This window comes from Nymphaea colorata, chromosome 3 (genome assembly GCF_008831285.2).
Source record: "Nymphaea colorata isolate Beijing-Zhang1983 chromosome 3, ASM883128v2, whole genome shotgun sequence".
NCBI classification, from domain to species: Eukaryota; Viridiplantae; Streptophyta; class Magnoliopsida; order Nymphaeales; family Nymphaeaceae; genus Nymphaea; species Nymphaea colorata.
The window spans coordinates 6,346,559-6,407,506 of record NC_045140.1 but is presented as its reverse complement, the minus strand read 5'-3'; the positions used below and the strand labels follow the sequence as shown (position 1 = coordinate 6,407,506).

Genomic DNA, 60,948 nt, shown 5'->3' with positions numbered 1-60,948 from the left:
AATAGGTCAAGTTTTGGGCCCTTGATTGGATATTACTGACCCATTGAAATTGATGGCATAACAGAGATTAAGTTGTTTTTAGTTGTTCTTACTTTTTACTGGCCCTAAGCAACATATAGTTTTGTTTTTTCCTTCTTTGGTACATAACAAAGACGACGTTTCAACTGTCCGAACTTCAATTAGTAGGAGCATATAGCATCGTTCAAAATTAAAAAAGAAGAAGAAAAAAAGCGCAGCATTCTTAAATTGAAACTAAGACAGCCAGAATCAGCTAATTTGAAAAACTGATATAAAGACGATTAACAAAGCATGGTTGTATAGGAACCGTTCTATCTCCTCGGTCTTTAGGTCGGTGAGATAGAACCGGCCAGACTTGATGTCATCGACGTATGCGTCTTCTGGTTCATCGCAATCATGTTCCACTCAGAGGACAACCACTTTCAAGGCGAGAGACCTAATCGTCTTTGGTTTAGCCTGTCATAATATGCTTACCTTTCAGTCAACGAAAATAAGGGAAATTGCCCTTTGAGCATCAGGAAGTGAAGTTTTCTTGAGTGCACATTCCACTAATCTAATTGTCTCTCCGTCATCAATCTAAAGCTCTTGCTTTTCCTTTTCAGGAACAAGTTCCCTGGACTCTCTTTGGGGCAGTGGCAGAACAACACCTTCCATAATATCCTGGTAAACTAACAATTTCTTGCAAGCTCGTAGGAGAAACTGTGAAAGTACCAATTAACAATTACTTAGCTTATAGGACAAACTGTGAAAGTTACAATTTCATGCACAGTTTGAAATTAGGACCGTGGATGCAAATGATCCGTCCAATGGCTGAATAAATTGAAAACTGTGCGAAAATTGATTCAAGGAGTAAAAGACAAGAATCGCACTGGTGACGGATCTGACCCCATTTGCATCTCTGTCAAGGATTGCTTCCTCACTGTCTCATCTTGACAACCAGAATGGACCTCTGAAACACCCCACTTTTATAGAGAAATACAATCAAATGAAAGGAAAGTGCTCATCCTTTTCCATTCATAAATAAGGAAAACACAACAGGATTGGGTTCAAGACAAACAATGGTGCAGAACATGCATACAACGTGGCAAGAGGAACCCAAAAAAAAAAAAAATACAAAGAACTACGGACCCACGTATAATGAAATCGACATACGAATTATTGTTGAAGAATTCTCATTTTAGAGTCCAACCTTCTTCTAAACCCAACGACGGTCTGTCTTCGTGAAATTCCGCCGTTTTCAATGCTGCAACTCTTTTGCTGTTTCAAGAGGAAGAAAGCTTCAACCATGGCCTCCCTCGTAAGGTTTACCAGGTTGTTTGTCTGATAGGCAGGCTGAGGTTAGGCAAATACCCAATTATGCTAGCATGTACTTCCAGTATCAAGATTTTAACCTTCTTCGATCAAACCTCCAATTGTTAATATAAATCTAAAAAATACGGTAGGCATGAAAACGCTTTTAACAATGAATTCATGGTTTAGGGCGAATCCAAGCACATGGTCACCTTCCCATAGAGTAAAACTCCATGGACCTCAACAACCCGAACTAGGCAAGCAAAACACAACCCCGTCTACAAGTGGGAGTCACAATGAAGTTTAAATCCAGGATCTGGTTTTAGTAACTCCTCACTCCTCAAGCTCGAACTGGGGGCTACTGGAAAAACAAGGGAGAACTGAGACGTTTGTCACGTTTCAAAGTTTTAATACCAGATGAATCATCAAAATTGCAAGGCACCACCAGAATTTGTAAAAGCACGAGGATGCAGTCGGTGTAAAACTGCGCGTTAGCGCCCACATCCAGGCCTCCAGGGTTTTCCTGAAAAGAAAACGATCTTGTTGAGTGGGCTAATCCTAGACATAAGAGGAAATAAAGATATGCAAGAATCTTCATTCAATTATCTAGATATAAAGTTATGAACTTTGGGATTTGATTACAAGAAATACAGACCTTACACATGAACCTGAGCATTGGTACTCCGTTGTGATTTCATGGTACCCAAAACTATTAGCACCATCTGCTTTACAGGTAGAAACTGATCTCCTGCTTCAATGGACAGTACGTTCATGCACATCGTCATTAAAACCAAAAAACAGAAGTGCTCCGATAAAATTCTTTTGCAAGGGAAGGATACATTTATTAAGAAAGCAAATTAGAAGAATACATATAGTCCTTAACAAAGAACAAAGGGCATCACCCCTGAAGTGGCTTCAAGAGATTGGGCAATGGGTGAGACAGGTGGAGGAATACATTTACAGGCAAGAAGTTGGGAATTACCCAGCTGACGCATTATATAGCTTATTGGCTTGAATCTGCCGATCTAATGTCAACTTAACCTAAGACTTCCTGTGTCAGGCTAAGCGTACATCACATGAAGAGCTTTGCAACTTCATCACTGTATCGAGCTACAACCTGATCTCTCCTGATTTTCATAGTTGGTGTGAGTAGGCCGTTATCAATCTGCAGCCACGCATGATATTCAGCACCTCATATACACTTAGAAACCAAAAACAGGAGTTTGCAAAGAAAAAAGGACGTACGCTGAAAGGCTCGTCAAGTAATAAGAATGGCCCTATCTGGAACGAACATTGGGAAGTCCTGCTGGGTGAAGCACTTGATCAGTATTTGCAGTCAGATGAAAATTAATGTCGACGTATTTGAGACATGTTAGTAATTTTGATTGTAAAAAAACATATCCATCTAAACATATCCATCTCAGTAGAATATTCAAAAAGGTGAGTTGATGCAATAACATATTGAAGTCTCTATGTGTATGAAACAGAAAATAGAGCATGTTACAAATAAGTACCATAAAAGCTACCACAGATATTAAAAAAAAAAAATTAATACTCTTTTAGCTAACCCTCATTAGATTGTCCTTCAAACAGCAAATGTTTAGCCATGTTAAAGCATGTGAGTTATTCAGTGACGCTCACCAGAATGTAAGTTCATCCCGTATCAGTTGGCTGAATATTTTTTGTCTAGAATGAACATCAAGTTCATCTGTACGGGAGAACTTTCTTGCTGCTAGTAGGAGCTCCTCCTTGTTTGGAACAATTAAAGCACCAAGTCGCCTTTGATCCTACAAAAAAGAAAGGAAGAGCCAGGATACAAGAGATTCACTGACACAGGAAGACAATCAGAAGCCTATGTCAGTAAGGCAGGCGCAGGGTGTGGATAAATTTCTTAGAGAAAACCTTTTATCCTACAGAAAGAAAGGAAAAGCCAGGATACAAGAGATTCAACGACACAGGATGACAATCAGAAGCCTATGTCATGTGAGTGCAGGTGCAGGGTGTGGATGAATTTCTTAGAGAAACATTAGGTGATATCTGTGTGTATCTCTGTGTGTAAACTAAGCTTATACGTAGACACATAAAAGATATATATGCAGTTAAATTATAGCATAACATCAAACTGCAGCCACACCCAAATAAAGTGCAAAAAACTATGTGGTGAGTCCAAAGAACACAGTCAGAAGCTACATGAAACTTGCGCAGCGGTTCTCTCTCCCTCTCCTTGAGTACAAACATTTTGACTATCATTAAACTGCATATATAAACAAAAACTACCAACTGCTTAGAAACCAATGGCTAGCTCAGTATCAACCAATCTGCATATGTTAAGGGGCTTAACCCATTCTGGGGTATGCTTTTTCTAGGCATTGGCCTTCAATAAAGACTATTATTTCATGCCCTGGTTCCATAGTGCACTCGTGTGATTCTCTGTTTGATTGTGATTTTTTTTTTTTAATCCTAGTGAGTTAATCAAGCCATTCTTCGACTTGATGCTTGTGAAGATTGAACGCATTCATACCAAGTATAAATGGGACTGCTGCCTATAAAAGATGCTACACGGTTTAGCTTCTTCCTTTATGGCAAGTCAGTGCAAAGTGCAAACAATACGCTACTCAATTATGAACAAAATTCAAGAATGAAAAGAAGAACGCAAGACTCACTTTGACATTTTATACAAACAAACATTTTCCAATGATTGGCAAAAGAACCCAACATTTTTTAAACTTTTGAGCCTAAAGCACCACTCCAAGAGTCTATCTTCCACATAGGTCAAGCTCAGCACCACTAGTATGTGGCTATAATATATGTCCATATTCCAGCATGTATGCAGACGAGAAAGATAAAATTTGAACATCGAAAGTACAGATGAATAAAAAGCATCTATCAAATCCATGCCAATCAAGAATAATTACCTAAAACAAGTACTTATCAGCTTCATGTTAACAAAAAACTAATACCTTTTCCATAAATGATTCTCCACCTTAGTGTTGTGATATAATGATCCATGGTTCAAGAAGCATGATTAGTTATACTAGTGTGGCAAGAAGCATACTGCTTCCCTCTGTAATCTGTATAGGAGAACTATAAGGAAAGAGCTCCGCCTTGGTTGGGAGATTCGGATATTAGCTGCTGAAATTCACTTATTTTCCACTATTTCTCGCACCTCATCTTGTGGTGTTCTTTACTGGATTCTTGTGCTTAGCATGCAAAGTTTTCATAACAATTTCGAATTTGCCCTTCCCTTCTTAAGTTTTCCAAATCCATCCTTCACTTTTCTTGGACAAATTCATCTTCAAGGTTAAGGACCATTACATTGAGCAATAGAAGTAGTTAAATTTAGCTAAAAATACATATTTATCCTTGATCTAAGGATGACTTTGTACGCAAATAAAACAATAAGAATGCTTTTGGAAGAATCTCTATGAGTTCTTTCACGAAACTAACAAATCCAGATTAAGCTCTTATCTTTGGCTGTGTTTTGAACAGAGGGTGCAAACATCAAAATGGAAACGATGGATTTGGAAAATCAAAACAAACACGATGAATCGTGAAAATAACCAACATGGAAAGGATTATTATGGAAAATCTCTATTCTTTGTCATATTTTAAGCATATACGCTGATTCAACAATCTTTTGTATGGCTTCTAGACACTCTTATGCTGCTTTGTGTTTTTTCTTTCCAACATTCATAAGCTTTCACAAATTCCACATTGTCATATACTCCCTACTACTTGTCAAGATGCTTGCCTCCTCCCATTGCACATCTGTTTCTCATATCCACTTTGTGTCCTGGAAGTATGTTTTCCCTATAACAACTTAAGCAGAAAAACACCAAAGGAAACACCATGTTGCTCAACAGAAAGCATGAGCATTTTGACTCTTGTGATAAATTAGATAAAAATAACTCACAACAATGCTATATCAAAGAATTACAACTGTCGGGTCCCACATGTTACGAAATAAACATTATAAGTGTCTCGCATGTGTGCACATGAATTGTAGACAAACATCATTATGACTCAGGCTCCTAATGCATCCACAACAGGCAACAGGACCAGATACAACTCAAGGAGGGTTTTGAAAAACGTTTTCACGTCTGTTTATGATATTGCAACTAAAGACCTTAACTCATTGCCCCCCACTATAAAGAAAAGTGTATGTAACATATTCAATTTCTACATGCACATCCACGATATATCAAGGATATGACACAATATTAAGAAAACAAATTGACCTAGCATGAGAGAACATAAAGAATAGCTAGACGCAACCAAAAATATAACATGATCAAAGAAGACTTTCACCTGACCAAGCACGATAATTTGTTGTATGAGGTTACTTCTAATGGCAGCTTCCTCTATTTCTGAGGGTTCAACATTTTCTCCTGACAAGCATGAAAAATTTTTTAGATACAAAGTTATGAAAACAAAGTCAGGCAAAGGCACTGCAGCTCAATGGAACAGAGATATGGATAATGTGAAAATAAATAGACAATACAGGAAAAACCAGATTGCTTAAACCAAAACAATTTATCTGCTATGACCATGGGTCAGATAATACATCTCCAATTGCCTCGGATTTTTTAAGAACTTCAAGACAACCTAGCAACTTTTGAAATTGGTGGAAGCTTTTGTTCAGGAGCAATAGTCACATTGGCCAAACAAAACTGCCCTTGAAAAAGATGATCTTACACAAATTGGAATACAGCAAACATTGAAACGCTGCATTGCAAGAGAGATTTTACAGCTTGAACTCATTGCAATTGCAATATATGTGCTCGTGCAGGCAAGATGGCAGAAGATACAAACATAGTCCAGAATATGATGAGATAGTATTTACACTAAGCCTTCTAACTTTGGGATATTTTTCCAGCACACCACAAAGCATGCCTATGAGGGTACAACTTCTACATACTAATCATATTCATACAAATAGGTTAGAAGGTTTCTTGCAAAAAGTCCATCAGAATCATATGATTGTCATGGATGATTAAGGCACACATGTTAATGTAAAAAAAATGTGTACAAAGATACAAAACATTTAAAGTTCATGAAAATGGGAGTTTGGAACCTAGTCTTAGCTTCGACTTAGCATTCAGATATTCTCCAAAGATGAATATAGCCATTCATTTCCCAAGTACGACAAGAAAACAAAGTGTTGAAAAAAGTATGCAAATATGACAACGTAGACAAAAGCTAATACTACCATTACAATACATGACAAAGGTGCCACAGAAAATAGATGAAACATGTGATTAGTGATATAAAAAGTGTCATATACAGTTTGATCCAAGAGCAAAGTACAAAACAAAAAAGGAAAACAAACAAGATTTCAATCTAACTGCTTCATGTATCATGGGCATATGACTAGACAGCACCTGTAGAAAGGACAATTGTGTCTTTTAAACGGCCTTCTAGAACCAGCATTCCACTACAATTACGACTTGGTCCAGTGGACGAACTAGGCACAATCCATCCTATGTCACCAGTATCAAGCCATCCCTCCTTATCCAAGACTTTAGTGGTAGCATCTTCATTCTTTTCCAACAAAAAGAAATAAAGAATGTGAATATGTAAGGAGACAAAGTGAAACATGTAAAACAATAAATTACAGAAGCATAGCTGTTAAAGTTAATGCTCAACAACTAAACGAGACCAGATACAATATATAGAAGTTCCAGGCACAGCAAAAAAATAGTGCATGATGTAAGAATCACCCAGAGGATATCATCAAGCAAATAATGAAAAAAAGTCTATAAATCAGCATCCACTTTTTAATGCCAATAATATCTTCTTAGCTTCCATCTTATACAGAAACAGGTCCATGAAGAGACCTTGTAATAACCTTTCATAACTTGCAGGCCTCTAACTTTTACAATTCCCTTTTGACCAGTTGGGAGATTGCTCCCTGTTTCCAGGTCAACTATCTTTATTTCTGTGCTTCGAAGAGGATGTCCGACCGTTCCAAGAACCTAAAAAGAATGTAAATACAAAATCAACCTCAACTTCCACTGAGTCAAACAAATTTATAACCTGAAAAAATAATAATATGTGCGGAAGTTCATGATGACTATATGAACAACAGCATTGTGTGGGCAGAAAATTAATTTGATCTGACCATATCTAATGTTATAGGTGAGAAATCTAATTTGGTCAAATGATTATATAACAAAAAAAAGTCCTGAGATACATATTTGGCGCATTACTGCATGTCGATTTTGGAATCACTGGGAAATCCAGCACTCGTAGAGGATTATTCATCACAGTGAACTAGAAAACCTTGTAGGTGACATCTACAGCAACAAATTCACACAATAAGCAAGAAGAAAATAAAATTGCTAGGTATAGCTGTATCCCACCTCCTGCAAAACCAGAAAGGTGAAAAAAAAAAGAAAAAAAAAGAAAGAGCATGTACCCCAGATAAAATAGTTTGGAAAAAAGGAAAAGGAAACAAGATATGGAAAAACAACTACTGGAATGGCCAAAGAGAACTCATAGACCTTGTCAGGAAGTCCCAGATCATGGACAAAACCGGGTTCCTATGTTCTCAATGTGAGGGTGGACTGAACATGCCAAATTTCCTTTGTTTCAACTCCGAGGTCACATACATGAACTATATATCATATAGTCATATTACAAACTAACAAGTTGGCAGCGCAAACATAAAGCCATCAGATTCTCCATTCTATATGAAACTAAGATGTGTGACGTAGAAAATAATATCAATCATTATGCATGATCTCCAATGGGTTGTGAGATATTTAATATTTTACAAGCTGTGCCTTTTACCAGCCCCAATCTGATTAAATAAGCATATGTACCTATATGGATTACATTGAGGAACTGCAAGTTCAGTAGAAATAATTTAAACCCCTTACATCACCATTATGAGACTTGTTATAAAGGAAATTCATCTCCTCAATTTGCTGCCTAAAGATAAATGAACTAAATGATGTGCATACATTATACTCCGGTCGGCGTGCAGCAACAACAGGTGATGTCTCTGTCAGACCATATCCATTCTGTAACCTAATGCCAATTGCCTGTCAAAAGTGTGACAAATCATTAAACAAAAGAAAAGCATCACTGCAATCACTTAATGAACTCAAAACTATGCTAACCTCAAAAAACTTGTCAATATGCAAAGGTAAGCTTCCACCACCGCTTATACCAGCCTGCAAGATTTCATGAGAATCAGCACTATGTGTCACAGTTTGTGGAGAACTTGATGCAATTAAGATAAACAAGTAGCTGGAACAAAATAATTTGTCTAACAAAGGAAGGCATGAAAAAATGGTAGACTAAGTGAAAAAACAGAATGCGGTAGATCAAACCTTCGATATTCCAAGTGATGCATGGATTTTGCTATAGACAAGCTTCACTCCAAGCATATGCAGAGGCCAGAAGAGTGCTGTCATAACCCCTGCCCACAGCCACACCAACAGAGGAGGAACACTACTAAATTGTTGATTCTGCAGCATGGGCAGGACCTTTCCCTTCAAGACAAATAAAAAGTGTTTTTATCTCATCTGCCAGAACCCATTGCTCTGCATAAATAATCATCTATAATCCCTTTTGTGTGTGAACATGCAGGCAAGCCAAGACAACCATCAAAGTAGGTTTCTACATGAAATACTGATATGCAAGTTTTAGCATGGGTAACAGAATAACTTAACCTAGAGAACGAAAGAGATGGACTGATGTCGAACACTAACCTCGTATATTCTTCTGAAGTCCATATACATCAAGCTTATCCTTATGAAAGAGAATGCAATGATTTTCCTCACACTAGAGCTTGCAGATATCTGCCTATGGATTCCACTGAAAAACCAAACACACTAGTTTGTAAAATAATATTTTAATTAACAAAACCAGATAATTATCAGACAAACAGGTTGATTGGAACCACCAAATTGCTCATAAAGCAGCTCCACGACATGGAATTACTTAGTATGAGGACTAACATCAGAAAGAAACCATCCTTCTTTCTGTCAAGCCAGCTCAAAGCAACTCGTGTAACACACAAAACAAGGAGTCATTGAAGCCAGGTACTATATAACGTATTGGTAGTTTTTCTTCAGCTGAAAACACCATGCACGACGTTCCACATTAGACACACAAATGTATTTGAGAATCCTGTCCATTTATTAGGATTCCTTTACATATAGCATATCAGTGCAATAATGTTCATTAATAAGGAAAACAGCAAATCCCCATCTGACGAACAGGCCAAGGAAAGACTCAATCAAAACTAATTGAATAGGACAAAAAGAAACAACAGCAGAAACTTGCTCATCCAGTGAGAATGCTGTCAAACATCCCACCTATAACATCAAGGAGGGAGGAAGAGAAAACTAGATAGACTTCACACATTTAGAATACATTTTTCTGGCATCATGTCCTTGTTATGGAGAGGATCCTCCAGCAAGACAGAAAAATCACAATCGTACAAGTATTGTCAAACCATCAACTAGTTGAGCCAACTTGTTGACTACACAACTTAATTGACAGCTGATTTTTGCCCGGCCTTGAAGTTGGTAAAACCTAGTTTTGTGGACTAGTCAACCAACTAGGTTAACCAGTCAAGGACTAGTCATTGACTGACTAATTTGTCTAAAGCAAGTTATATTTTGTTTCTTTTTTTCACCTTTTTCTATAAAAGATAAGTTTTCGAAAGTTTGGCTTCAGTTACAAGTTAAAAACACTTGGCCCTGTCTCTACTATTTCTAGATTTGCCCTCCCTCTCTCTCTCACTATAAATATATACATAGGAAAATTGGTAGATCCCAGAACTCTTGGCCAGGGAAAAAATTCAGACGCTTTAAATTTTTGACAAAAATTATATTTTATACAAAATAAAAACATCATAATATGTCTATAAAAACTAATTGTGGTATAAAGCTTGCTTTAGTTTAAATTGTTTTCACGAAAAATTGTGATTTCTCAATGATCAAGATTTTGATGTTATGTGAGCCATTCGGCTTCACTCATTATAAAATACGATCAAATTCAAAAAATGATTAACTTAATATATGTTTCTCATTAACATATTACTGAGATCATATCTATAAGGTTAGATCGCACGAGAAAAAAAAACACCTAAATAGTTGCATTTAAAGAGTCTGGCTTTTGACCTAATGGTCTAGAACCTACCAATTACTCTATAAATATATATGTGTGTGTGAATTAAACTCCAAACTAAAGATTGTCCCAACAATTCATTCTCTCTCTATCTCTCCCTATATATATATAAAACATTACAACCAACATGTTAGTTATTTCTAACTCCCGACTTAGACAACATAGGACATGCCACACAGATTTTAAGTATTTAGAACAAGAATGTTCAATCTGGCACTTTATATACAGGAGATATGATTGAATAGCAAAAAACAAGTTGTAACCAACCTATCGTCCATATTCACAATGATTGGGTGGATAATCATCATGTCATCCATTACATGCCAACTAGAATAAGATCACTAATGGACCATTACAAGTAAACCATTGACATGATCCACAGAAATTCATCAAAATCCCATGCTAGTTCACATATTGCATTCTAAGCAATTCCAAAGCATTGTCACAAATATCGTGAGATTTTTGGAAATCTTGCGACGTTTACGAGAAAAACAAGTAAAATGAAAATATTGGAAAATCTCTGCAAAAATGAATTTCTCGTCTCTTTGATAATTTTTTTCACTTTTTTATTAGTTTCTCATTTATTTTATTTTTTCTAGTTCTTAGGATTTTCTATTTTTTTAAATTTGGTGAGATTTTCTCGAATTTTTTTCGAGAAAAACAACTTCGTCAAAAAATACCAAAGAAAAACCTTGCTGATATTTTCCCGAGAATGATATTTGTGACAATATTCCAAACATTGCTTCCTACAACTTTCAGAACCATTAACACTTGAAACCAACATTTCTTAAATTTGATTCCTATAGTACTTCCTGCTTCAGGTTTCTGACTGATAACTGTGACTTAAGTTCAGCTATGACATAAGATTACCCCTTAGGGAGGTGTTGCTAGAGGACATTTGTTGGTTAGATGAGGTAAAGACAAGCTTGACAGGCACCATGTGATCAACGTATGAACGGAACGACTTGAATCAAGAGGATGGACCCCCAAGAATGCTTTAAGGGCAATGCCCTTTTATGATGCAAAATATAAGGTTACTAAGGCAAAAGAACTGTTATTCATAGTGTTTGACCATGTGCAACTTGAGAGGGGCAGTTAGGCTGGGAACTCTTAACTTATTGGTGGCATTGAGGGGCTGTTTGTTTGCCTCGGATATGCGATTCAAGGTGATTTAAGATCACTAAGGATCTAAGGTTTGAGGATTTAAAGTCTGACCCCCCTTCCATCTGGACCTGAAATCGGAGGTTTTGGCCATATACTAAGGATTTCAAATCCTCTTTTTTTACATAATGGTAAAATCTGGTGTTTGTTTACTATGTGGCTCCCACACAAAAAGGATTCCAGATCAGCCTCAAATTTGAGGTCCAAGGCTATCAAACAGATCCTTAAGAGTATTCATGAATACACCAGCCACAGCCTTAGTTAGTATCGGATCGGAACCTTGCTTGTCTTCCTGCTCTCTCTCAACATAATTCATCTTAGAAGTGCATACCTTCAATACAGGAACCACATATTGTTCATATATATCTAGTTTCTAAAAAGATCAACCTATAGATGCATATCCAATTATACATAACTGAAGAAAGAATAGCAAGTTAGCAATGCTTATCCATTCACACAAAATAAAAAGTTGATAACTACATCTTAGCATCTAATGAATCATTTCTGAAGTTTCTCATATACAAGTGGACAGACATAAAAGAATCACCTGTGAAGTGTCTCATATACAAGCGGCACAGATATAAGGTAATGTGGCTGATACCGCTGCAAATCTTCCTACAACAATAAGGTAAAACTTCAGCGGACAAACTTAGTGATGACCTAATAAACACATGGATGTTCTTCATGATACACAAAAAATAACTAGAATCAGACATGTGAAAGAGCACAGGAGGAAGTGACTATGGCACAAGCAGTCCCTCTCGCATTCTAATTGGTTTTGCTACATCGCCAGTCGAGAAACTTCCTACACAAGATCGTTTGCAGAAAAGGGGCTATAGATTGCCAAATAGATGTCATATGCCATAACAGTGAGGAAACAGCCCTTCATGTTTCGTTTACTTGCCATAAAACTGTCAATGTATGGAAGTTTGTTGTTAATAAGTTTGGTCGTTCTAGAGTGCCTCGCCAAAATTACATTGCAGAGTTAAAATGGTGTCTCTCCACTAGTATTAAAAAAAGGCTGGATTATGTCATGCTGGAGACAATGCTTTCATATAGTGATTTGGAAGCTTTAGAATGAATCATCGTAACCACATGCTCCATGAGAGAGATGTTGAAGAGGGTAAGGGCCTGGAATGGAGAGTATGGAGTATGGACAGCATGTGTGGATAGCATCTTAGCTAGATCAAGACAAGACTCTAAAGCTTGTAAGGAACTAGAGAACTGGTTACCTACAGGGTTTCTTTTTAATGGCTGGTTGAGTATTTTGAGCAAACACGTGTTCAAATCATGGCCCATAAGAAGAATGGGAGGACATTTTTGACTTCTGGCATCAAAGAAGGTCTGAGCAATATATTAAAATATGAATACCACTTTTTGGAGAATGGAGGAAACAAGGAGAAAACGGGGAGATATGACTCCATTGTTGCTGCCTTTGCTAGTTGTGAGGAGACAAATTTCTTTTTAGTGTCTAATGACAAGAAGTGCCTTGGCTGGATTAGAAGGCTTGTGGAGGAACTTCATTCCTATCTACCTGATTTTGTGAACATCCACAACTTAGGTCATAGATTTTCTGTCTCCAATCCAAACCCAGTGTGTTGTTGCTATACTCCAGAATCTGTAAATGTGGTTGTCTTCTCTCTTGTTTGTATAGAATTTTTTGATTTGCTTTAATAAAATGGTTGGCAGCCTATTCTCCAGCAGGGTTGGTTTAAAAAAAAGGTGTCCCTATTATGATCCTACAAGTCATAAGCACCTCAATGACAAAAATGAAGAAAAATATTTGCACACCTACCGAAAATTTAAGCAAATGGACAAACAGTTGTATTGTTGCAAATAATACAGAGTAATGAAGTAAAGCATCTAAATATGCCCCATTTCTCAATGTTTTTTATTGTAACAACAGAAAGTATTTTGGAAATTCTGCATCTATGTTACTGTCAATGCAATTATAAGTTTAAAAAAGAACATCAGCATTGAAGAGTAATATGCAATCAGATAACAGATAAACAAGTAGTACAATTTGCCATTAACTGGCAAATCTCATACTTTCTCTATAATCCAACACAAAAAAAAAGTTAATAGGAGTTACACCAGAGATTCACATAGCTCTTACAATAAATAATAAGAAGATAAAAACTAGTACAAACTTTGACCTCCAAATATCCCCAAAATGAAGCTTAAGAAAATTCTTATGCAAACAACAAAGACATTCATTGAGAAACTACAAAAAGAGGAGAAAAGAAAACCACCTTCAAGAATTTAACATTTGTGTACATCTGTTGAACTCCATGCGTAAAAATGAAATATTCACAAGCTCGCTCATATGCATGCCAAGGTGGAAGCATGCTCAGGAACCTATCCCCAGCTCTGGCAGGCACTACATCCCACATGTTCTTTATCTGGAAAAGGTCGAAAAGAAATGAACTCAGCAGTAATTGGTTATACACTCCAACATGGTTTCAGGTTATGACGAAAGAAAGTTGGCATCAAATAGAATTTTTTTCCCCCTAAATATTGACTCCCAAATTGGAGAAACTATATGTTCACTTCAAAGACCATAATGAACTCATCTATCTCACATCATAAGTTTAAGTTATTTGACAACCAAAAATCTTTAAATAACCATTATATGTCATGGAATATTACATAAATTGTTCTGTCTCTTTGCTACTCCATGCAAGCATGACAGCTAGCAATCATTCCATTTGATTTTTTCCACAACTTCTAATAACCAGACAGATCTTCATGAAAAAAATTAATAATATGCCAGCACCCAATGGCTTCTCAAACCTGATGCAGAAAATTTTGATGTGTAAGCATAACTCCTTTAGGAATGCCTGTCGTCCCACTTGTGTAGACAAGTGTAGCAATATCTTCTGGATTGATGGGCTTGTACATAAACTGCTGACCTACAAAAAAGCTTTTGCTTCATCCAACTGTTTGTATGTAGCTTCACATTAAGAGGTGCAAACAAATCTCCAATTCTTTGTTTATATATATATATATATATATATATATACACACACACACACAAACACACAAACACATACATTCAAACACCCCTCAGAACTTTTTGGAATATAAAATCTAAAGCATGCATTTCAAAATTACATATTATATGTATTCCTAGCTTTTCTGGACATACAATTGCATCCATATAGTTAGATTTTTGAAAGAAAATCCCCCTAAATAAAGATTCAAATTCCAGCCGTGAGAAAGTGAATAATGTATTTCCAAACAGAAAAACCTAAGGAATATATGGGTGTATGTGTGTGTGTGTGTGTGTGATGTGTGTGTTAGGGTCCCTGGAATTTTTGGATGATCAAAATATCAGGACCATGTAAACCCATCACAGCCCTTCATTCCTTTAAATCAGATCATGCAAGTAAGGCTTTGCAAAATAAGAAATTAAAGACATGACACCTTCACCTTTTACTAGATGCCTCAAATGGCCTCTTAACAAAAAAAGCTGCCAATGCATTGCATTTCCCCCTTTCTTTCTTTCCTCCTCCCTTTCCCCCTCGTCTAAGATTATGCACAACTATACTCCAAAATATGCTTGAAAGTTGCTTTCTTTCATTTTCTAACATCAAACAACTTGTCATCACACCTCTCAGCAAAATGGAAAAGCCAAGAAGAAACATGGACACCTACTTAATTGCTTGTACCATCATGATCCAATCAAATATACTTGCTTCATACCAGGGAGATGCCATTGTTACAGCCAGTTACCTCATTAATTGCATGCCCTCATCAGTGATAGATGACAAAATTCCTCTCTAGATTTTAAACCCTCAGGCTGTTCCATCTACCTTCCAAAGTCTTTACATGTATTTGCTTTGTGCACAAACTTGGACCGCATCAAGATACCTTGTCTCCCCAAGCCAAAAAAAATATGTCTTTCTTGGATACCTTAAAAACAAAAAAAGATACCGTTGTTATGACTCTGTCAGCAGGAGAGAGTATATCAGTGAGGATGTTACCTTCTCTGAGTCTATTCCATATCAACTCTCATTAGCATACTAATACAAACTCCTTTCCATTACCTATCCCTCCTATGCCATTGAAGTATACATCAGTTCCTTCTTCCTCCATTCCTAACATGTCTAGATACCAAGAGCCCCCTCTTATTTATTCTTGGCATACCGCCACTAATCACGGTTCTCCAAAACTCCAACATTTTCTCCTCCTGAGGTAAGGTTTACCGATTCACTTGAAGTTCTTATGTCTGTGCAAGAAGAGCCACTACCATCCCGAGCATAGATGATGCCCTCTCTATTGCACTACGGAAAGGTAGAGAGCAACACAGTTTGCATCCTATATCTAAATTTATACCAACAGAGAGACTGGGCAAGAATATGGAGAGATTTATTTCTGCATTGTTAGCCACACTTGTGCCCATAAATCATCAGCACGTCTTGCTTGATTCTAAATGGAGACTAGCCATGCAAGGAGATATGGATGTGTTGATAGAGGCACATGGGATTGTGTCGCTCCCTCTATTGATGCAGATATTTTTGGGTGCAAATGGGTCTTCTCTATCATATATCACTCAGATGGCATAGTGGAAAGATATAAAGCATGCTAGGTAGCAAACGGCTATATTTAGATGTATAGTCTTTACTTTTTTGAAACCTTCTCCCTTGTTGTCAGCGTAGGAATTATTCGGTCGGTTGGAGCTGTCGCCGTTCATTATGGTTCGCCTATGTCCCAACTTGACATGGAGAATAAGATTTAACTAAGACTGTTTATATGTAGCAACCACCAGGGTTTGAGCACAAGAGGGAGCATGAGAAGGTATGCAAATTACAAAAAACAACATATGGGTGCAAGCAGAGCCCCAAGGTATGGTTTCAAAAATTATACGAAGTGATGTCTATGTTTGGGTTTCAGCCATCCCCATCGGGTCATTCATTATTTATCAAAAAGACTTCAAAAGGTATTGTGGCAATGGTGGTATATGTTAATGATATTATCCTGGCTGGTAGTTGTGAGGAAGAAATTGTTCAAAACCAAGAAGTATCTTCAAAAGCATTTTGTCACTAAGGACCTTGGTCCCTTTAGGTACTTCTTAGGGATAGAAGTTGCAAGAAGTAGTGGAGGCATCGTTCTTTCTCAGAAGAAGTATGTTCTTGATATGCTTCAAGAAACAGGAAGGCTTGGTGCTAAACCTGCCATATACCTATGAATCCCCGACTCCACCTATATGATGAGCACTGTAAATCAGTATACAGGAATCATATAGCTCACTGATTGGTAAACTTCTGTACATTATAGTAACTCACTCTGATATCTCTCTTGATGTTGACAAACCTAAGCCAATTTATGGAAAGACCAAGAAAGGTTGCCTCGATAATACTTAATATCTCAAGCCTGCACCCTAGAAAGGACTATTAATCCAGAAAAGTGATTCACTTGATGCGATGGCTTATACAGATGTAGTCTATGTAAAATCAATTGATGACAGGAAATCCACTTCTGAGTTTAGTATTTTTGTTGGGAAAAATATGATTATTTGGAGGAGTAAAAAGTAGTCAGTAGTAGCAAAATCAAGTGCAGAATCTGAGTGTGTAGCTATGGCCCAAACTGCAGCTGAAATGATAATGATTGTAGAAACACGAACCACAAAGAGAGAGTAGAGAACGAACACACAATATACGTGGAAAACCTCGGAAAGAGGTGAAAAACCACGGGGAAGCTCTGACCTAGGGGCTCACTGCAACCCTAGGAGAGAGAAAATTATATTTCACTTAATTCAACACTAAACACAAGTGACAATATAAAGAGGGAGAGAGGAGAAGCCGCCTAGGGTACCGAGCCCGCCTCGGTACCCGCGCCCCATAGAACCGGGTCCAGATATGGACCCGGTTCCCATAACAACATATTCTAACACTCCCCCTCAAGCTTGGCATACATGTCAAACATGCCAAGCTTGCTAACATTCTTTTCAAATGAAGAAGTACAAAGCCCTTTAGTTAGGACGTCTGCAACTTGATCTTCAGACTTCATATATGGCAGAATCAGCTCCTTTGAGTCAATGCGTTCCCGGATAAAATGACGGTCAATCTCCACATGTTTGGTCCTGTCATGTAGAACTGGATTATTGGCAAGATTAATCGCAGACTTGTTGTCACAGTACATCTTCATTTTATCTCCCAGTTCCACACCAATATCAGTCAAAAGAATCTTCAGCCACAGCATCTCTGTAACCCCCATTGCAACAGCCCTGTACTCAGCCTCAGCACTAGACCTCGAACATACTTCTTGCCTCTTACTTCTCCAAACAACTAGGTTACCTCCAAGAAAGATACAATACCCTGTAGTAGACCTCCTTGTGTCAGTGCAACCTGCCCAATCTGCATCTGAGTAGCCCTCAATAGTAAGTTTGTCTTATCGAGTATACAGCAGCCCTTTTCCTGGGTCATTCTTTAGATATCCCAACACTCGTTCTGCACTCTTCCAATGACAATCTGTGGGAGCATGCATAAATTGACTTAGCACATTTACCGCATACGTGATATCAGGGCGAGTTAGAGTAAGATAGATAAGCTTACCGACTAGCCTCTGATATCGCCCTTTTCCTTCCTCATCCAGAGTGGTGCCCGTCTTGATACTTATCTTAGTTCCCGACTCCATAGGAGTAAGATAGGGCCTACAACCAAGTTTACCTGTCTCCTTTAGTAAGTCAAGAGTGTACTTCCTTTGATTCATAAGCAGCCCTGTCTCTGATCGAGCAATCTCTATCCCCAAAAAGTATCTCAGCTTACCCAGATCCTCGAGGTCGAATTCTTTAGCTAATCTCTCTTTCATCTTTCTGTTTTCTTCTTCATCACTGCCCGTGACAATCATATCATCAACGTAGACAAGGAGAAGACTCACCAGACCATCTCTCTGCTTTATGAATAGGGTATGATCTCCATTTCCTTGCTTGTACCCAGTAGACTTCATAACGATCCTTAGTCTCTCAAACCAAGCTCTAGGCGACTGCTTCAAGCCATACAAAGCTTTCTTGAGGTGACAACATTTTCCCTCTTGAACATACCCAGGAGGCATGCTCATATAGACTTCTTCCTCCAGATGGCCGTTCAAGAACGCATTTTTAACATCAAGCTGGTCCATGCGCCACTTCTTGTGCACAGCAAGAGCAAGAATAACCCTCACAGTCTTCAACTTTGCAACAGGGGCAAAGGTCTCAAGATAGTCGATCCCATACTTCTGGCTGAACCCCTTTGCAACCAGACGAGCTTTATATCGATCTACAGTGCCATCAGGTTTGTACTTCACGTTGTAAACCCACTTAGAGCCAACTAAGTGTGTCCCTTTAGGGATATCAACAACTTTCCATGTTTTGTTCTTAGCTAACGCACCCATCTCCTCCGTCATAGCATGTAACCACTTGGGATCATCCTTAGCATCATCCACCGACCTGGGAATAACAACTTTGGATAAGGTTGTGATAAAACATTTGTAATTTGTACTGAGCTTAGCATAAGAAACAAATCTCTGAATAGGGTGAGAAGTACATGACCTGGTGCCTTTGCGCAAAGCAATAGGGAGCTCTTCATTCGATGGACTTGGGTCATCCGGGGAGATCACAGGATTGGGATTGGTTCTATCCTCATCACCAACATCTTCCACAGTAGCTTTCTCCTTTCTGACATAAACCTTGCCAAACAAGTGATCCCGGGCAACAGTGGGCTGAGCATCCACCGTGACCCCTTCCATATGACTGCCCTTCTCATTACTGACCGTGACCGTGTCAATCACACTGGGACTAACCTTGTAATCCAAAAACTCCATAAACTGAATCAGCTGATTAGAGGAATACTCTTCCCCTTTGTTCCCAAGACACTCCCCCTGAAGAGTATTCACCGGAAAATACGACTCATGTTCATGAAATGTGACATCCCTCGAAACATATACTTTGGAAGTAGTGGGATCCACACATTTATACTCCTTCTGAGTGGAAGAGTACCCCAAGAAAACTCCTTTAATAGACCGGGGATCAAGTTTTTTGAGAGTAGGGCTATGATTATGCACAAAACAACTGCACCCAAAGACACGAGGAGTAAGAGGCCACGGATTCTGAGTAGGCCACAGGGTAGAATAAGGAGACTGACCATCCAGCACTCTAGTAGGCATACGGTTAATGAGATGTGCACTAGTGAGAAGTGCATCACCCCAATACCGCTTCGGGACATGACGTTGGAACATAATGGCCCGGGTAACATTCAATAGATGACGATTTTTACGTTCAGCTATACCATTCTGAGGAGGGGTATAACTACAAGAGGTTTCATGAACAATACCCTTTCCTTTCAAGAATTCATCAAGGGATTGGGAGACATATTCTCTTGCATTATCCGTACGGAAAGCTTGAACAGTAGTATGGAATTGAGTCTCAACAAAGGCAACAAAGTTTTTCACAACTGCTGGAACCTCACTACGTTCTCGCAACAAGTACACGAACGTACATCTAGAGTAATCATCAATAAGCGTCAAAAAATAGTGACAACCACCACACGTGGGTACTCCAGAAGGACCCCAAACATCGGAATGAACTAAGGCAAACGGATGAGTGGATTTATTCAAAGAAATAGGGTATGAAGCCCTGACATGTTTAGCCAATTGACACACTTCACAAGCGAAGGAGTCAATGGAGACAGAAGCAAACAAATGAGGAAACAACTTCTTTATTAACTGGAAGGGGAGATGTCCAAGACGCTCGTGCCATCGCAGAACAGTAGATCTATCGTTCACACCAGACAAGTGACCACTCGTGGCAGAAATCAATGCTGAAGCAACTTGTACCGGCAGCCTGTAGAGCCCATCAGTAACCGAACCAATCCCAATCTTCTTCCCCGTCACCAAGTCCTGCAGGGAACAATGATCAGCAGAGAAAATTAGATTACAGTTTAATTCTTTAGTAATACTGCTGACAGAGAGTAAGTTCACAGGAATATTTGGAACATGCAGGGCATTGTGGAGACGGTATTTGTTCAGCAGGGACAAACTCCCTTTCCCAGCCACAGAGATAGAAGACCCATCTGCCATAGACACGCGTTGCTTGCCAGAGGAAAGTTGATATTCTTGAAAAAGTTTAGAGTCCCCTGTCATGTGGTGAGTTGCTCCACTATCAACAATCCAATCACCAAGAGAGGGGTTACCTTGATTAGTCGAGGCAACGAGGGCTTGGGCTAGCTGAGCCCCTTCAGACGTGGAGGACTCCTCAGGGGTAGTAGATAGGCGGCTAATGTACGCCTGTAGCTCCTTGAGTTGAGCAGGGGACAGCTTGGACTTTGCACCACTAGAAGAATTGCTCTGACTGGAATCAGACACAGAAGGGCTACGCTTGCCAGAGGGAGGACGACCTCTAACCAGTCTCTTCTCGGGATGAAGATCCCAACAGAAATCCACCGAATGCCCCAACTTGTTGCAATGAGTGCAATGCCGGGCAGGACGCTGCCCAGTCCCTGAGGCACGGTTGACAAAGGCAGAAGGGCCATGACCGGGGTCAAGATGCATCACCTGGCGACGTTGTTCTTCAGACTCAACACGAGCATAGACTTCCTCTATCCCCGGAATCTCATCACCATTAAGAATCTGGCTACGAATAGACTCAAATTCATCCCTCAGGCCTCCCAGAAACAGAAACGTACGGTCCATCCATTCCTTTTCCCAGTAGAGGGAATGATCTGAACCGCACGTCCACTCATCAGTCACATGATAATCTAGCTCCTCCCATTTGGTCTTCAGGGCAGCATAGAAGGCAGCAACAGACAAATCACCCTGTGTCAGGGAGTAAATACTGCGTTTAATCTGATAGGTGCGCAGATGTCTCTTCTTGCGACCATACATCTTTGCAAGCACAGTCCACATATCAAAAGAGGTCGGCTTCCGCAGAATGAGGGGCTGGATATCGGAGGACACGGAGCTGATAATCCACACCTTCACTTGGCTGTCCTCCAACGCCCACGTCGCCCATTGAGGATCAGATTTGATGGGCGCAGGTTTGTCACCAGTGATGTAAGAGAGACGCCCACGGCTAGTAATCCCAATCTCGAGGGCGGCAGACCAAGATAGGTAATTGTCCTTGGTCAGACGGATGGAGGTGACCTGGATCGGCACGTTCTCAGTCTTGGAGGCGTTGCCCGCGTCAAGAACGGCGTCTTTTTGAGTCCCCATCGCTTCTGCCATCACAAACAAGCACACAGCAACAAGAGGCACAGCGGCGGGACGGGAAGGAGGCAGCGGCGACGGCGGCGGGAATGAGGCAGCGGCGACGGAAGGTAGGCGACGGCGCAACACAGAGGCCACCCACGGTGGCAGAAACCAAGAACGGGCCGAACGGAGGACAGCGGAGGCGCAACAGAAGACGGTGGAACAGAGGACGGCGGCGGCACAGAGGACGGCGGCGGCGGAACACAGGACGGCGGCGGCAGAGCAGGGCGACGACACAGCAGGGCGACGACACAGCAACGGGCAGCAGCGGCGCCGGAACTTCAACGGCGTCGGGCGACGGAAAAACTTGACGATCCTTGGAAAAAACGCTTCTCCAACTTCGGTGGCTCTGATACCATGTAGAAACACGAACCACAAAGAGAGAGTAGAGAACGAACACACAATATACGTGGAAAACTTCGGAAAGAGGTGAAAAACCACGGGGAAGCTCTGACCTAGGGGCTCACTGCAACCCTAGGAGAGAGAAAATTATATTTCACTTAATTCAACACTAAACACAAGTGACAATATAAAGAGGGAGAGAGGAGAAGCCGCCTAGGGTACCGAGCCCGCCTCGGTACCCGCGCCCCATAGAACCGGGTCCAGATATGGACCCGGTTCCCATAACAACATATTCTAACAATGATAAAGACCATGCTTACTAGTTTAGGTGTTCAAGTCCCCCTTCTAATGAAGATGTTATGTGATAATAAGGCAGCCACCTATATTGCAAATAATATGGTCTTTCATGAAAGGACTAAACATATAGAAGTTGACTGCCACTACATCAAAGCTATGGTGCAGTCCAATAACATCTCTACCATCCACGTTTCACCAAAGATCAAGTTGCCGATGTGTTTACTAAACCTCTACCTATCTCTGCATTCTCTAAATGTTGTAACAAGCCTAGTGTAACAAGCATCTAAATGCTGTAACAAACTGAGCCTGATTAGATGCTATTTGTAAGTCTCTACCACTGCCCTAATCTCTTTATTATTGAGAATAGGGTTAACTAATTAGATGATTGTTCTCTCTCTAAGACTGCGGCTGTAACGGCATTCATAAAAGGTATGAAAAAGCAGACTTTGGAAATATACAAGTTGCACAAAAGCTCAAGCAAAATTTGGAAATAAAATAACACAGAGTCTCTTGATTAAATCAAACTAAATAGTATATAAAATTTGGACACATGGCAACCCTGATACTCAACTATATATTGCACCAATATCCTAGTTTATGTATTTTTTCTTCAATTATGATTAAGTGCAGGCATTTTTTTCTTTTGTTTCTTTTTTATGCCCAACTGGGATTAAGCAGCTCTGCAGTTTTATAACAAGAGATGCACCAAAGAATTGGACTCTTAATCTCCACCAACTTGAAGGTCGTAGGGCCTGCCTCAGTGAAACTCAAGCAGACTGAACTTGGTTGCAGATGAAAAATACTGCTACAACCATAAAAATGAGTTTTTACACTTGTTTGTGTGACAACAAAATTTAACCAAAACCAGGATTTTATATCAACCATATTGACCACAACAAGGTTTTGTATAAAAATCTGATCTTGGAAAAAGTGACTTGGGACAGCATTTTACCAAAAATAGAAAAGTTTAGTGGAAGACAGGCATTGTTCAAGTATATACAACTCAAAAACCAAGCTAAGCCTAGTCTTTACAAAACCAAGTTTTAGTAGTGGCATCCAATGGCCCTCTAAAGTCGACCAACCTAGCCAGGTGGTTGAAGCATTCCTGTTGGCAAGAAAGTGAAAACCGTATAGACTGCAACAAGCATTAGCCCATGACCAGCAAATAACAAATGTCCTGTTTCAGAACTTCAGAATCACTAAACGGACTCAAAAGTAAAATACCAAAAGAGGGACTGTGCCCTGATTAACTGATGCCATATAACCTTAGACCTTCAGCATCACTAAATACTACATGTGAAATGTGAAGGTCACATTTCTTTTCTACTTTATAATAAGATCCATTTGGGAATCCTTCCAATAAAACAATAGTTCAGCAGGAATACAATACTGATAGTCCAGAAATATGCAGATGCCAATACAAGGTTATCTTCCCACACTGAAAAGGGATATTTCATGAACCACAAAGCAATTAAGACTCGAGAGTGTCAATCTCATCGTAAGTGTTACCTTCCTTTTGTGCATCTGCCGAAACATAACGGGAACTTTGTCCAATATCTGTTATCTCCTGATAACTGAAAATGGGCGTGTCTGCCACCATTTGGCCATCAAGGGATGATTTGTCACCCCAAAGTAAAATAACAAGCCTTAACCTGGCTTGAATGCTGAAACTTTTGATCAACTTGCTGAAGAAATCTGGGCCGTCCACAACAAGTGCAACACTGATAAATAAAACAAGGCCTGGTCATTATTCCAACTGTACCAGTAAGGTTACAAGCATATCTACCAACAAGATGTTCAATAAGACATGGGAATAACTGAAGGTACACTTCAATGACTGAATATGCAAATGATTAGAGAGAAAATGTAACCTGGTATAAATTAAAATACACTAATCAGCTACCCTTAAGTAAAACTCATAGCAAAATCATTCAGGAACTTTTTGACAAGCTTTTCCACTGAAGTAAAAGGAGAAAATCACTAAAATTTACCAAAAGTTAAGAAAAAAAAAAACTTATAGCAAATATTCAACAAAATTTCTTTCTTCCTTTTTTTCTTTCCTCCTCTGTTTCTTTCGTTTTGTTCTTTCTTCCTATTTTATCCTTTCTTTCTCCTCCTTTTCTTTCTTTCCTCCTTTTTTTCTTACTCACATTTTTTTCTTCCTTCCTTTTTGCCTTCCTCGTTTCTTCCTTTTTCTGTTTCCTTTTTCCCTTCCTTCCTTTCTTTGCTTCCCATTTTCCCTTCTTCCTCTCTGCTGTGTCAAGCATCTCTTGAAAAGAAGAGAGGTCAAGAAGTAGAAGACATGTATAAAACATTTTTGAGAACTCTCAGTTCTGAAAATAACCAGTTATTGTGAGAATAAAACTTGCAATAATGGCACAATAAATTCCGTATGGCAATATTTCTAAAATATTGTGTCTTTTTCCAAGATTATCTCAATATTTTCAATATATCGGTGATAATTGTACTTATGGTATGGACTAATGATACGGATGTACTAAAACTAATGATTGGAAATCCATCTGATGGTTCAAAGAAACATACTTTATATGAAACAGACACCATGCAAAGTGATAGTTTGTGTCTATGAGTTCACCTTGTTCTTTACCTTTGGCTGAAAGTGTGAATACTGAATACATACGTCTACACATGCATGATGAACACTGAATGATCCTAATGTATTTTTACTCTCTATGATCAGCTCAACACTCTGAGGCATTGAGTTTGTACGAATGGTAAACATATCAGTTTGACATTTGCAGAGAAACTAGCCCTGCCAAGGTGCTTGTTACCTAAAAGAATTGCTTCAACTGCACTAGGGTGCTAACTCTCTGAGTCTCTGTTATACTTTAGAATCTTATACACATGTATCATGGAAGATAGTATCCACCTGTTCATCTTCTGATCTAAAAGTATCTTCAATGCTCAAGTGAAATTCTTATATGACTGTGGAGAGGGACTTTTAATGTACTTGGCACCAGACCTGAACAATTCTTTTCGAATACAGGTTTCAAGCTAAGTGTTCCTCATAAAACCTTCAACGTACAATAATTTGTAAAGTATGTGCCCGCAATGGCAACAAAGAAGCACCAAAATTCCAGGTTCATATCTTACATTCTCAAGGTTCACATTCATGCATTTTCATAATTTATCTGCTAGGGATGACAGTTGAGGAATACTTTATAGTTTATATATTTATTACAATTTCTTTATCACATATTTTACTGAGTCAACTTTTGAAACAGGATCCTTTCCCATAGCAACCCAAAAAAAAATCACCTACTAATACTTTCCCATAATAATATGTTGTTTGATGCTGGCTGCTCACCAGCACAAATAATATGTGGACATGTACTTGTTGGAAGATGTGGGTACTCCAACCAGCTGTCCAAACTGCAGAAGGAAATCAACATCATGATCTCAATTCAGCATGCAAATTGCCCAGCTAGAAAGCTAGGTATGACAAGGATAACCTTCAATATCCTCAAAGTTTCAAACGCATGCACGCTTGTTCTGGAAGAATTGGAAGTTGACTTATGTATACTCAGCTAATATAGGCATAAAAAGAAAAATGATCTGTGTACAAGTTTCCATTAATTCACAACTTGAACTGAATCTGCAGTTGGCTTGCTTCAGCTATGCCCAAGCTTGTGTGCATGATGGCCAAAAAACAAGCTGAAATACAATGTCCACGCTTGTATCCATTATGAATTTCCCACTGAAACCAGTCAGGAATCCTGACCACGAATGATATAGCATATGCTGATGTACAAGAAGACATTGATGTTTAACCTTCCAGAATGATTGTATATTTGTAGCAACTCTTCAGAAGAGGACCTTGATCCACGAACCACATTGATTGCACCCATTGCCATAATGCCTGAATAAAACAAATGATGGACAAAATAAAATCAGCTATATTTAAATATTTTATGGGCTTATAATCAGGGAACCCTTAAACGAGACTGTGGAATTTAATAACTAACAGTTCTCACAGACAAATGAAAGGGCTTCAGTATCGCATGATACTTTGAACAACAACTAATCAAAACATTTCATGGTTTATGTCAAGAGAAACAAAAATTGTCAGAAAATGGTAATTGACGAGAGATCAATTTATGAAGAAAATTGAACTGTGAAACAAACAGTTGATATCACCAGACAGCAGGCATTTAATGGCCGATATGTTGATTCAGATAAATGGAGGGGCAAAGTGATTTTTCTCATCCTCAAGAGACCTTAGGTAGAAGGGCCCTTTTATTTGACATTGCTGTTTAATACACCTGGCATGCTTTAAAAACCAGTCCTTCATTGACATGGCCTAAAAATGCCATCCAATTGCAAGGCATTCCATCATTCACTCAACCTATCTTTGCAGATGACATCTTCATTTTGACCTATCCATGTCTGGAAGGAGGCAAGCTGCAGGATATCTGCATTCATCTTGGCTAAAATACCCGTTGCAGATTTTTTCATATTCATTTTTCTTATTTTTAGTTTGTTTCGCAATGATAACTCACCTTCTATGAAACATAACAAGATTTATTGGTTTCAGTGGATACATATTTGGACTATTCCTATCTACTTGTCTGGAACCATGCTCAAGTTCTCATTAAGCAATGGTTTGGGATGTTAATGGTGCAGGTTAACTATGTTAAGAGCTATTAGTTTGGTGTGAGGCGGTCTCTAGTAATTTGGTAAAAGTAGTAGTTCTTTTGTTTTTTTTGTTTTTGGACTTATTTAGTAAATATGTTCATCCAACTCTAATCCCTTATAATCGTGGGATAGGGCTAATGAGAATATTGCTGTTACACTAGAACATGTAACTTATCTCGTATAGGATACTTAACAAGTCTTATAGTACAACTCATACTGCCAGTAATTCCTACAACAAATTGGAAACAAAATAGTTATTCACTTGCTTTGGCACATTTAAATTTGACATGACTTTGCCAAGTTCAGGTTGGATTTGGTCACCCAGTATAACAATGTTGACGTTAGGCCTATTAAAAACCATAAAGCCAGACAGGTATCTATTGATGATCCTTATATAGAAAGATTCCACTATGCTCATTTTTGTGCTTCTTTTCTCTGCTTAGCATTAAGGCGATTCTTGTGATCATTTGATATTCTTTGTGGAAGGACACCTTGAGATTGAACTTTTGTCATTCTGTTATGCAAGTGGTTTCTTCTTTCAATTATTTCATATATGATTTTGATAAGTTACTGAATGCCTTCTCATGTTATCCATTTGTGGCAAATTGATTGAACTAAGTTCATTGTCTGTCATTACTTCAAATTTTCTTTGCCTTGATTTCAGCATCATTTCAATAAGCTTTAAGTTTTTAATGTTGTTATTGACTAACAAGGATGACAGGTTAGGTTAACATGATTCTTTGAATTAACAGGCAGAATGTTGTAAAACTTGTTGATGAACTTGACGAGGGAAAGATCTCATGTAAGAAGTTGAGTTCAAAAGTTAAAAAGCTACATCAAGATCGTGTTGGAGCACCATATTTCAGAGAACCTGGTGAAATTCCCAAAGCTGGAGAATTTCTATGTGAATCACTTACCAGGCTCTATCTGTAAGACAAATCGCAGGCTCATCTCTGCATGTTAAATGTTTATTATTTATGAAACACTTATACTTGTGTGGAATTATTTGTTGTTTCTACAATTGGTAGATTAGTGCATGAGTTTTCACGTATACCAGACAACAATGATTATGCCTACTGTAGTGGGCAGAATGCCACAGTTAAAAAAAGTTGATCAAGCTACTCGACACATTAACGAAATAAAAAAAGGAGTTAAATGAGTTGAGCTAGAGATCAGAGTCCGGCTCGAGCCCAGTCTATGGAGTTTGACTTGAGTTTTTAGGAGTCAAATCGAGATCGAGTTGGCCTAGCTCGAGCTTGACTCAGTTCGTGCTCGGCCCTAGTTAACATCCGCTTTGGTTTCCATTCAAGGCTCCATGTCCAAATGTCAACCCAAAATTCCAAATTCAAGCATTTATATCCCCAATAATTTTCTTTGATCTCTACAAATAATTTTAAGGGATTAACCAAAATCATAATAGAGAGTCTCCAGCTTCCATAATAACAATTCTCTAGGTCATACTAATAGTAGTAGGCTTTCATTTATGATCTAGTAGTGGTCCGTAGAAACATATGTACATTTATTATAGTTCACAGTTTCCCAAGTTTTCATGTATACAATTCATATACATGCTCAAACATTTTAAGACTGGAAGAACAAAAGGTTGCCGCAACATAAAACAATTACATTTTCTAGCAGGAAACACCTAAACCCACGTGAGATCTCAAACACTGATAGATCAACATAAACAATATCTGTGGCCTACTCATCAAAGAACCTTTTTTTCATGATATGGTTTATTACATAGAGAAATCAAAACAGTGCAATGATGGGCCCTACCTTGATCAGCAACCAACCATCGACAAGAATTATCAGCAAATAGTGCCACCTTTTCATTTGGAAGGATCCCAGAAACTCTCAACCCCTCAGCGAAATTCAAAATCTCTTGCTCCAGCTGACAATGAGAAAAAAAAAAAAGAGTAGATTTTAATATGTAGCAGCACCAGCCAATTTTTGAACAACAAACAACTTCTACTCAGCATACCCACAGCAGGATGCTTCACAAAATTATGCAATCATAACCAATAAATTATCCATGTTGATGCATTTTTAGACCATAGTCATAAAAATCATTCTCAAGGATTTCCTGGGAAGGTTTTTCCTAGAAGTTCTTTCTAAATCTTTTTTTTCATGAGAAAGTCTCAGAAATTCAAAAAAAGGGAAAACCTATAAAGGATAGCAGAAAGATTGTGAAACTATGAGTCTTCTAATACTTTTCTTAAGACAAATTGACAAACATTCACAAAAGTTTTCATGAACTTACAAAAGAAAAAAATTGAATTCAAAATACACAATTTTCTGAAAAGGACTAGATGTCTCAAATTCTCAATATTATCACAAAAAACATTTTTCCAACAATATTTTTAAAATATGGCAATATTTTTAAAATATGGCAATATTTTGGCAACAATATCAGCTAGATTGAAAATGCTGAAAATTATTGCTGAATTTTCATTATATCAGTGATATATTGATTATTTGTGACCATGTTTTAGGCCAAAAGTAGCAACTAGCAAGAAAGGCATTAAACTATAGCATGTGATCCAGTGTAAACAACTCAGTGCAGAGGGATGCCAACCAAAAGATCACAAAGCCACCATCATTGATTTATTGAAAATTTGAAACTGATAAGTATTGCAGATGGACTTTTTATGAGTAATGGATTTGCTCCTAATGTATAGTAAGCAAGCACACATAATTCTGACAAAAATAAAGTTCTTGTGCATCAGTGGTCCCCCTAGCTGTTAATAATCCAAAGCTAGTCCACTCCAAGTAACAGCTGCTCATTTTACCAGCTTAACTAGAGTCCAGCCTCATGGAAACACATGCCCACCCTTTGCTGTTTGTCACAAGCATAGCTCTGCAAATTTAAGCAGTATGCCACACTTATTCATGGCAATCTCAGGACTCAGGCGTTCTGTTTAACTGTATGTGAAACATGACAACCATTACATGAGAAGCACCTCTAATCTGTCCAACAAGGACATGAAAGCACATGATAAATTTGTCAATATCTGACCAGCACCACAGAAGAAACAGTGTTCATACATGTGATATGCACGTATGTAGTGTCTATGAGTACATGGACACCCTTACCCACTACTAAATCACATCAAAAAGCTTTAGTCTGTCAGTATATATGCATATGCACCCACTATGCATAGACCAAAAGAGAGAGAAAATGGCACCCGCTACCAAAGAATCCCATACTGGAAGTTCTGTATGTTGGTATAAATCAAACCTTCAGCATAAAAAATCAAGTTCCCATAACTAAAAATACTCGGTATGAAACAACCAAGATCCCATAACTAAAAAGTAAGGTCTAAGCACAATAATAAATCCTATGATACACGGGTACTCCGTCCGGTACCGGTACGGCCCCGGTGCAGCATTGACCGTACTGGGTACGGTCAACGCACCGGAGCCGTATCTGTCGAAAATTGGACACGGTCAATATTGACTGAGTCCAATTTTGTCCCTTGCGTCTTACCTCTTACGACTCTCACCTCTTGTCTCTCTTCGGCGACCAAGCAGCGGTGAACACAGGCGACGGCAGGGGCGGCGAACGCAGGCGACGGCAGCAGCGGCGGTAGGAGGTGACTGTGACTTTGTTTTTTTCATTTTTTGTTTTCATTTTCATCAGCTCCACCCCTTCCTTCGCCGCTGGCGACGACCGGTGATGGAGACAGTGTGCAGAAAACCCATCACCTCTCCCTCTGGCTCGCCCTTTCTCTAATGTTTATTTCCATCACCTCTCCCTCTGGCTAGCCCTTTTTCTACCCGAGAGGGTTTCAAATTTGTATTATACAATACAAATTTGCAACATTTGTATTGTACATGATTTTGGCATTTTGCACTACATGATCCCTATTAACTGTGTCTTCCCTAGTTATTGCTGTGATACCGTATCGTGAGAGGATTCATCTATGTCGAATGATTCCTGTTTTTATTGGTTATGTTTGCAATTTTTTTATATATATGTGTGAATATGTTATTTTGTTTGAAATTTTTTGATATATATATATATATATATATATATATATATATATATATATATATATATATATGTCCGTGTGTGTACGGCTGTACCCCCGTACCCAAATTTTTTAAAAATGGTTCGTACCTGTACCCGTACCTATGTTACATAGAATAAATCAGTTCGGCAAAGCATAAAAGTGTGATCACCTGCTTGTATGTCAACGTTGAGGGAGGATCGTGATATGGATCAACCAATGCGACCTTGTCACCATACCTATCAGCCGCTGTTTTCCAAATATCTGGGACAGCCTTCCATTCATTTGAGGCTATAATATCATCAGTTGTGAACGGCTTACTTTCCAGAACTGGACAATACTTTCTGATTCTACGTGTCTTCACCTCTTCCTGCAATACAATCCTCACGGTTACAGAAAAATGAACAGTACCATAAACGAGGAACCGTGTACAGAGATGAAACAGTTGCGTGAGTAATTACACCCTTCAATCACGATTAGTAAGCATGACTTCATGGTATAGCATTTAAGTTCAGCTATTCCAGGACTCTTGAAAATCCACACGCTTCCTGCAAGAAATCTGAGTTTGGAGAAAGGCAGTCCCTATTCTGAATCTACCAACGGTTATTATCATCTTCTTAAGACTTGTGATCCTTTAATGCATATCGAGTGACACAAAATGTGAATTCGCTGCTATATAAAACTGAATTAGATAAGTAGAACTGATGATCACAATAACAGAATCAACTTCATAGCTGTTAGACCTACGACTATGGGATGCCAGTCCACCTAATCGGCATGGAATAGACAGGTGAAGTGACGTCCAAATCTTTGTCTTTGGTATTTAATAGACGAAAAAAGTGGACAGCACTATATTTCGTGAGATCTATTACAAAGTCAATAGCATAGGCCTGCAGACCCCAGAAAGTAAGATTTCATTGTTTTATTGTATCCAAAAGAAAATTCTCCTTAACTAGATTCAGAAGCAAATTGTATCCTTAGCAATATGATTTCATCGGTGGTTGACTGAAATTATCCAACCCCGTAACTATTCAATAATTCGAAAAAACTAACACAAAAAAAAAAAAAATCTGCCAACCAGACGCTCATTCTCATGGTTTGTGCAAAAGAAATGCAGATTCTACGGAAAAAACGAAAATGGACATTATTCCGGCTCGTACAGCATGATTATATTCTTGACATCATCAGTTCGTCCGACTCCTCGCTTTCATTTGGCGGGGCGCCAGAATGATCCCGTAAAAGTAGTTAACACTATCGGCCCTGCTCCGAAATGAACAAACAAGGCCGTAATCCCCCCGAACTCAACACAAGAGACAACGATTCACCACGAGAGCAATATCCACTGAAAGTAAAGAAGCTCTTCTCGAGTGACTCGAGAAGCCAAAAAGAAGGCCCTCACCTCAGCGACGCAAGAAACACTAAACCTCCTCATCCACCGACCGCGGCCGCGGCCTCGCCTGAAACACGTCAGCTTCCGTCGCACGACCATGGGCGGCCGGCACGAGAACATGCCGACGACCTTCTGGAGGTCGCCATTGGCAGTGAGGAAGCCCGGGCAGTGCAACGCCGGCATCTCCGCCGATCGGGCCTGAGATCCGAATATCTTGAGGCTCGGACAAAATTGAGGAGAGAGAAAGCGCCACAGAGTACGCGGGAAGAAGGAAGGAGAGAGAGGGCATGGGAAGGAGAGGGACATTTATAAAGCAGAGTACGGTGGCCTCCATTTGTGGGCGAGTGAGAGGCAGTCACCGGCGGTGGGTGGCATCATTCAATACGCAATCATATCCTAACTATAAACACAATTAAAGCAGAATGAACACGATAAGTTTTTAACTATGGAGCCGCTTTTTTGTCGTCATTTTTTTTAATACATGCCTTGTTTTTCGGTGATAGCATCACTATTCTTATTTAAGAATAAATTGAAAAACGAAGTACATACTGCATTGATCCCAATTGATCCAAGTGAGATTGGATATCCGACTGAAATGCTTACAAAATGTTGGACATGAACAAGACTTTAGCACCCCAATAAGTAATGGAATCATATTCAGATTTAAGAAATGGCATTCCATTGAGTTTGGAATTGGATTTTTTTATTTAAGTTTATATGTGGTCAAATATGAATCTAGATTTGGAGTTAGTTTCGAATAAAATATCATAGTTTCTCTATCTATTCATTTTTAACATATTATAAATTTATAATGAAGGTTTGGATTTGTTGTTGTGTTTAAAAGTCTTGAGTCAGATGTGAAATAAAAAACAGGATCGGATTTTGATACGATATAGTTTTTATTTATTCATATACTAATCTAAATTCACGGTGAAATAAGTGAATATTCATACATAGTAAATGTTACTCTTTTTTATATATATATATATATACACATATATATATATATATACACATATATATATATATAGAAAGAGAGAGAGAAAGAAAAAAAAATGTGTGTGTGTTATGTGTATGTGTGTGAATGATGACTTTGGTTATCTAGAGTCTCCTAGCCATCTAAACAAACTCGTTTATTTGAAACACATATATAGTAACTGAACCATGATTTTAGTTATGTAGAGTCACCCAACTATCTAATTAAGACCGTCTATCTAAAGCATATAGATGATTGAGATAAAAACAAAAAGAAAAAATATATAAACTAATATTAGATGACAAAACTGTCATCACCTTTTTCTCATAACTGTTGGATTGAACCTTATAAATTAGATAGTGAGGTGACTCTAATTTTATCTTTTGAGTTGTTCTGCTAGATCGATCGCTCAAGAACTTTGGGGACCCGATGAACAAAATTGGATCACTTCTTATGGATTCGTTGAGAATGATTCTGATTTAGTTCTCGAACCATGAACGAAGAAAGGCATGAGAGAAAAGCATTATTATATTGGCTAGTGATTGTGAGGCCCCAATTCTTGACTGCAAGGGACACCAACCCCTCCATCCCTTAGATAGATAGAGATGTAGGGCAGAGCTTTTGATTTAATCATCTATGTAGCCGCGATTGTATGACCAGTTGTATATGACATTTATTATTTGTTTTAAACGAATTCTCATTTTAGAATCTATTTTAACAAATGAATTGATTAAGTACAAATTTTGTCGATCTGAATAGACAGACTCATATAAAAGATATGCTATAAATATTCCGAAGTAGACTATACTAACGGAATAAAATGCATTCATCAAAAAAAAAACTAGAGTCACCATTCAATATATATATATATATAATCAGTAGGCTATCTTTGTGTTAGTTGTTTTTTATTTTGTGTTGTTAAAACCGTTGCAAAATAGACATTAACAGCGACTAGTTGCTTGACCATGGGTTTTAACGATGAAATGCACTTTTATGAGAGTTTTTACGGACACAAAATATTAAAATAACAATATAGCCACAGAAGTAGCCGGTTGATTTCAAATTTCTATAGATATAACCAACAAATAGCTTTAGCTTTCAAAGAAAAAAAATTTAAAATAAATAGATATGAAACAAAACAGCTTGAAGTCCCACCTGTTCTTTTGGCAGTAATAAGCCAAAATGATGCTTGCACGGAACAAGAAAAGCTTGAAGCATGCATTACTTGGCACTACTAAAGTCTCGACCACGAAAAATCAAGTGCCTGCTTTTGCTTAACGGGCTTAGGTGACTAAGGACACGACCGCTAAGCCTGCCCCTCTCATGTAAGGAAGGAAACAAACCATGCCAATAGAACTCAACATGTTAGTTAATGTACTAACTAGTTTTTTTTATGGATAGGAAATTTACAATATTAGACATTTTTATTTACTAAATATTAAAACTTATAACTCAAATTTCAAGAATGAAAATAGAAACACCATATGAATCCAAATAAAAATAATGAGAAAGCGACTAGCAGTGAAATGCCTATAATTAGAAAGAAAATCACGTAAAAACTTTGAGGGTGCGTTTGCCTACATGTAATCTTAGTTAAACGCCCGTAAGCCCCTTTTTTTGGGCAGAAATGATGGTTTTAAATTTTTTACGTTTTTGGGGTTAAAAAAGAAAACATCAACATGTTCGTCAGTTTTGTGTGCATGTGTGTATATTAAGACTGCTCCGACAGCCCGACAGCCTGAGAGTCCCCCTCAGCTCATTTGCGGATGTCAAATCGGGCATTTGTTACCTTTCAAATCCCTCGACAAATCAGACTAGCAAAATTCTTGAAAGAAAAATCCAACCAATAGAAAGAGGGTTTTGGGAAATATTTAAAAAATTTGTGTCCCAATGACATCATCTGTAGTTCTCGAAGGAGCTATGTTATAGCCAATAACATGTTATGATCTTGAATTTATCAAAATGTTCCCATTGGCTAAATGGAAGACCCCTTCCCTATAAAGGGTCAAAAAAATGGTATGAAGTAAAAATATATCCCTGCAAAACAACAAAAATTGGATGCTCATTGAGTTATAATGTGGGAGCATGGTTTTCTACGACAGAAATCAATCTCCCCACATTGTCTCTTTAGACATATTTTGGTCCCATATTTTCCTACAAACCAAAGAGAGACTTGAGCTAGTTTTGAACCAAAAATTGACATGCTTTGGTTTTACCTTATTAGCTACCTCTTCAGGAGTGGAGCCAGGATTTTCTTCAAGGGCAGGCCGACAATCCAACCTCTGAATCCGGGTAGAGCCAACTGAATTCAAAATTTTATTTTTTTCAATGTAATTTTTTTTTTCATTGGCGAGGGTAGAGCCATGGCCTAGGCGCGATTCCAAGGGACTTGAGAGAACCATTTGAGCAAAATGTAGCAAAAAAAGGAAAATACATGGATCGACCCCATTGTCTCGGCCCTATAAAAACTAGGAGATCACTTCAAGGACAACTTCAGCGTCCAGGGTTCGTGGACCGAACATATATACTGTTGAAGAAGTAGAACACATTAGTTGTCTGCTCTCTGGTTGTGCGATAAGGAATGAGAAAAGGGCAATCACTCATTCTTAAAACCAGCACCTTTTGTTTTGAAAAGAATTGTTTTTTAAAAAGCACAAGATGAAAAATTTAAGCGGTATTCGGGGAAGAGGAGTTAAATGATTCTCCATCTTGTTTTTCCTTTTCGTTTTCAATTAGATCTTTCTTTAATGACATATGAGCATCATTGTGTTGTTTCTCCTTCCGATTTTGCTTAAGCATTTCAACTTGGTTCATGAAAGTCAATTTGAAGTTGCCGAAGTTTGGCGCTCTCCTGCCTAAACGATGAAATGATAATAAAAGTGATGACTTGCACGCAACAGCGGCAGAGACAGATTTGTCGATTGTCCGATGGCGATGAATTTGGGAAAAAGAAAGGAAAAGGGACCCGTCCAATGTCAACTCTGTATTAATATTAGGTGGCCATGAATTTATTTGTGGTTCCATCATCGAATATCTGGGAAAAAAAACACAAGCTGAGTATTTATTGGAGTAAGTTTTCACGTTGCATTCTTTAAAGAGGGTGAGGTTTGTATATTCATAAGAGTCTGAATTTGACTATTCGGTTTACTTATTTTTTTATGTTAAAAACTTAAAAATAAGTAGAGAGAGCGGCAGCGCCTGAGGTCTCATCACAAGCTTCATCCGACTCCTTTTTGTGTTTCTTTTCCCATGCTATCAAGACTGTCCGATCTAGGGAGGGAGACACATACTACAACGGGGCTTGCTGTGAAGAACATGCCCTCTCATTTAAAATGATATATATATATATATATATATATATATATATATATATATATATATATATATAGTGAGTGAATTGTGAGTTTCACTTTTCAAAATCACTGAACCATTTCCTAAAGTTGTTTATCTTCAGCAAATGAATGAATAAGAGAGAAACAATGCAAAAAATGTAAACTAACACCTCATCATCATTTTTAATTGTTTTTTTTCTTTACTATCCATTATGGTAGATCGGACCGCCCCGATTAGATGACTGGGTGATTTTAAAAAACCAAAGTCATCATTCAATAGATATAAGAAAATTGAACAGATCACCTCACTCATTCATAAGGCGGTCTAATCTATCATGAGAGATGATTAAGAAAACAAAAATAAACATTTTCATCATCTAACATTAGTTCACACATTTTTTTTTATAGTTTTCATTAATTGTCTATGACAATGGATCAAACAATCCTTTCATGAATAAGTTGGGATAACCAAAGTCACCATTCACTCTCTCTCTTTCTCTCTCTCTCTCTCTCTCTCTCTCTCTCCTTATATACATATATATATATATATAGGTGGTAAAAAACCAAAGAGACAAAACCCATACTCATTAAATTAATTATTAAAATATTTTTTTTGACAATATGACTTTATGGATAGTGTTAAGAGTGATTTGGTGAGAAACAGATATTAAGCTGCTCGTTTCTTACTTAAATAATGTTTTTTATTAATAGAAAATGAATGGTTCTTATATTAAGTTTTTAATAATATAAAATTCAATTTTTTTTTTACAAAAATGACTTGCAAGTAAGCATGATGTTTAAGCCACCTTAGATCTTTACCTCTACCAATCTATATACAAACAATGTTAGATGAGGAGCAATATCAACCCTAGTTCATATTATAATTGGAAGTTATTGACCTCGTATGATAGTTCCATATTATAATTGGAAGTTATTGAGCTCATATGATCGTTGTCAGTAAGCATGTGACTTTTTTCTACCAACAAAGTAGGAAGAGTGAAATATTAATTAAAGATAAGAAACTGATTCCTAGATGAATATTCTCCCCTCACCTTGTTAGCCGCCATACTACAAAATGGTTGTGATTCAAATTAGAGGCGTAAATAATTCTGGAGAACATTATATATTGGGCATTTGGCATGCAAGTTGGGGTTTGGTGCTTACAATGATCAAAATGACATTGAGGTTAAAGGGAGACCCAAGGGTAATAATTTTCAAAATGACCAAAATGCCCATGCTCATTTCCTCGATCGTATGTGTGGGTGTCCGGTCCTGAACATGCACCACGAAATAGTTCGGACTGGAACAACCTAAAAGCAATGAAATGGGAATGAGACATGTTTAAGCTTGGAATAGTCACTGAGCTAAAATAACTAAATCTTTACTATGACTATGGACCCTCTCCCTCGATTGGTCGAAACTCGCCCTCACTCTCTTGATTTGCAGGCTGCATTCTTGTTCTAGGGTTGCACACGAGCCGAGTTGAGCTCAAGTTTGGCCAGCTCGAGGTCGACTCAATTCAAAAAACTCGAACTCTTACTTTATTGGAACTTGAGTCAAGCTCGAAAAAACAAGCTCGAGCTCGACTCGACAATACAACATCGAGTTTTTTACTTGTTTCTGTTAAGCATGTCTCATTTAACTCGTTTAACTCAATTAACTCATTTAGTTGCTATTCGTTTAACTATTTTTCCCATTATAATTCAACATTTATTATGTAGTCGAGCCGAACTGAGTCAAGTTTAAACAAGTCGAGTTCTTACAACTCAAACTCAACTCGTTTACAAATGAGTCGAATTCAAGTCAACGAGAGAGAGAGAGAGAGGATTCAACGCTTCAATTTTTACAAACCTTATTCACTGATCTCTTACCACCCTCCATTCTTCAGAAACACCACTAGACCCAAAACGTTAAATGCTACAAAAGATACAAGAACAGAACTTGAAAACTAGAAGCATTCGGGAGGAAACAAACCAATAACGAAAAGCAAACCTTCAAAATCAAACCAAATCACTGTCCCTTATGATCTACTACTATACGGTAATAACGGTTATCATAATCGAAAAAAAAGAACATGTCCAGGTGACCTGCACCAATTTCTAGAATAAGTCCAGAAAACTTCTTCTGCCAAAGAATTTTCTGCAATTCCAACATTTCAGCCATGACAATTTGAGTGCCCTAAGCAAGAACAGAAAATGGAATGTGAATGAGCCGAACCAATCTGCTGCAAACAACAATACATTAACATATAGCCTAGTTCCTGCCAGTCCCATTTTGATTAGCGTGTATGGAAAATGAAAAAAACAAGAAGATGACATTACTTCATAAATCATAGTTGCTAATGGGCCACAAATCATAACCAAGCGAGGTGAATTTCCTCCTATGAAGATAAGTAGAAATAACAATCTGACCACAAATCCGTGGGCATGCGGTAACTCTGCCATGCAGTCACCCATTTTGACAATATGAAATAACAAGTGCCCCTAACAATTGACTCTCCCTCACTTCCAAAGACAACCTTCACTCACTTAAGAAAATTCTAAATTATTCTTATGCTTTGACTCTTAATTTCCATAATCCTCCATCTCTTTTGTGGATCAACATACAGTCATCTCTCCCACCAAAATCTCTCCACAAGCATGAAAAGCACCAACCACAGACCTGTTTATAAGCCTAGTGTTGTGGATTGAAAAGCACCCACCCATAAATAGAAACATCAACGGATCAAATTTGAATCAGATATACCTTTAAATATAACTGCCTTTTCAGATATTCATATTTAGAAACTAATACAAGCAAATGAAGTTCATTATATGAATCTAAATGTAAAAGCCCATGATTTCACTAATATGAATGCAATCTGAATCTGATTTTCACATTCATATTCAAATCTGAATCTGAATTTTGAACTAGGTCCAGCCGACTTTCAAACAGTAAGAGCATTGGATATAGAATATTTATTTAAACTAAATCTGATCCACATCAGTATCTGTTGGAAAGATTTAATTGAGTATAATGAATAAGCTTTCCATAACAGATTTTGGATCATATCTAAGAGAAAAAGCTACAGTTTCTGATCCAATTCCAACATTATCTTTGTTATCTTATTTAGAGACTTATCCAAAATTGAGTAACATCCATCAGAAATATGTATAAAGTATAGATATGTAAAGAACAATATACAAGTGAAAGTTTTCTTTCTCTCCTCCATGTTATTTTGTTTTGTCATCTGCCATTGTAAACTTTATCATGGTATCAGAGCTTTTTTAATCAAAAGTGAGAATGTCAGAAGGAAGCGGTGGAGCAAAAAAGGAATTACACGCTTCTCATAATGAAGCCGACAAGTTCAATTCCTCAAATCCATATTACATCCACCATTCGGATGGACCAGGTATTGCTTTTGTATCTCATCCTTTAACTGGAGAAAATTACACCATGTGGCGCAAGGCCATGACAATGGCCTTTAGTGCCAAAAGCAAGTTTGGCTTTGTGGATGGTTCAATCTGCAAGCTTGAGAGCCCAACACCTCTCAAATCACATAAGAGCGATGTAACAATCTCCTCCAGTCATGGATCTTGAACTCAATCCATAAAGACTTGACTGTCAGTGTGATCCATGCCAAGTCCGCAATAGAAGTTTGGAGGGACCTTGAGGCCCAATTCACCCAAACGAATGGACTTCACATATACCAAATATAACAACAAATCATAGGCTACAGACAACACCAATCATCCATTGGAGTTTACTACACCAAGATGAAGGGCTTGTGGGACAGACTAGCATTATTATATATTGATGTTCCTGATTGTTCTTGCGGGTCCATGAAAGCTATTACGGATCTTTGTCAGCAAGACCAACTTATGCAATTTCTAATAGGACTCAATGATAGTTATGCAGCTGTTAGAAGTCAACTCTTACTAATGGATCTGCTTCCAACCGTAGCCAAGGGGTACTCTCTTTTCATTCAGGAAGAAAAACAAAGAGACGTCAATATTATTCAAAATGAAAAAAATATTTTTATTCTTGTAATTCAATGCAATGATGGAAATAAAAATAATCAAATCAAGGAGAATGAAAGACTTCGACTAAAATGCAAGCATTTCGGGAAACTCAGTCACATCAAGGCAAAGTGCTATTTCCTCGTCGGCTTTCGTAAGAAGTCTGGCTCTTCCAATGCACTAATAAGTCCGAAGGTGAACGTCACGGGGTCCCCTACTATTGACCAATTCCATACTCAGCTATTTCAAAAGTTTCTTGAGTTCACGTGTTCGCATCCCCAAAATTTGGTATTGTTTTTTGGAGTGCTCTAGAAAAATGAGTTTTGTTTTGAAAATGAGAGAGAAAGGGACCGTCGATACGAGGATCGACCATTCCTGGCGTCTTTATTGAGGGTAATCATTCCAAAGGCTATGTCTATTATTATGCATTTTATTTTTGCTTAAACATCTTTTCATTCTATATGCGGTGTAGTGTTTGAGAAAAATATTGAAAGTTTGATGTTTCAAACTTTTAAAAAGGTTCTTGAAGAATTACTTGAAAATGTGAAATATTTTGGGAAAAACTAAAATCGAAAAATCTTTATAAATATCATTTGGATAGTTTGAGAAATCATTTTGAAGTCACTTTAGTATTCTCTTAAAACTTTAAGTAGCTTTGAGGTTTTGCTCTAATTCGGTTACTACCTACTTAGAGCTTCATCTCATCTTTCTTAAATTATGTTGGAGATGTGCTTGTGATCATAAGTGATATTAAGTGAATGTGAATACATGAATGCATTGATCATATATAATTAAAAAAGAATAACGCATTCCTACCATAACATTCATCTAGAAACATTCATACCATAATATACATCTAAGATTTTTATTTTGATAACTATCATAAATAAGAAGAAAAAGTTTTGAAAATGGATTGGGGTTCTAGACCATCAAGCATGAATCCAATATTGGGTCATTACCTGATTTTTGGTCTTAATGAAATTGGTAAATAAAAAGATCATGAGAGAAAAATGTCAAAAGGAATTGAAAGACGAAATACTCTCATAAAAAGAAAGAGAGAGAGAGAGAAAGATAGAAAAAGATATGCATATACATGTACATACCATCGTACATACACATATATGAAAATTTAAAAGAAAAATGGTATTGATTTGAAGAGAATGAGAGATTTTAGGGGAATATATATATATATATATATATATATATATATATATATATATATATATATATATATATATATATATATATATATATAAGAAAATTTGTAGGGAAAGATATTTCTCTTAAAAAAAATAAAAAATTCTAAAAAGAGAAAATAGAACACATAGATACATGTATTCATGTATATATGAAAATTTATAAAATATGAAAACGTAGAGAGAGAAGAAAGAAAATCATCATGTGCACATATATGTATATAACATGTATATACATATATATCTTCACGAGATTAAAAATCAAGATATGACTTAAATTAACCGACTTCAATTTTGATGTAGGTCGGACTGGAGCTTGGACTCATGTAAGATTCTAAGGAAAGTCTCTAAAACCACATTAGAGAGAGTTCTTTTAAAAATATTTTGGAAAACATGATTTCAAATATATGAACATAAAACATAGTTTTCGTTTGTTACAAGGGAATATTTTCCACCATTGGGTATTGAAGAAAATCGAACCACATGATAAGGTGCTCATTAGAGTTCTTAATCGAATGATTAGAAATAAAACCAGTATAAAATGACATGAAAATACATATTATCATGTATATATTCGTGAAGGTTTTTCCTAGGTTGGACAAGCCTCAACCTTAAAAATTAGCATGAGAATAAAGAGTCCCAAACCATACCCTCATTCTCACCATGCATTTATATATAAATGAAAAATCAACCAACTATGTATGGATAATATCTTGAAACAAAACAATATTCAAGAAAAGAGAAATAAGATGCTTCAATCATAACATAAAATATCATCTTATCTTCTCATGCTCCCGGTGCACTCGAGCATAACTTTTGACTCTAAAATTGATATTCGAGAGCTATCTCATATAGTCATGGGGAGATGAAGAAAATAGAAAATGAAGAAACCAAAATAAGGTCACATTCAAGGACAGAAAGAACATGCTTCAATCGTAAAATGAAATATCATCTTGTCTTCTCATGCTCTCAGTGCACTCAAGCATAGCTTCTTGACTCTAAATAGAAATTTGAAAAGTTTTCTCCTATGACCATAGGAAGATGGAGAAGAGAGAAACAAAAGAAAGAATGAAGTGAGATGTTTGTTACATACCTCTAATAAGAATGATTTTAAGAAAAATGATCAATCTTTACTTCGAATAATCGTAGATTCACCTTGAATAGAGCTCCAAGATGATGAAAATGAGGCCTCTAAGAGATCTTTTGTGCTTCCTTGAAGAGTTGTAGTTTGATGAAGCTTGGTTCAAGTAGGAAAAGAATAAAAAGAGAAGAAGAGGGAAATGGAAAGAGAGGCAAATCTTCAAGAGAAGAAGAATTAGAAATCCCCTAAGTATTAGCCTATGCTCAAGAGGGAGGATTGTGGGGGGTTTTTATAGAGAGTTTTGGAGCTAAAAGTCAAAATTTCAAATTCAAAATTTGAATTCAAGAGGGAAGAGTTTTGGAGCCAAAATTCAAAATTTGAATTCTTTTGAATTTTACAACATTTTCATGCAAATTTCAAATAATTTTAAATAATTTTCAATTTTTTCTCTAAAAAAAATAGGTTTTGACTAAGTGAGATTGGTCATTAGCCCTACAACACCCATTTGGGGTGTAAGCAAGGCTCTCGCCCACCCAAAAATGCCAAAACTATCCTCCAAGGATGGTGTTTTTTTTTTAATCAAAATATGAGGACTCGACGTGTTTGCACCTGGTGCACTGAGTGAGCACGCAATGCACCGCGTGTGACAGTGCGCGAGAGCTCATGCGCGATGGTGCTCGCATGCTCGCGTGAGTGTTCACGCACACCTGCACACGACGCACATCACGTGGAGGTGGGCGCGTGGTGCGCTCGCATGCGCCAGCACATGCTTCTTCCTCTTTTTTCTTTAATTTAAATAAAATCAAAATGAAATAAAAAGGCTATTTATATAGTAAGCATAAAACATTTTTTTATTTAAAATGTAAAAAAGTTTTTGTTAAAAATGGGCAACCAACTCCATTTTGAGCTACTCTGGGCTCGTTTTGAATCCAGATTCGGTTCAATTAGCCACCGACGTGTTTAGTGAGTGGGTTAAGCTTCAAAAAGATATTTTTGGTGGGAGGACGAAACATAAAACAAAAGGAAGGTCTGTGCATGTGAGCGATGCTCATAGTACCAGACTTTGTCGTTTTGAACTCGATTTTGAATTTTGAGTTTGAAATGCTTGATTTGGATCTAAACTTGAGTTTAAAAATTCATTTTAGATCGAATAGTTACAAATTTGTTTTGGGTCTAGGATTAAATCCGAATATAGTATTTATGAAAAAAAATTGGGGTGATAACAACATGGAAAATTCAAGCCGAGGTACCAATGATTCCAAAATAAATCTTTCAGGTGGGCTCTCGTCATTTATTTCTTGTGCCACAAGCCAATCATGGATCCTTGACACCGATGCAACACATGACATCACCAATGTCCTATCTAACCTTGACCAACCTGTAGCCATAAACCATCCACCAATCGGGCTACCCAATGGCTCTAAAACTAATGTCTCACATATAGGAAACTTGATTATTTCCTTGTTCCAACATTTATTTTAAATCTCATTTCCATCTCTAAACTTTGTAGTGACTGAAAATGTAATGTAAAGTTTAAAGAAAACTTTTGTTTGTTGCACGACCACCACTTGACGACTACGATTGGAACGGGTACACTGACAAATGGGTTGTATGTCCTCAAAGAAGGAAGAGTTGCTGTTAGCATAACCACGACCTAACCAATACATTAGCATCTCAGACTTGGGCATGCTTCTAATCCAAAACTTCTTATATTGTCTCGCTTGAAACTCATTGATTCCTATATGTCATTTGATAATTGTGATATTTGCTTTGTTGCTAAAAGTACTCGACTTTTATTTCTAAGTAGTTCCATTTCTACTCATGCACATTTTGAGTTGATTCACTGTGACATGTGGGGAGGTTATCAGACACCTCCACTAAGTGGCACACATTATTTCTTAACCATAGTAAATGATTTCTCTTGGTCTACATGAGTCTATCTTATGAGACACAAATCTAAATTTTTTAGCATGATTAGAAATTTTGTCACTCTTACAGAAAATTAATTTCAAACAAAAATTAAAATGATTAGAAGTGACAATGAGACTGAATTTTTTGTCAAGATATGCAATTTTTTTTCAAAAAAAAAAAAAGATTGATCAACAACATAATTGTGCTGCTACACCACAACAAAATATGTAGTTGAGCACAATCATAGAGATCTTTTAAAACATGGTTTGATTATTACTTTACCACGCAAATTTGCTCATTAAATTTTGGGGGAATGCATTACCACAACAGCTTATCTCTTGGATAGGTTGCCTATGGATACACTTCACAATAAAATGGCATGCTAAGTTTTGTACCAACAAGCTCTCAACTACAAACACTTACATGTGTTTTGATATATATGTTATGCTCATAATATTTACAAAAATCATAAATTTGATATGCGTGCAAGAAGATGTATCTTTCTTGGAATATCCATATGGCCAAGCGGCATATCAAGTTTATGATCTTGAAAACAATGTTTTGTTCACTAGTAGGGATGTTCATTTTTGTGAAAACTGTTTTCATTACAAAAGTGAGAATGTCACTAATGGAGATGAAATGGTAGTTCTTTCTTTACTGTTTAGTGATCAAACCTTAGGCGAGCAAGAGATCTTCTCAAATCCTGTCCAACACCAAGATCTCTCTATTCCTGATTTGCAACCAAACCATAACCACCACAACACTCAATCTAGTGGTCAACTAGACAACCAGCTTATTCAAACCCAAGACACTAACACCACCAATGATTCTATCCAACTCTATAGGTCTTCTCACCCAAGACACATGCTCAATCACCTTAAGGACTACAAGTGTGTTTTTGCCCCACCCATTTCGAACAACTTGTATCATATATTGATCATTCAAATTTTACTTCCAATTATAAACGTTTCATGACTACCCTACTTGAGCAACATGAGCCTTCATCATTTACCCAAGCTATCCAAGATCCAAAGTGGTGAGAAGCCATGTGAGGTGAAATTGATGCATTGCAAGACCATCAGACTTGGACCATCACCGAACTCCCTCCTGGCAAAACCCCAATCGGTTTCAAATTGGTATTTAAGATCAAATACCAATCTAATGGATTTGTTGAAAGATACAAGGCACGTCGTGTTGCAAAAGGGTACACTCAAACCAGAGATGTTGATCACAATGAAACCTTCACACCATCGTTGTTTGCTCTCCATTGCAGCCATTAAAAGGTAGTATCTACTTCAAGTTGATGTTAACACATTTCTTCATGGCAATTTAGTAGAAGAGGTATACATGCGGTTTCCACCGGTTCACTTGACAAGGGGAGAAAGATATGGCATGTTGATTGAACAAATCCATTTATGAACTCAAACAATCATCATGAAATTGGTTCTCTAAATTAACAATGTTTCTCAAAAGTTTGGGTTTTTCTCAATCAAAGGCAGATTATTCTTTACTTTCTAAGACCATGACTAGAAGAAACATATTTCTAATGATCTATTTAGATGATAAAATTGTTGCAGGTGACGACTTAGTGGGAATCAAGAATATCAAATATGTGATAAATGAGAAATTCAAGTTAAAAGACTTGGGCAAGCTTAGATACATGCTCGGCATTAAAGTTGCAAGATCTGAAAATGGGATATTTTTATCTCAAAAAAATATCACCTCAATATTCTACATGAAACAAGCTATATAGGAGCAAAGCCATATGACACTCTTATTGAACAACACTTAAACTTGATAATGAAGTAGGAGAGGTTCTCAAAGATGCTAGTCAATCCAGAAACATCCTTGGTAAGTGCATGTGTTTGACTATAACTAGACTTGTGTTATCACCCCAAAATTTTCTAAAAAGGAGGTGTATTTTATTTTCACTCAAATCTCAATTATGTCATATGAATTTAATTCTAGGCCTTAAGCCCAACATTAGACTCAAAATAAATTCGCAACCAGTCGATCCAAAATGAATTTCTAAACTCTTGTCTGAAACCAAACACAAAATTCAAATTCAAAACTCAACTTTAGACGCAAGATTTAAATCCAAAATCCAACTCTTGAATCCAAATCAGATCCAAAATCCAAGTCTAGACCCGAATTCATTATTTCAAACTCAAAACCTAAAGCCGAAATCAAAACAACAAATTTTGAATTTATGAGCACCGCCCACGCATGCACGGACCTTCCCTTTGTTTTATGTTTCGTTCTTGCGCCAATATGCATTTTTTAGCCTAATTCATTTCTAGAATGCATTGGCATCCAATTAAACCCAATGCAGATTTAAAACAAGCTCAGAGTCACTCAAAATGAAGTCGGCTCACCCATTTGTAGCAAAAAGCATTTTTTTATATACATATTTTAAATAAAAAATAGTTTTATACTAAAAGGCCCTTTTATTTTATTTTATTTCATTTCATTTAAGAATTTAAATTAAAAAATGGTTGCACGACAAACATCGCGCATCGTGAGACTGCGTGCGATCGCACGTCGCACAACTCGCGTGATCACTCATCGTGCATCGTGCGGTGGCATGTAGCATGGTCGCGTATGCACGGGGCAGCGCATTGCGCGCTGCTGCGTGCTGATCTTCAACGTGCCAGGCACTATTGTGCCTGGCAATGTCCGAACCAGCCCGTTTTTATCTTTTGAAAAATAAAAATAATTAAAAAATGTTTGAAATTCGAATGAAATTCTTGTTAAATTCAAAAAAATTGAATTTTGAATTTTAGCTCCAAAAGCCTCTATAAATACCCCCATAATCCTCCCTCTTGGGCATGGGCTAACCCTTGGGGGTATTTCTAATGATTTTCACTTAAAGATTTGATTATTCTTCTTCATTTCTCTTCCTTTTCTTCTTCTTCAAGGGAGCATGAGAAGATATTACAGGCATGTAATTCTCCTCTTGTTTTCATTTTTCATTTTTCCTTGCTACATTCCCATGGCCATGTAAGAAAGCTCTAAAAATTTTCTATCCAGAGTCGATAGTTACATCTTAAGTGCATCGAGAGTATGAGCAATATGAAATAAATTTCATTTCTTCATTTATCTCTAAAAATTTGCTTGTTATATGGTCTTACTTATCATTTATGTTTGAAGTGATGCTTATGCTCGACGTATTAATTTTCATTAATTGATGAGCAAATGTATGGCGAGAATGAGTGTTTGGGGTTGAGATTTCTTCATCTCATGTTGATTTTTGAGGTTGTGATTTGTCCAACTCGGGATAACCCTTCATGAATTTGTACAGGTTAATATGCATTCTTCGTGTCATTCTCGCACTTAGTTTCTTTCTTAATCACTCGATTAGGAACCGTAATAAGTGTTCTTATTATGTGGCTCTCCATTTCATGTATGTTTGATTTCTTTCATACCTAATAGTGGAAAAACTATATTCTCTTATAGCAAATACAAAGATATTCGAAACCATGTTTTCCAAAAGATTTTTAAAATCAAATACCCTATCTAATGCAGTCTTAGAGACTTAGCTTAGGCTCTTGCATGAGTCCAAGTTCCTTCATGGTCTATATAAAAAAAATCGAAGTCGGATATTTTTAAATCATTTCTTGATTTTTATTATCATGAAGACATATACGTATACACAGGGGCGAAGCTAGGATTTTTTTTATGGGTGAGCCAAAATCTTACCTCTGATCTGGGTAGGGCCAAATTAAATTCGAACCTAAAAAATACATTGCATAATAAATTTTTTTTATTTTTTCAATGTATTTTTCTTTTCAAATAGTTGGGTGGGGCCATGGCCTAGGTGGCCCACCCGTTCCTCCGCCCCTGTGTGTACACATGTTATATACGTATATGTATACATGAGTACCTTTCTTTGTTTTTTTCTCTTTATGATTTAACATGTTTTTTTTCCAAATTCTTATACACATACATGTATAAATGAATACATGTATTTGTGTTCCATTTTCTTTTTTTCTCTTTCTCTTTAAAATCTCATTCTCTCTCTTTTTCTTCACATTCCTCTTACATTCAAGTCTTTCATCTTTTTCATTCTCTTAAATATTTTTTGCTCAATATTTTTTTATTTACCGACTTCACCAAAACCAAAACCCAAGTAATGACCCAATATTAGAGTCATGCTTGATGGTCTACAACCCCATTCTATTTTCAAAAACTTTTCTTTTTGCATAACAATATTTATGACAATCTTACAAATAAAAAATGAAAAACTTAAATGTATGAGATGGTATGAATGCTCTTAAATGGATGTTATGGTAGGAATGAATTATTATCTTCTAATCATATAAGACTTAGGCATTCATGCATTCACACTCAATTAACATCACTTATGATCACAAACACCTCTCTAAAAAAACTTAAGCAAGATGAGATGAAGCTCTAACTAGATAGTAACGAAATTAGAGCAAAACCTCCAACCTACTTAAAGCCTTAAGAGAACACTAAATTCACTTCAAAAATGATTTCCCAAGCTTTTCAAATGGTATTTGTAAAGGTTTCTCAATTCGTGATTTTCTCAAATCAAAATGTTTTACACTCTCAAGTGATTCTTCAAGAACTTTTGAAAAAGTTTGAAACATCAAATCTTCAACATTTTCTCAAACATGACACCACATTTATAATGAAAAAGATGTTTAAGCTAAAATAAAATGCATTAAGATTAAACATAGCCCTTGGATTGATTACCCCTGACAAATGCACCAGGAATGGTCGATTCTCGTACCGATGAGCGAGTCCATTTCTCTCTAATTTCAAAACAAAACTTCATTTTTCTAGAGCACTCCAAAAACCAAAGATTTTATGAGATGCAAACAACCCGACATCATAGATACGAGGCATATATTAAGTCAATTTATGAGCAAACCTTACATCCTGCATAGAGAAGCCATGAATCGCCTTCTAAAATACCTATAGGGAATGACAGGCCATGGAGTTTTAGTATTTAGAAGGTCTCATTCGACTTAAGGCACATTGTGGTTTAGACTGGGCATCATGTCCCATGACTCGAAGAACAAGAAGTGGATATTGCACCATGATCAACAATAGTCCCACTGCTTGGAAACCTATGAAACAAACTATGGTTTCTAGATCCTCCGCCGAAGCTGAATACCGGTCCATGGCCCTTGCGACATCCAAACTTACATGGCTTAAAGCTCTTTGACAAGATTTCGGGATATCTCACGTACAACCGATCGCTCTATTTTGTGACAATCAAACCGCAATGCACATAGTAGCCAATCTTATATTTCAAGAGCAGACCAAACATATTGAAATCGACTGCCATATTGTTAGAAACAAAATTCAATGTGGAGAAATTCAAACTTAGTTTGTGCCCTCTTCTCAGCAAGTTGCAGATGTATTCACAAAGTCACTAGTTGCAGATGTATTCACAAACTCATGCTTGATGGGCTTCATATCATCAGGTCACAAATTTGATTAATCTCGGCTATGTGAAATCTGGGAGTATAAAATCGATAGCTTTTAAGCTGTATATTGGATTGGTTTCTTGCATATTAGTGGCAAGGATGTAAGTGGTTTGACGCAGCTATGAGATTTTGGGTTTTATGGCTGTGTTCAATGAAAACAATTCTATTTAAGATGAGCGGATCATCTAAATCCAAACTGTCTAAACCCCTCTTATTTGGGTGGATATATAAATATGACCAGAAAACTGGATCTCGGATTGAGATTTTGCCTCTTCAGGCAACAATGTATACGATCAAAGCAATATAAAGTATGATCCAAATCTGGATAAGCTGATATCCGGTTCAAATGGGATCAGTTACTTTTCAACTTATAAATTTCAACCAACGATGGATAATTTGAAATGCCATAACAATGTCTTAAGGAATAATTGCTTGCAGTTAAATTAATTGGATGAAATGGAAGATGCCAATTTTCTTTTCACTAACTGTTTTTTTTCTTTGTAGTAGTATAGCAAATTATGGGTTTAGTCAGTGTTTCTTGTGTGTTGATTCTGTTTCATTAATCATTTTTGCACCACTTCCCTTGCCTGTAGGGTGGGTCCAGAATTGCTTTGGGACCTCAATAGTTCTATAGTGCACCCTTTAAATAGAGTGTCACACATGCTACTATTTGCAGTTCAGAGGAGTAATTCCTACAAAAGTCAGCTCAATGATCAGGTCATTCTCATCATTATTGGCTATTCATTTTCATTTTAATAAATATAAATGATTTACTTTTATCTTATTTTGGTTTGGAAACATTATTACAATTTATAAAGAATATTTGTTGTTAGGGTTCTTGATCATTTAGGAAACTTTTGCTTCTAAGGGTGGACATCGAGTCAGGTGTCCAATTACCAGGCTGAAGTCAAACATTTGGCTTATGGGCCCAAAGTCAGACCTGGCCTGGCCTGGCCTGCTAATTTACTAGGCTGGGTTGCACTAGATACCGGATGCCTGCGAGGGCTCGATAATACATAATGGCCAGCAATAAACGACTTAAGTATCACATTGGGTCTAGACCTATAAGGCCCGTCCGGCTTTTATAAGCATGCAGTCCATGCCTGATGCCTAACCCTAATTGTTTATAGTGCCAAAGCAAGTATGCATTGGGGTGGTCAAATAGATGCCATAGTGTTGCTGATGAACGAATGCTGGCCCTTTCAAGTCAGGCACATAAAGTTTTCTCTTCATTAGCCTATGCATTAACAGAGTAAGCTTAGTTCTTGTATATTCTTTTTCCACATGTAAACCAAGGCTAGATGAAGTTTGGTTGATAAAGGGGCAATTTTATATAATCAAAACTAACATTCATCATTTTGTCTTGCTCCTTTTGTCTTTCCTTTTCCTGAAATAGTCACTAATGGCTGAAAGGACAGGTGGGCCTATCTGGGCAGTTTCCATACATACCCATACAAATTACTTATTTACATACATATTTTGGTTGGTCATTTCCTTATTCACATGTTGGTGCCCATGAGGCATTGATTTTTTGAAAGGTCTGCTTCCTGGTGAGAAGCTTCAGGCTTTCTTAATGATAGCGAAGCTGCTTATGTACATCATATTGTAGCCAACCATCCAAAATTATAAGGCACCTTGTGTCATTTGGCATACAGGAATCCGTCCACTCCTGTGAACACGGTCTTCCCCCTGAGTTGTTATGCCATAAGACAAAAGCAGCTCTGAAAATTATGTACTTGTTCTGAAAAAAAAGCAAAAAATTAACCATGAAGTGATAAAGTTATGATCAACATCTGGGCGGCCATAAAAGTTTTTGAAAAAAAAAAGTGGGCTCCTCAATTCCTCTACTTACTAAAGCTAGCACAACTTGGTGTGAATAAGGTTTGGCTTTCAATGGCCATTACTTACATGCATCCTATACAATATTAACGTAATATATATTTTATGTGCATGCACATGGCGTATCAAATCCAGCTCAATCCAGTTGATCAATATACACAACTTAAGCGCGACCTATTTGATTTATCAAATTTAACAATTGGCTTGAATTAACTCCCTTAACAGACAAATAGAATAGCTAGCAGTAGAGCGAGACAAACTCTAGTTGCTAAAATAGTTGTGCAGCCTTTAGCTGTAGTAAAAGCTTATAATTAAAAACGAAGGTGGTGTTCATTTTTCTTCAAAAGGAAGTCAATAACCTGCTCCAGAAATTAAGGGACAAACACGAAGAATAACGACAGATTCCGACGGCTGACAATCAAAGCCACACACACATATATAAAACTTGAACTCTTCAGTATATAGGTAGCTAGCAGGTTTTAATCTCTCTCTCTCTCTCTCTCTCTTAAAGGCGACATGATAAGACCAAGTTCAAGTTGTGATTAGGTCTTACCCACTTCACCTCTTGGATGTGAACGTATTTTCTCATCATATTCGTCTTAAACAACTACGCTTTCGAATCGAGTAAACCGAAATTAAGTGGTCGATGATGGGTCATCGATCCATAATTTTGTACTCAAAATCTCTCCCTGTCTCTTCTCTTTTTATATGCAAGCCTTCAATGGAAAGCAACGAGAAGAAGAAGAAACATTCCAAGGTCAAGCTGTCTAATCACGCAGAGACAGTGTTTCTCATAAATACCCAGTAAGTTTCACAGCTCAGCCTTACTTGTCGGTCAATCCATCGACCAGCTTAGAGGAAGACCAAGACGGAGCTTGAGAGAGAGATCTCTTGTTCGTCCATCTGACACAGATAGAAGATCCAACGGCCAAGGTTAGCAGATCATATTGATTGACACACCCGACAAGTCAATCTCACAGACTCTCTCTACGTGTATTAACTGCAGCGGGAGAAAAATACGGCCACCGCCGCCAAGAAAATCCGGGAATTAAATCTCCTCCGGCTACGCCACCCTCGACTTCCTCCTCTCCCCTCCCTCTCATTTATGGCCTCCTTCTCCTCCCCGTCTCTCTCACTATTAAAAGCCATTCATTTCATTGTAGACTGTAGGCTTGGACGTCTCTCTCTCCCTCTGCATTTATTATGCAAGTCTGGTGCATGATGCTCGCATCATTCTGCCGCTCATCTCATGATGGGCGGTGGAGTTTTTTCACATTCGATTCGTTTTTGACCGTCCATCTAAAAAACATGATGGGTGGCAGAGGGAGACCTAGAGAGAGATTGCATCAGAGTTGCATAATCAATCTTCGAATTGACAAAATCACAGGAGCTCATTATTTATACTTAGTCGTCGTGTCTTTCACTTTGGACTTTGGAGGCCATCACAAAGAAGCTTTGAAGTACAAGAGAGAAAGGAACCCTGAATTTCAGTAAAGCTTAAGACGTACTTCCCCACTCACTTCACCTTGTCCAAGACGACCTTCAACTTTCACCAAAATAAATTACAAATAGATACTTGAGTTAATGACAAATTGCCCGTAATCCTTATTTATTTTAGAAGGACTTACGAATAAGCTCCCAGCTTTTGAAAGGAACTTCCCAAAGAGTCCAAAATGTCTATGATTCATATGAATGAGGCCGGGTTTATGATTCGTATGAATGGGGTTTCAATGCTTAAGGGCGCGTCCTAGCCTGACTCAGGCCCTAGCCCAAGCTCTAAAATTGAGCATCACAACCGTCTAAGTTGCTTGATAATTTATTTATAATATTATTTTATTTAAATAATATATATTTTTATTATATTAAATATATTATGGTATATTTTCATATATTATATATTATTATAATCAGGCCTGGATGGGCTTGGAACAAACTTACAGGCAGTCGGTCAGGACCAGCCTGAACCCAACTTCTTGTTATGTCCGCCACACTCGATACACAGCCGTACCTCTAAGTAAGGAGGATTACCATCAGCACTAACTTAAGATCTGTTTTCTTCATTTTCCTGTTTTGTTCTACACAAGTTGTGATCCTTTTCTTCCACATCCAACTTCCAAGGAGGAAATGGTGGCGAAGAAGGGTAGATATATAAATTGGCTTCTAAGTTAACTTGTTTTAAAACATGAGGCGACTTTTTGAAAATTTCCATAAAAAATGAGCATTTATTTATTAATTTATAAAAATCGATAGATAGTTTGTTATTTTCTTGAAAGTTAACTGATATTTTCATGATTGGGTTACCAATTACAATAACGAAAAGCTTAACAGTTAATTGTTTTGGTTATTTGGAAAAATCCCTACCTGTCTTTATTGTTATTGAAAACCCCTTTTTGTTCTTCATCCAATTTTCTCACATTAGCCCTGAAGATCAATTTTCCCCATTAATATCATAAAAATTAATTTTCTCAAAATGAAATAAACTGATTTTTCGAAGTGAATGAAATAAAGCATTAATAATGGGAAAAAAAAGTTAATTTGTCTCGAAAGTGACAAGTTCAGCGATAGCATTGTCAACAACAGTAGATAAGCCGGAGAAAAAATCAGTTTCCATCGAGTCACATGAATTTGGCAAAATGTCAGAATTTACCCTCGCATGTTTGTATTAATTTCAATAAAATAAAAAATTTCTTGAAAACCGGCAAACAGATGCTTCACCACCGCCGTAAGAAAGAAAAGCTTTTTGTCTTCAAAGTTTAAAATATTTTCTTCACCTCGTTGTTTGCATCAAGACCTTTTTCCCAACTTGTGCAAAATAATAATAAAACAAAGCAATGTGCTCGCAGTTTCCAGAATACACGGATGATGTGAAAAGAAATTGGAGAAACATGAAGTTGAAATGTAGTTTTCTCTTATATTTCGTGGAGTTCAAGGGAAAATTTTAAACTACAAAGAGATTGCTTCTCTCTTCGTCGCGTGATTGTTGAGACTTGGGAAGCCCGCTTGAGACCACCGCGGCCGCTGCTCCTATTCGTTTCCTTTCCATTATTTATGTATGTTATCCTGAAGAACCCCTGTGCACGCTGTCCTACACTGAAAGTATTCTAGAGAGAGAGAGAGAGAGATGAGTGTGGGCCTCCATGGTGGCTTCATCCTGCTGCTTGCTAGGAGCCTCTGCCTCTGCTTGGTGGCTTTATCGGCGCCACCAGAGCATCTGATCGACCGCCTCCCGGGGCAGCCGCCGGTGGGCTTCAAGCAGTACGCCGGCTACATCAACGTCGACGAATCCGCAGGGACCAACTTCTTCTATTACTTCGTCGAGACAGCTCACCCCAACGCTTCTTCTTTGCCCTTGGCTCTGTGGCTCAATGGAGGTCTGCCCATGCTATCTTTTCCCTTACAAATTCATAGAAACCACTTCTAGCACCAGTCCTTTTCTACTGTTAGCTTACCTCAATATTGGTTTCGTTTCTTTCCACCACTTCACATGTCTCCTTTTCCTTGGTTGTATTTGGAGGAGTAGTTCGTTCCTGCTAGCTATCGATACTCTTGAGCTACACACTGTTACTGTTTCTGTGATATTGAACCTAGTTCTGTGACCAGGAATGAATCCAGGTGCGGCTATATATATATATATATATATATGGAGAAAGAGAGAGAGAGAGAAGAAAAATTCTGAAGTTGATGCTTGCTAGCTTCTAGATTACATGATCGAATCGGCTTATAAACTGACGGGCACTGTGAACTTCTGCACTATAAGTTGACTAGATCATTTTTTTTTCTTTTCAAGAATGACAAGCTAAAGTTAGTAGACCGATTTTTTATCTCTTTGATCAACATTAATATGTGCGGCAGACAGTGCTCCACTTGCTTGGGAACAAGGTCTTGAGTCTCGTCTCAACTGAGACGCTCTGGCCATGGAACCGGAAGCTGTTTCCCGGTTCGATTCTTGTGCCAACTATCACTCTTTTGCGCTTTTCATATGAATAAACAGCACCTTGTAAGATGGGTATTCCAAAGCAGGATCCTGATCTTCACTGGACTGGCTGTCCAAGAAAAAATATCCGATTTTGATCATCTTTGTCGCCTACCCAAGATACTAAATCTGCTCTGCGTCTCGTCTCGGATATATTTGAGATTAAAGAAACCAAGAATACTGTTTGAAATACAGGACCTGGGTGTTCTTCCATTGGGGGTGGTGCCTTCACAGAGCTAGGCCCCTTCTATCCGCATGGAACGGGAAACGGACTCAGACTGAATCATCACTCATGGAACAAATGTATAACAACCTTATCGTACCATCTCTCTCTCTCTCTCCTTCTCTCTAAAGGTGCTTGTCTTTGAACATTTATCTGCATTACTGATGAGTGTTTGTAATGGCGGTCAGTGGCGAATATCCTGTTCCTGGAGTCGCCTGCGGGTGTGGGCTGGTCTTACTCTTCTAAGGAAACTGCTCATGAGTACAACTACAATGACGGGAAAGTAGGTAATAATCACAGCCCACTGTTGCCGATTCCTTACAAGATCTCCCAATCGAGCCCTAGAGAGAGAGAGAGAGAGAGAGAGAGAGAGAGAGGAATTTTTAGCGTATGGCACTGCCTGAAATGCGAGAGATTTTTAGCGTATAGCCAGAAATTGAAGTGGTATGTGTTGTTGCTTTCATATAATGGACAAATGAATGGTCACATGCAGCCAAGGAGAACGTCGTTTTTCTTCTGAAATGGTTCGAGAGGTTCCCAGAGTACAGCCAAAGCCAACTCTTTCTCACTGGCGAAAGCTACGCAGGTCTCTCTCTCTCTTTTGAACAAGATCAGAAAAACAGAATTCGTCTCGTGATTTAATATATGAATCATTATCTTCTTTACTGGAAGGCAACCGCAGAAAGCTTTTTTTTTTTAAAGAGGTCTCGTGTCTCTATTCTCTATACAGGTCACTACATACCCCAACTGGCATCATTAATACTGAGGCACAACAGACGCGTTGCAGATGGCCGAGAAAGTTTCAGATTCAACCTGCAGGGCATCCTGGTACTGCACTCAAATCGCCATTTCCATTCACTTAAATAATACAAACTACAAATAAACAAGTATTTGATGATATTCTTCTCCGCACTTTGCTGAAAATTTTTGGTTGTCTCTGAATGTGAGCACAGTTTGAAAGTTTTCCATTGAACAAATTGTAAATAAAAGATGACTGCAGGCCTGCATTGAATGTGAGACCTAGTTTTCTGGTGCACATTCCCACCGCTGTTCTATCTGTTCTGTACCCACTGACCAACCACTTTAAAAAAAAATTGAGCTACCATTTAAGGTGGCCAATCAATACACTGCAGTACTTTTACTCAGAGCTCAAATTTATTGGTACCATGTTCTTGATTTTACGCTTTATTGGCGTGATCACCAAATATTGACTACAGAATCCCCTTTTCTCGACGTGCCCCTCGATGGATCAGAAATATAGTTTTCCTTTCTCAAATATCTGTTTTAAAAGTTCAGTATGCAGAAAAACAAGCAGTATTTTCCAATAATTAGTTTATAATTGATTATAGACAGATTTTTTTTTCCTCGAAGAATCTGATACGAGGGTGGAATTAAAGCAGTAGGAGTCATATTAATTTGGATTTGTTTTTAAGTGCTGATGATGAAACGGACGTGTTGTAGGTGGGGAACCCGCTGCTGAACTACGGGTTGGACACAAGGGCGACGTACTCCTTCCTGTGGTCGCACGGTCTGATATCGGACCGGACGTACCGAGGGGTGCTGTCCTCCTGCGACTTCAGCTTCGGCTACACCGGCGAGAGCGGCTCCGTCGGCGAACCCGGCAAGGGCTGCCCCTTCTTCCTCGACGCCGCCCACGCCGAGATCGGCGACTCCATCAACATGTACGACGTCACCCTGGATGTCTGCCCTCCCCCCATCTTCCACCAAGCACTCCGTCTTCAAAAGATGGTAATCTCTCTCTTTCTCTCTCTCTCGCTGTGACATTTAATTCTCTACAGCATTCAAAACCTTGGAAAACGATCGTTTTCCAATTTCTATTGAAAACTTCGAAAGACGGCCCGATTGGTAGAGCTAGATTTTGGCCTACCATTAACTCCGCCAATAACTCAAAAGTGAGTCTTAATAGCGCCCAATCCTTGGTTCAAGTATTCTGGTTACAAAACTTCTTGTTGTTGCCAATGACTAAGGTTGCATTAGGTTACCGTGGATCTGAGATTGGTAGTGATCTCAGAACATCGTGAATCTCAGGTCTGCAATTTTGAGGTCCGATTCCCTTCCTTCGGACCTCAAATCCACGCCAAGGTTTGATGTTAAAATCTACAGTTCTTTAAAACTGTGGATTTCAACTATCGTTTATGTTGGATCTCCTCAAACCGAAGATCAGTAGGAAATCAAATGCAACTTAAGTGAACATTCATCTGAGGAATGATTTCCTTTAAGGAAAATGGTTGTGCCAGTACGATGCACGTCGATTTTGACGACAATGGCTTTCTCCATATATGATAAACGTAATGCTCAAGAAAATTTCTTTTGTTTGCGTTGTCTCTGTCGTTAAGCTTAATTTCTAGTGAGATTCCAGAGATACTAAAGATACTTCATGTCATTCTCGGGTTGGGAGACATGGCTGCACCATAGTTTATTTGGGACGTACGTGCGGCACCTTTCCTAGCTAACAGTGTATATAGCTTGGAGATGGGAGCCCGTCAGTGTTAACTATTGAAGTCTACATAAAATTTTTAAAGCCCAAGATACATATATACATATATATATATCACGCTTGGAATCTTTCTGGTGATTTCTGTATAGTGTACACAGTTCAGCATGGTCCATTTGAGAATCAGTGATTCTCTTGTCAGATTGTTTTGAGCCTAAAATAGTTGGGAAATTTCCGTATCGTCGCTTTCAAGCATTGAAAATCCATCTACCATAAATGGTTGGTATAAATACTGATCTGATTTCCAAGTGAGACTTTTTTTCAACCATTTTCTATTCTCTTGTTTGGTGGTATAAAACTTAGACAAGACCGCACTTTCAATTCCGATTCTTGCAGAAGTAGCTACCTACTGATTCTCACCGCATATCATATGTATGCTAAGTTCATCTTTCAATACTGGATTCTCCCACATAAAATGCAGTAAGGTGGGCTGTCGTCTCAGTATTATTACAGAAATTGATGCTTTGAAGTTCTCCCTTTCTTTGGAAGAAGAAGGATGAGTTGGGGTGTTAGTAAAGCCTTCTGCCAGCCCGATAAGTAGAACTTACACGCGTAAGCGATGACTTAATCTAAGTTGGCCTCAACCCTTTACGTCGGTGGCACCCAAGATATGAGAAAGTGGGATGAAGAAAGCGAGATAGGATACAGCTAGGGGATATTTCTTTATGCCGCTTGTATTTAGAACATGTTTAAGTAACATCATGTTCTTATATCATTCAAATCAAGTTTCACGTATGTCACTATTTACAGTCTAAAGAGTAATACCCATCAAAATCAAAAGGAGGTTCATTTTCGGACCAAATTCAAGCCAACCAGTTATGCCATGTCCTTTGGAGCAATGGTACGATGATTTTGGGTCAAGTGTTTTGAATGAGTTTACTGGTGATCAGATGGGCCATGGAGCCGGGAGGAGCGAGGTGGACGTGTGCATCGACCACGAGATCACGCGCTACTTGAACCGAGCGGCAGTGCAGAAGTCCCTCCATGCCAATCTCACGTCCCTACCTTACGCCTGGGAAGCTTGCAGCAGGTACCAGCCACGCCCACGCTTCTCTCTCTCTCTCTCTCTCTTATATATATATATATATATGGAGGCTTCCTCTTGACTTCTTTTACGTGAAAAATTCTCTCATACACTGAAGCATGCTTTGAAGGAGAATAACTAAATAAGAAGGGAGAGCTACCTGAAGTCATGAACAGATAACGCCTACTGTTTTTTCTATTTGATCAAAATTAATTACTCAATTAGACTAGACGACACCAAAATCACGACACTTGTTGTTCTTCTTGTATATATTAATTTACCGTTTTCTCCTTTGTAACCTTTCATTCGTTATTCCTTATTTGAAATTTAGTTTGTTTTTTTTTAACTAGTCCTAGCATCACTAGAATTTAGAAGCAATGTTGGGGGACCTGGGTCTAAACCGTAGTCAAAGAACCCAAATACGAACAAAAAAAAACACATTCTTCTTTAGGCGCTTTTCTCTCTTTTTTCCTTTTCAAGTTCTTTTGGCCGAACTGCTTGTTTTTGTTTTAAATTTTTATTTGTTTCTTTTTTTATGTTTAGCTTCTCTTTTATTTTATTTTTCATTAATTTTTAAAATTTTAACAATTCACCGTTTACAATGTGAAAAAGACAACATTTATGAATATGGTCTAAACTAATGGTACGTGTAGAGGCGTTTGACAATAAGAAAACAACTTGGTACTGTTCTAGCATTCCCTTTCCAACCGCCCCTATATTTTGTTTCTGTGGATTGGAATATTCATGTAACAATGTTACTCTGAAACAACTGATGTAATAAAATTGGAGTGGGTGCCATACGTGGCGCAGTTTATTTTTCTTATTTTGAAAATTTTTGAAGGATTTTCATATTTTTAACTAATTATTATATATTTTTAGTTTATTT

General features: G+C 37.7%; 3 protein-coding genes across 7 annotated transcripts in view; 1 reads left to right on the top strand and 2 right to left on the bottom strand.

Annotated features, from left to right (window-relative positions):
- Positions 1–1,042: 1,042 nt before the first annotated feature.
- LOC116249765 (probable acyl-activating enzyme 16, chloroplastic) lies at positions 1,043–32,841 on the bottom strand. 4 transcript variants are annotated; one of them, XM_031623019.2, is made up of 19 exons: positions 32,545–32,841; positions 31,318–31,515; positions 28,912–29,026; positions 26,269–26,356; positions 23,986–24,197; positions 14,407–14,525; positions 13,866–14,015; positions 12,161–12,228; positions 9,027–9,132; positions 8,646–8,807; positions 8,433–8,486; positions 8,274–8,354; positions 7,146–7,283; positions 6,690–6,849; positions 5,617–5,696; positions 2,950–3,095; positions 2,554–2,614; positions 1,964–2,473; positions 1,043–1,831 (listed from the first exon to the last, which is right to left on the bottom strand). In XM_031623019.2, exons 1-18 carry the CDS (start codon positions 32,839–32,841, stop codon positions 2,381–2,383), a joined length of 2,328 nt encoding a protein of 775 aa, XP_031478879.2. In that variant the 3' UTR covers positions 1,043–1,831; positions 1,964–2,380. The 4 variants fall into 4 exon arrangements, with proteins under 4 accessions (XP_031478879.2, XP_031478880.1, XP_031478881.1 ...); XM_031623020.2 differs by having other exon boundaries at positions 1,060–1,831; positions 2,554–2,611; positions 32,545–32,839; XM_031623021.2 differs by lacking the exons at positions 1,043–1,831; positions 1,964–2,473; positions 2,554–2,614 and having other exon boundaries at positions 3,001–3,135; positions 32,545–32,840.
- Positions 20,305–23,979, bottom strand: LOC126409869 (uncharacterized). Its single transcript, XM_050076535.1, has 2 exons — positions 20,784–23,979; positions 20,305–20,490 (listed from the first exon to the last, which is right to left on the bottom strand). The coding sequence occupies exons 1-2, from the start codon at positions 21,811–21,813 to the stop codon at positions 20,447–20,449; spliced, it is 1,074 nt and encodes a 357-aa protein (XP_049932492.1). The 5' UTR covers positions 21,814–23,979; the 3' UTR covers positions 20,305–20,446.
- Positions 32,842–55,322: 22,481 nt separating the features above from the next.
- LOC116251011 (serine carboxypeptidase-like 42) overlaps positions 55,323–60,948 on the top strand; it is an 8,245-nt gene continuing 2,619 nt past the window's right edge. For both annotated transcript variants that reach the window (XR_004171567.2, XM_031625059.2), the window contains exons 1-7: positions 55,323–55,698; positions 56,496–56,603; positions 56,712–56,810; positions 57,017–57,109; positions 57,254–57,351; positions 57,985–58,272; positions 59,929–60,068. Coding sequence is in view for 1 of the 2 variants with exons in the window: in XM_031625059.2 (XP_031480919.1) it covers positions 55,449–55,698; positions 56,496–56,603; positions 56,712–56,810; positions 57,017–57,109; positions 57,254–57,351; positions 57,985–58,272; positions 59,929–60,068 (1,076 nt within the window). In the remaining variant the exon portion in view is untranslated. The remainder of the gene's footprint in view (positions 55,699–56,495; positions 56,604–56,711; positions 56,811–57,016; positions 57,110–57,253; positions 57,352–57,984; positions 58,273–59,928; positions 60,069–60,948) is intronic.

What these genes read in the sequence shown, in the direction of transcription:
- LOC116249765 (XM_031623019.2), bottom strand. Translation starts at nt 32,841, where the DNA reads ATGTCCCTCTCCTTCCCATGCCCTCTCTCTCCTTCCTTCTTCCCGCGT. An exon ending in ATCAAAATTTTCTGCATCAG is followed by an intron (nt 14,016 to 14,406) that starts GTTTGAGAAGCC and finishes GACCTTTTCCAG; the next exon opens with ATAAAGAACATGTGGGATGT. An exon ending in CAAATGTTAAATTCTTGAAG is followed by an intron (nt 12,229 to 13,865) that starts GTGGTTTTCTTT and finishes TTATTGTTGTAG; the next exon opens with GAAGATTTGCAGCGGTATCA.
- LOC126409869 (XM_050076535.1), bottom strand. Translation starts at nt 21,813, where the DNA reads ATGGCAGAAGCGATGGGGACTCAAAAAGACGCCGTTCTTGACGCGGGC. An exon ending in CGTTGCCTCGACTAATCAAG is followed by an intron (nt 20,491 to 20,783) that starts GTAACCCCTCTC and finishes TGTTCCCTGCAG; the next exon opens with GACTTGGTGACGGGGAAGAA.